Raw genomic sequence first — 72,089 nt, 5'->3', positions numbered from 1 at the left:
TAAAACATATTTTATTGAGGTAGGATCAATAGGACTTGTAACAGACTGGTAAAAGAAATAAGAGGAAAGAAGGGATCTCAGGTGACATCCAGGTTTCTGGCAAGAGTGATTGCATCATAATACAGTCATTACCCGATACAGAAAATCCACGAGAATAAACAGGTTGACGGGGAGCACTTCGGAGGGAATAAGCTCAGTCTGGGCCTGTATCATTTGAGGCACATCTGGGACAGCCAAATTTCTGGTAGGCAGCTGAACAAGCAGACCTCAGGAGAAAGGTCTGGGCTGTTGATACAGCTGGCTTTTCACATCCGTATATTTGACTTTAGGAGCATGTTTTTGTATGCTGTTCACCAACAACCCTAAACCACTTAACTTCATTTTTTTTTTTTCCAATACAGCAACTTACTATGTTGCCCAGGCTGAACTTGAGCTCTTAGCCTCAAGCAATTTTCCTGCCTTAGCCTGCTGAGTAGCTGGGACTACAGGTGCAAGCCACCATGCCTGGCTTCTTTTTTCATATGCCAAATTCAGTGACAAACTACCATTCACTCTATAGCATGATGGCACTGTTTGCCAGACAATGGTTTCAAAGACCTTGACCTATATGTTCACTAGTGTCTATTGAGCATCTATTGGAATATTTGGTTATATTTTTTATAGGAATTAATGAAAATCCAGAATTTAGAAAAACAAAAGCATTAATAATAATGACAAGAAACAGCATCTTAAACTTAAGATAGGCCGGGTGCGGTAGCTCACGCCTGTAATCCCAGCACTTTGGGAGGCCGAGGCGGGCAGATCACGAGATCAGGAGATCGAGACCATCCTGGCTAACACGGTGAAACCCCGTCTCTACTAAAAATACAAAAAATTAGCTGGGCGTAGTGGCGGGCACCTGTAGTCCCAGCTACTCGGGAAGCTGAGGCAGGAGAATGGAGTGAACCCGGGAGGAGGAGCTTGCAGTGAGCCGAGATTGCACCACTGCACTCCAGCCTGGGCGACAGAGTGAGACTTCATCTCAGAAAAAAAAAAAAAAAAAAGACTTAAGATAAACACAGAAATCATTGGTTGTGCTGTAACATGGCAAATATTTAGCTTCAAGTAGATGCTCATTGGGTTTACAGTATTTATATCTTCAATTGTGAAAAAAGAAATAAAGCTACAGAACATAAATTATGAAAATCTATTTTTGAAAATTGTGACTGGAAGGTAAAGTACAATTGGGGATTTTTACATTTCAGCTCTCTGAGAATCAGCTCCTTCCCATGTCCTCAGTAACATGTGAGTCTATCATTTGACTCTTATATGCTGGACTTTCACATGTATTTTCAGGATTGCTTTCTATAGGAAAGGAGGAAGCTACTTGCAGTTGTCTGCATCAAGATGGTAGTTGTGATGCTTAATTTTAGGTGTCAACTTGACTGGGTTGAGATATCCAGATAAAGCATTATTTCTGGATATGTCTGTGAAGGTGGTTCCAGAAGAGATCGGCATTTGAATCAGTGGACTCAGTAAAGATCTACCCTCGCCAATATGAGCAGGCACCATCCAATTGGCTGGGGTCCTAGATAGAACAAAAAGGCAGAGGAAGGGCAAATTCACTGTCTCTTCTGGAGCTAGGATATTCATCTTCGCCTCTCTTTGGACATTGGAACTCTAGGTTCTCTGACCTTCAGACTCCAGGACTTACACTATAGAGATACCTCAATTTCTCAGGCTTTTACCTTGGACTGAGAATTACACCATTTGCTTTCTTGGTCCTCAGGCTTTCAGACTCAGACTGAATCACACCATTGGCTTCCCTGATCCTTCAGTTTGCAGATGGCATACCATGGGACTTTTTGGCCTCTATAATCTCATGAGCTGATTCCCATAAGTCGTCCCTTTTTATACATCTATATCCATCTATCTATGTGTAGATGTTGGCAGATATCCTATTGGTCTTGTTTCTCTGGAGAATCCTGACTAATACAGTAGTTAAACCCTGGACTAACCACAGCAATTTTCTAAATGTCTCGCTGTTTGGTTGTTAGTCTGTTCTCAAGCTGCTACGAAAGATATACCCAAGACTGGACATTTATGAAGAAAAATAGATTTAATGGACTCACAGTTCCACATGGTTAAGGAGGCTTCACAACTATGACAGAAGGCAAAAGAGGAACAAAGCACACCTTACATGGAAGCAGGCAAGAGAACATGTATAGGGGAACTACCCTTTATACAACCATCAGATCTTGTGGGACTTACTCACTATCGTAATTCTTATGATATTCAGCATGGGAAAAACCCAATCCTATGATTCAGTTACCTCCCACTGTTTCCCTCCCATGACACGTGGAGATTATGGGAACTAAAATTAAAGATGAGATTTGGGTGGGGACACAACCAAACCATATCATGTTCTTATCAATATCTTATTCAGCCACGTTCTTTGGTTGACAAAATATATGCAAAACTTAGTCACTGGGAATGTTCTCACTTTTGAAAGTCACACGTTTCTAGTTTTCTCCAATTATTTTTCATTTTATACTGCTCAGGATTGATATGGACAGAGGATTAAGTAAAGTAGTAAAATAAATTAAAACAAAAGAGTAAATGAAAACTATGTTGCAAGCCTGCAAAGGTGGCTGCAAGGAAACAGCTTTTCCATAATGATAAAGTACTGGGTCTCCTAATATTTGAACATGCATTTTATATCCTGACTGATATCTTGAGTGGCAAAGGAAAAGTATAAGCCCATAAAATTTCCTTTTTAAGAATAGAAGTTATGCAATTTGGCTAAAAGAAGTGTTGCCAGTCACCTCCATCTATTTGGAAATTAGTCCCAGCAGGTGAACTATTATGTTCCTACCATGGGCTGGGAAAGATTTTTTAATATGTGCTGGGAGTCACCAGCTTCAAACTCTTGGAATCTATCTATCTATCTATCTATCTATCTATCTATCTATCTATCTATCTATCTATCTATCTATCTATCTATTTTTTGAGACAGGGTTTCACTCCTGTCTCCCAGGTTGGAGTGCAATGGCTCGGTTAACTGCAACCTCTGCCTTCTAGCTCAAGTGATTCTCCTGCCTCAGCCTCCTGAGCAGCTGCACCCAGCTAATTTTAAATCTTGGAACTTATGTAAAATAACATACCTATATACTTTACAAACCGAAGGAATGCATTTAAAACATCATTTACGCTCTGCTTTTTCAAAAGAAATAAAACAAGAATGCATGTTTTTATTTTAGATAGTACCTCTTCTGCATATATAAACGGTCTGTTCTCTTCTCCATGCCAATATCTAAGGCAAGGATCGGGTGGTATGATTTTTTAAGTATTCATGTCCTATTGAGGATTTTCAAAAGTTGAATTTCATTTTCCCTTTTCCATTGTGGAATTCACTAAAATATTGCAAACAAAGACGTAGTCATAATCACAGTTGCAATGCTGAGGTCTATTAGTTAAGATGTACCTTAAGACAAACCAGGTCACAGCCTGTTGGGATGGCTTCCTGCTTTGTTGTGAAAGGAAGTACCTAGGATTGTGCATCTCACAGTGTAATGTGCGTAGAACTCATCCTGGGATCTTGTTAAAAATATATATTCTGATTCTGCGGGTCTAGGATGGGGTCTGAGATTGAGATTTCTTACAAGCTCCCAAGCGATGCTGATGCTGCTTGTCCACAGCTATGTTTATCCATTCAGGAATCCAAGCCGCCTTCCTTTACAGGATGCAAGATTCATTTGAGAAACAAATGTGTTTGTCCCTCCACATAAATCTTTATTTGGAGAGTATTCATTTTTGTGAAGGGAAGAAAGGAGAACGGAATTTCCTTGTCAAGTATGCAGTTATGTGCTAGGGACTGTTAAACATATTCATTTAATTCTGACAAATACTATGCAAGTTGGGTGTTATTTTCCCACTTTGCCAGTGAGGGGTAAAAAAGCTGAGAGTGATGTACTTGTCTAAGGTCAAAGCTTCTCTCCGTTGTATCATCCTGTCCCTAAGATTTTAATCTTATGACAGTGGCCAAAGATGCCATCTAATTCACCTCTTTATCGATGTAATTTCTGCAGTTCTCAAAAGAAACATAATTCAAGCTAAAATGTTTTACCACATTACATGAAGTGTAACAGAGCCACATGACAGCATAACTTGCTATTTCATGGCTCTGAATAGAATACTGATCACTTTGTGTCCCTGAAAATGCAGCAATTACACGCAGTAACAGCCTGATATCTCACCTTTAAGCGGGAAAGCAGGGGTTATTGTTGTTCTCTGACCCCACCAGGTCTGAAGTCACTTTAGTCGCTCACCTCTGGCCAGGCCTCCCGAATGCCAAAGAAAGCTAATCTACCAGTTTTTTGATCAAAATGATGCCAATAAATCAGTTGATATTCACCGTTAAACTGTCCTACCGCTAAAGCTAAGTCAAAAGGACATGGAGATACTGTGTATGAAACACTTCAAACAGGCATTCAAAGAAATCACATTTTCAATTGGTTATGTATCCAAGATGACCCAAGTTCTATCAATAAACAAGTTTCTTTAAGAAAGAAAAAGGGAGCCGGAGACAGAAGGCAGTATATATACCCAACATTTCAAAGCAACTTTGTTTCTGCTGGATCATGAAAACAGATCTCATTCTGCCTGGGAATAAAGGAACTAATAAGAGGTAAACAGTACAATCCAGCTGTTCCACCAAATTCAACTCACTGGGCAATTACAGAACACCTGGTGCATGTACCATTTGGGGTACTGGGGACACTGAAAATAGTAAGAACTAAGCTCTTCCCTCAAGGCCCTCACAGGCAGGTGCACAAATGACTCCAGCAACATCCAGTAAGATAAGGGCTAGAAAGAAAATACCAAGCAAGTCATATCAAGATTCAGGAGAGGGGAGAGACCATATCCTGTCAGGGGTATCAGGAAAGGCTTAATGGAGAAAGTGGCATTTGAGATGAGCTTTGCAGAATGGGTCAAATTTCCACATGTAGCCCTGAAGTGGGAAGTATCCAGGGAGAAACAGCATAAGTGAGGAAAGGCATAAAAACAGGAAAGTGTAGAATATATTCAGTGGACTCTGGTTTGGCTGGAATGTAGGACATACTTACTGCACAAATAGTAAAAGGGCAAGATAACGCCTGGCAAGTGGTTGGAAGCTAAATTGTAGAAGACCCTAAACATCCCATTTCAACAGGGATGCTCTTATTAAAGAGAAATACAATGATTTATATGAATCCTAAATTACACCCACAAAAATTACCCACTAAAATATCACCCAGCTTTGGTACAATGCTGTAAGAAAAACCATGCCAATGTTGTATATACAATCTAAAAACTTCAGTATCACTCTATCAGTTATTAAGGCATACTACAAAGTCAGAGTGATAAAAACAGTCTAGTATTGACCCAGAAAACAGACCAATAAATTGAGCACTCAGAAACAGTCATACATGCACACACACGTGCACGCACACATACACAGTTTCAGCTATGTATTGCTATGTAACTAACTACCCTTCCCTCTCTTAGTCTATGCTTTACAGAGTAGCCAGAATGATCCATTTAAAACTATAAATCAGATTACGTCACCCATGTGCTCAAAATCCTACAATGGTTTCTCAAAACACTCAGAAGAAAATCTAAAGCCCCTGGGATGGCCTATAAAAAGCATTCCATATTCTGGCACTTGGTGCCTCTCCAAACTCGTCTTTTAATACTTTCTCCTTTGTTCACTCAGCTCTAGCCACTTCCGTGTCCATCCTTTAACTCACTTAGCTATCTCAGGCAAACTACTGTGTCGCAGGCCTGAAATACAGTTCCCTGTATAGCCAGCCCTGTACAATAATGCCCACATTCCTAGACTGACATTCAAGGTCCTTTGTGCTCAGGTCCCAGCCTAAGTTTTCTACTCTTATCTCTGACTTTCCCTCACCATGCAACCTATCAGTGCTCTGGTCCAGTTGTTTAAAATTTTTGTGCTTATCAGTTGAACACCTTTCTTTTTTCCCCAAAATGAAATCTTATATGGTACCCTAACGTAGAAAATAGATCAAGGCGGAGGTACTTTAGTTGAAATTGTGGTAGGTGTCCTGGGTTTCCTCCAATTTGACTTCCCTCCTTCTCTGCAGTATGCCCTGAAGTAACTCTAACAAATTCAATTTGAAAATTATATTTTAGCCAAGCTGAAATACTCTATGTCTTCCAGTGCCTCTGAACACCCTGTGTCACCCATCCTGAATGTTCTTCAAGACCATTTTTGCACATCCAAATCCTACCTAGACTCAAGGTTGACACCAGTCAAATATCACCTCCTCTATGATGTTTTCTTTGGTCTCATCAGACATGACACTTTTCCCCTCTGAACTTTGTTCATACATCTTCTATGACCAATACTTCCTCGTTTTCTGTATTAGGGAGACTGGCTTATAAATTGTTAATCTTACTAGGTTGAAAGCTTCTTTTTAAAAAGTGGGCAGCTAGTGTTTGCTGAGTGAATGATTCATTTTTGTAGCCCCAATAGTCCTAGTGCAATGTCTTGTACCCAGTAGGTGCTCAATACACATTTGTTTGTTGGATGAATGAGTGAGTGAGTGAATGAATGAGTTTTTGACATTATATGAAACAAAACCAATTTTTTAGTTGAGCTTATTTAGGTTGTTACTTGTTTCTTCCTTTTTATGGTCATAAAATCAGACAATGCATCCAGTCCCCTGTGGCTCCTGAAGACTTCAGTAAGCTGCCAAATAACATTACTGAATTTATTATTGCATTAATGAAAAGCTTATAGCAAAATTATCCTAGTGAGGAAATGATCCTTTTGGGGACTTCAATTTCAACTGTTGAGGCAACATTAGTTTTAAATGAAATAAAACAACTCATTGTGTAGACTTCTCACAGCTGATAAATATGCCAGAAGGAGTTTGTCCCAGGGCACCTTGCAATAAATGCAAATAGGAAGAAACTCACCATGGCAAACTGAAGAAAAGGGAGGCATGCTGTGTGACCTCAGAAAAGTCTCTCCCCATCTTGGGGCTTCCATTTCTCAGTTTTACAGTGTGTAAATGGAGTTTCATTTCAACGATCTCCAAGTTTCCCTCCAGTCCAAACCATCTATGGTTCTTTCAGATTTTAAGCAGGATACCAGTTTCCACTGGACAGAGTCTCAGATAGCTACCCCCCTTAAGAACATGACATTTGGTCCCAATCTTTATTGAGGACCCATTTATGGTAATGCTGCTAGGTCTGAGGGACATAGCTAGTTTTGAACCTGTCCCTTGCCAATGACCCACTAAATATATTTCCACAGCAGGATACTTTCCTTACTAGAGATCTGTCTACAAAAGAAGAGCCACGTTCACAAGCCATTCTACTGGATAAGTCACACCACTTGCCCCCAAATATCCAAGTGATTAAAAGATGTACGACCACTAGCCACAGCCTGTACCTGTTGCCACGCTCATCACTGGGTTTTCTGAACCACATACTGCAGAAGCAAGAGACCTTGCTACATTCCATGATCCGTGGACACCATTATCTCCTGGGGCCTGTGCCATGGATCTGCGGGTAGTTGTTTGTCATGGCTCAGTGGGTAAAGCTGCCTCCCCATATTTGCATCTCCTTTCCCTACACAGGTATAAGGAGTCCATTCTCTGAGCACCATGCCTGAAAGCCCCACAGTGAGTATGGCTGAAGTAGTAGCTTTGTTCTCAGCAACTTATATATATTCCTATAGTTGGCACCAGAGAAATAGTAAACTTTCTGTTCAAGCAGTGTAGCAGGCATGGCTCTGCACCCAATAGACATGGGTTTGAAATCTAGTTTCATCAGTAACTAACTGCGTGACCCTCATCAAGTTACTTTCCTTCTCTGCCCTTCAGTTTCCTCACATGTCAAATGTGGACGATCTTTTTTAATTTAAAATTTTAAACCAGTTTTATTGAAGTGTGATTGACAAGTAAAACTTTTTTTTTTTTTTAGACGGAGTTTTACTCTTGTCACCCAGTGGAGTGCAGTGATATGATCTTGGCTCACTGCAACCTCCGCCTCCCAGGTTCAAGCGATTCTCCTGCCTCAGCCTCCTGAGTACCTGAGATTATCGGCATCTGCCACCATGCCTGGCTAATTTTTGTATTTTTAGTAGAGACAGGGTCACCATGTTGGCCAGGCTGGTCTCGAACTCCTGACCTCAAGTGATCTGCCTGCCTCGGCCTCCCAAAGTGCTAGGATTGCAGGCATGAGCCACCATGCCAAGCCAATTTTTTTTAAACTTTTATCTTAGGTAGGTTCAGGGGTACATGTGCAGGTTTGTTATAAAGGTAAACTGCATGTCATGGGGTTTTTTTGTGTAAAAATGTTTTATCACCAAGGTAATAAGCATAGTACTTCATAGGTAGTTTTTTGATCCTCTTCCTCCTCCCAACCTCTATCCTTAAGTAGGCCCTAGTGTCTGTTGTTCCCTTCTTTGTGTCCATATGTACTCAAAGTTTTGCTCCCACTTATAAGTGAGAACACGTGGTATTTGGTTTTCTGTTCCTGTGTTATTAATAGTTTGCTTAGGATAATGGTCTCCAGTTTCATCCATATTGATACAAAGGGCATGGTCTCATTTTTTTTATGGGTGTGTAGTATTCTGTGGTGTATATGTACATTTTCTTTACACATGTGGATGATTAATGGCACCTTCCTCAAAGGATGGATGTAAGGAATAAATGAGCTGATGCTTGTAATAAAAAATTTAGAACAGTACCTCACATATAATAATACGTTAACAAATATTTACTATTACCACTACTATTAACAATATAAAGTTTTCTCAGTACAGTGAAGCCCCACTAATTGTGATTAAGGTGTCAGTGAGTAATGTTTGGGAGGTAGAGAGATTCCTACCATAATTCATTACAAGGATATTAAAATCAGATGTATATAGGACTTATCATGTGCCCATTATAAGTATGTTACATACATTAATTCCCACATCTACCCTATGAAGTAGGTATCATTATTACTCTTATTATTGTCACCATGTTACAGAAACAAAGAGGTTAAGAAACTTATCCACAGTTACACAGTTAAGTGGAAAAGTTGGGGCATGATTGCAAGTCATCTGGTTCCAGGGCCTGCATACTTAACCCCATTGCTACATTGCCCTTACATAACTAACTGTTGATGGTGTGAATGGAAACGCAGCTTTGTTACCTCAGACTTCGGGTTGTAACTCTTCCAGTCACTTACGCTATCTTCTCCTGTAACAAATGGGCACTAATTAATTATAATTAGCACATTATTCCTGTGAAATCCTTGCAGGCAAACTGTTGCCACTAGAGGTAGAAAGTGACAAGAAATGTATTTGTTTCCTCTGATGAGAAGGGAAATGTTTCTTCTTCTATTCTGATTCACTGTGGCTGGGCTTATCCAATCCACCTTTCCATCAACGGTAGACTCCAGCTCAGCACACACAAAAGCAATGCTTCTATGAGAGATGACTCTTATCTACACACTTAATTAAGACTTGCTCATTAAAGTATTTACGAGATTCTCTGAAGCTGTTTCTCATGCACTTTCCCCCAAAAGCAACCAGTCTGCTCAGTTAATTCAGGAAAGAAATCACGTTGGCTTTATTTTCATTCAACAAGCAATTACAACATGCCAGGTGCTATTCTAAAAGCTTGACAAGCATCATCTCCTTTAATTCCCAATTCACCCTAGTAAGTTAGGTCCTATTATTATCTCCATTTTGAAAAAAAAATTGAAAAGTTGTGACTTACTAGAAACCACACGGAGAGTAGCAAGGTGGGTGCTTGTCCTTGGTTTTGTGGTTGAGAGAGCTTTGCTCTGGCTGCACTCTAGCTGTGACCCTCCTACAGGTCAATAAATCTGCAGGGCCAAGGAAAAGTGTCCACCCAGAGACTCAGCTCCTTCTATCCGCTTTTAGAGCATAAATACCTGGGATCCCACATTTTCCTGCCCAAATGACTCCAAACCCACTTCCATGTAACCATCCTCTCAAGGGCAAACTAGTGTGGGCATCCCTTGGTCGTAAGGGTGACCAAGGGGTGGCTGTTTGTTGGGTTTTTTGATGATTTCTGGATGTGAGAGCTGAGGCTGGCATGTCCATGAAGGCTCCTATGGTAAGGAATAAAATCCAGGGTAGGAAGGGAAGAGAGAGAAGCTACAGGCCAGGGGATTGGGGCAAGGGACCACCTCTCCCCACATGGCCATGTTCCAGAAGTCCAAATAAGTACAAGAATTTTAAATTTTAGCTTGACTTTTCAAATTGTTGTGAATGTGCATTTCAAACATAAAAAGAACATTTTATATGTCAGTTTGCCAGTTTGAGCAAACTCTCATCCTAGCTTTACAGATGTCAGGGTCAGGCTTGCACCCCCATGTCCACCAGACACAACTGTATGCTTCTTTAGGGATCAGCTCAAATCCCACTTCTTCCAGAAATTTCTTCCAGAGGACACCCACCAGAATTGTTTTTCCTCTCTCCTTCTCTTGTGGCAGCTTTTCTCCTGGCCTGCCTGGCCACACTTATCTAAGCTTCCGTCTGTCTTCCCTACGAGACTGTGGCCTAAGATCGGAGACTCATCCATCTGCTTGCCCCTCGGTGCACAGTAGAGTGCCTTGCCCAAAATGCATGTCTGAAGATGTTTGTTGATTGAAAATATGAGAAGGGAGAAAAGAGAGGCAGCACTTCTTGGAGAGAAAGGAAAGAATGTGAAGCAATCAGAAAAATCCTTGACATAGGGTCAGGTGAGCTGATAAGGATTTTTTTCTTTTGTTGTTGTTGTTGTTTTCTTTTATTCATGGAAAATTTCCAACATATAAAAAGGTAGAAAATAGTGTAATGAACTTCCATGGGTCTTTTTCCAGCTGCAGCAATAACAAATGAACTCATAGACCATCTTGTTTCATCTCTACCTGCACTCACTTCTCCCATCTCAATCTTGGATTATTTCAAAGCTAGCCTGAAACATCATATTATTTCAACTGTAAGTATTTCAGTGTGAAAAGAAAGAGCTTGGCTGGGTGCAGTGGCTCACGCCTGTAATCCCAACACTTTTGGGGGCCAAGGCGGGAGGATCACCTGAGGTTTGGAGTTTGAGACCAGCCTGGCCAACATGGTGAAACCCTGTCTCTATTAAAAATACAACAATTAGCTGGGCATGGTGGCGGGTGCCTGTAATCCCAGCTACTTGGGATGCTGAGGCAGGAGAATCCCTTGATCCCAGGAAGCAGAGATTGCAGTGGGCCGAGATCATGCCACTGCACTCCAGCCTGGGGGACAGAGTGAGACTCCATCTCAAAAATAATAATAATTTAAAAAAAAAGAAAGGAAAAGAAAGAAAATAGCTTGTTTATCAAGAATTTTGTATCACCAAGCCCAGCTGAGCAACCACTGGAAACTGACATGATCGGAGCAGAATCACTTCTGGCCGCTGCAGAGGCTTACAGGACAGAAGCTCATGCAGACTGGTAGCCTGTGTGTGAGCAGGGAAGGCAGGCTTTCTCCTTCCCACAGTGATCCTCAGGGGCAAGGAGCTGGGGAAGCATGCGGCCCATGGTCGTGGCTTCTCCCTGCGCTGGCCATCTTTCTTTGCTCATTTCAAACCCTGTACTTAGTGATTTTAGACACCTTTGTGCACATCCATACTGACTTGTCTTAATTCTGTCAAAGCCTTCTCTTTCTCCCCTGGAGCTGTCTGGGAATTCTGGTTCATTGTTGCTGGCCGTTTTTTACTTCCTTTGTGCTTAACTTGTTGAAATACTAAAGGAGTTGGACAGTGTCAGACAATATGGCCCCCGTCACGCCACATTTTACATTGAAATCATTTTTAAGGGCTTTGCTCCTTGACACAGATGGTCTCCATATCCTAGGAGATGGTCTTTTGGCACGAAAATGAAAAAGCTGTGCCCCCTGTGAATCAAGAAACTTTGTGAGTTTATTCTAGCCCAAGTCAAACGGACACTTCATTGTCCCAGGGCGTCTTAGTTTCTCCTCTTGTAGGGAGCATTTTTGACTCCTCTTGTTAAACACATGGATGAGTTTGAACTCCTCTTTCTAACCTCATGGTGGGCCCCTATTCACACTAAGGCTCCTCCCCTTTTCTAAGACAGAGAATGGCCTTCACCTTTAATACTGACACGGAGGATCAACTGCCTGAAGCCACTCACTGCTTCTCCAAGCCCTCTCAAGAAAGGTCTATCTGGCTGAGTGCAGTGACTCATGCCTGTAATCCCAGCACTTTGGGAGGCTGAGGTGGGCAGATCACCTGAGGTCAGGAGTTTGAGACCAGTTTGGCCAACATGGTGAAACCCTGTCTCTACTACAAATCCAAAAATGAGCCGGGCGTGGTGGTGAGTGCCTGTAATCTCAGCTACTTGGGAGGCTGAGGCAGGAGAATTGCTTGAATCCGGGAGGCAGAGGTTGCAGTGAGCAGAGTTTGCGCCACTGCACTCCAGCCTGGGTGACAGAACGAAACTCCATCTCAAAAAAAAAAAAAAAAAAAAAGAAAGAAAAAGAAAAAAAGAAAAGAAAAGAAAGAAAGAAAGAAAACAAAAGAGAAAAAAGGAAAGGTCTATCCTTTCAGAGCCTGCTGCTAATTGTTCCATTCTTTCCATTTTAGTCCTGTGATTGCCACCACTTGGAAGCCTGAATTTTTTTCCCCCCTTTTTTCTTGGAGTCATCACTGGAATCACTTTCTTTTTAGTGACCTTTGGGCACTCTTAAACTCGTAATTATTTGTTTGTTTGTTTGTTTTTGAGACGGAGTCTTGCTCTGCCGCCCAGGCTGGAGTGCAGTGGCTGGATCTCAGCTCACTGCAAGCTCCGCCTCCCGGGTTCACGCCATTCTCCTGCCTCAGCCTCCCGAGTAGCTGGGACTACAGGCGCCCGCCACTTCGCCCGGCTAGTTTTTTGTATTTTTTAGTAGAGACGGGGTTTCACCGTGTTAGCCAGGATGGTCTCGATCTCCTGACCTCGTGATCCGCCCGTCTCGGCCTCCCAAAGTGCTGGGATTACAGGCTTGAGCCACCGCGCCCGGCCTTAAACTCGTAATTAATATCTCTTACAGTAAGAGATGTAAGCAAAACTGTAATCACCCTTCCAATCTCTTTTCCTGACTTGTTTGATACTTCACTGACTGTGGTTCTGTGGCGTAGGTAGCACATCACTGTACTCATTCCATTTCGCCCTATTTAGTTCCCAGGAAGTCTTTGTTTTCCATCTCTCTTATGGATTTTGTACTCACTGGGCCAAACTGACATCAAACACAATTCTCATAGAAAACACTCCTTTTCCACTTCATTGATGTTTTCCACAGTTCTCCTTCACAGTACATATATCCAATCTGTTGAGTGACTGCAGTATTAAATATTTAGTAGTTATTCTCTTTCTCCTCACTACTAAGTTCCAGGACTGGGATGGCAACTGGGCAATAGTAAGCCCTCAATAAATATTAGAAAGGAAAGAAAGGAATGAATGAAATTCTGTTTTTTGACATAGCATTTCACTGTATTGCCAGGCTAAACTAGAAGTCCTGGGCTCAAGCAATTCTCCCACCTCAGCCTCCCAAGTAGCTGGCATTACAGGCACAGGTCACAACGCCTGGCTTGAATGAATATTCTTGAATGAATGAATTTCTGATGACATTTCTTTTATGGCTTCTAAAATCTGGTCTCCTTTTACTCTCTTTCAGTTTGTTTTCTTAATTATTACAAACCAAATCAATTGTTCCTTGGGAAAAACTCTTCTTGCTCCACAATTCCATATATTTCAAGCCAGACACTTTTTTTAAGCTAATATATATATATTATATATATAAAATATCTAATATATATTATATCTCTCTAATATATATAATATTATATATACATATATTTGTCTGTATGTGGCTTCTTAAATCTACAATTTTAGGAGATCAGTGGATTTTTATTTTCATGGGAAATTTTTTTTCATCAGGCTTTAATTTGCATCACCCAAACTACAATGTAAAACATTCTCTATAAAAACCAATCAATATTAAATACTTTTTAATAGTGTCAATGACTTTGTAGGTACTGTCACATGGTGGCAGAAAATATTTCAGTGTGTGTAGGTATGTTATTGTGTATATGTGTGAGTTGCGTTTAACAATTATGAAAAATACAAGCAAATTCAAGGAGTTATATGGACCTGGCAGTAAAAGATATTTGAATTTCTCTTTCACTCTGTCTTTTTTTAAGATATTAAGTTGAACCTTCCAATAATAAGATATTCCAATAAGAGCAATTCTGATCTCAAAAGCATCTATTTCAAAGGCTTCCGAATAACAAAAACTTTAAGCATAGATGAATGGAATGCAACCATCGCATTTTATGTTCAAATGTAGTCAGACCTGGGTTAAAATCCCAGCTCTGCTAATCGTTAGCTGTATGAGACTGGGAAATTTACTTTACCTGTCTGCACCTCTAATCCTCTCTATTTTCTCATCTGTAAAACAGGATACACAGAGCCGGATGTGGTGACTTGCTCCTGTAATCCCAGCTACTACTCAGGAGGCTGCAGAGTTGCTTGAACCTAGGAGTTCGAGACCAGTCTTAGCAACATAGTGAAATTCTATTAAAAAAAAAAAAAATCTCGGCCGGGGTGCGGGCTCACTCTTTGTAATCCCAGCACTTTGGGAGGCCAAGGCTGGCAGATCACCTGAGCTCAGGAGTTCAAAACCAGCCTGGCTAAATGGTGAAACTCTGTCTCTACTAAAAATACAAAAATGAAGGCCGGGTGCAGTGGCTCACACCTGTAATCCCAGCACTTTGGGAGGCCGAGGCAGGCAGATCACCTGAGGTCAAGAGTTCAAGACCAGCCTGGCCAACATGGTGAAATCTCGTCTCTACAAAAATACAACAACAACAACAACAACAACAACAAAATAGCCAGGCATGATGGCGGGTGCCTGTAATCCTAACTACTCAGGAGGCTGAGGCAGGAGAATCTCTTGAACTTGGGAGGCAGAGGTTGCAGTGAGCAGAGATCACGCCACTGCACTCCAGCCTGGGTGACAGAGAGAGACTTCATCTCAATAAATAAATAAATAAATAAATAAATAAATAAATAAAATACAAAAATGAGCCAGGTGTGGTGGTGCATGCCTGTAGTCCCAGCTACTAGGGAGGCTGAGGTGGGAGGATCACTTGAATCCGGGAGGCAGAGGTTGCAGTGAGCCAAGATGGTGCCACTGCACTCCAGCCTGGGCGATAGAGCAATACCCTGTTTCAAAAATATATAAATAAATAAGAAAGAAACAAAAAAAATTTAAAAGGAAAAACAGGATAAACAACCTTGTTTATGTTATATGTATCAGTGCACATAACCGACACACATTAGTATCTAGACTATATAAAGATCTTCTTAAAATCAACTAAAAGAAAACTAACAACCCGGAAGAAATATGGGCAAAGTATATGATGAAGCAACTCAAAGAAAAGGAAACCTGAATGGTAAATAAACACATGAAACAATGTCAACTCTCTGCTATGGTCTGAATGTTTGTGTCCCTCCAAAATTCCTACGTTAAATCCTAATCCCCAATATGTTGGTATTAGGAAGTGGAAACTTTGGGAGGTGACTAGGTCATGAGAGCAAAGCTCTCATGAATGAAACTAGGAACCTTATAAAAGAGACCAGAGGGACTTAGCTACTCCCTTCCTTCATATGACGATTCAGCAGCAAGAAGGCACCATCTCTGAAGCAGAAAGCAAGCCCTCACCAGATGCTAAAACTGCCAGCAACTTAATGATGAATTTCTAGCCTCCAGAACTGGGAAAAATAAATGTCTGTTGTTTATAAATTGCCCTGTCTAAGGTATTTTGGTATAGCAGCCTGAACAGACTAAGACACTCTCCCTAGTTACTATGGAAATAAGAATTAAGACCATGAAAAATACATGATTGCCCATGATCCAACTGGCAAAAATATTAAAGTCCAGCAATGTAAAATATGGCAAGAAACTATGGAAAACACCGTGGAGATTTCTGAAAACATTAAAAATAGAATTACCAACTGACCCAGCAATCCTACTCCTGGGTATCTACTCAAAGAATAAGAAGTCAATATACTGAAGGAATACTTGCACTTACATTATTATTGCAGTACTATTCACAATAGCCAAGATATAGAATCAACAGATGAATGAAGAAAGAAAATGGGGTACATAATACACAATGGAGTACTATTCAGCCATAAGAAAGAATGAAATCCTGTCATTTGCAACAACATGGATGGAACTGGAGGTCATTATGTTAAGTGAAATAAGCCAGGCACAGAAAGACAAACTTCTCACATTCTCTCTTATATATGGGAGCTAAAAAATTTGGACACTTGGAGGTAGAAAGTGAAAAATGAGTAACAGAGACTGGAAAGGGTGAGTGACAGGGTGAGGGGAATGGGGAGAATGAAAAGTGGGCTAAAGGGTACAAACATAAAGCAAGATAGAAGGAATAAATTTAATATTTCATAGCAGAGTAGGGTGACTATACTTATCAGTGTATTGTATTCAGGTGATGGACACCCTAAATACCCTGACTTGATCACCACACATTACATACATGTAACAAAAATTTCTTATGTACCCCATTGATCTTCACAAATTTTGTAAAAGGCAAATCCAAACATGCTTTCTTAAAAATCAATCACTAAAATATGACAAGGAGATAGAGAAATACTCTTTCATACATTACAGATGGGGGTGTAAATATGAAGTCTGTTTTAGCAATATCTAGTAAAGTTGAGGATGTTCATACTTCATGACCCAACAATCCCACTTCTTGATATCTACAAGAAGACATGTGTAAGCGTGTCCACTATAACATTGCTTATAATAGCAAAGAACTGAAGGCAAAATGCCCACCAAGAGGGAGATGACTAAATAAATTGTAATATATATACACAATGGAATACTACATAGCAGTGAATATAAACAAACTAAAGCAACACACTGTAACATGAATGCATCTCAGAAATCTAACATTGACCAAAAACACACCTGCAATAGGAGACACATAGTATGTAAGCATCTCCATAAACTTAAAAACATGTTAAACAATATTATTTCTTTTTTAGAGATTCATACAAATATGTTGTACAAATACATGCCTGCAATAAAAATTTAAAGACCTGAATGGGAATGATAAACACCAAATTCTAGAAAGTGGTTACCTCTGTGGTGTAGGGGGAAAGGAGATCAATGTGATCATGGAGGAGTACACACGGGCTTCAACTACATTTCTTCTGTTATATTTCTTAAGCTGGAAGATGGATACACAATTGTGAATTATGCTATTATCTAAAGGTCTAAAATATTTAAGTTCAAAAACACCTATCTCACAGTATTGTTGTTAGGTTTAAATGAGGTAATGGGTTTAAAATATTCAGCACAGTGCTTGGTACCTAGCAAGTGCTCTGTAAGTATCAATTCCCTACTACTGTAACACACACACATCCACCTCTTCACCTGCCACCATGGCCTTTAAATTTATAAATGTCATCTGGTAGCTACATAAGACTCCAGACACCTAAGCCTGCTTTATGCATTCTTATCTTATCCTGAAGCTTCTCTCCTTTATATTCACTCTGTTGAGCTGGGCTAAGGAAGCTTGTCCCTTAGAGCTAACTAAACTGAGTCCCTCATGTTATAATTTCCACTAGTTTTCTCTTGTGCCTTGGTTGGAGATTGGAAGTTATAATCTACCTCTAAAGGTTTGCAACTATACACAACCCAGTCTTCCCAACATGGTCTGTGAAACGTTTCAGTTACCTATTGCTTTGTAACAGACCACCGGATACTTGGTGGCTTGCAACAGCGACTGCCTTATTTGCTCATGATTTTTCAATTTCAGCTGGGTTCATTTAGGTGCTTCTTCTGCTTGTCTTTTGTGTGGTGGCATTCAGCTGTTAGTGCAGCGAGGACCAGGCTCAGCTCAGATGTTGGCATAGCTGGGACACTCTCTCTCCATGTAATCTCAAAGCTTCTCCCTCTCTGTGTGGACTCTCCACATCTTTACTGCAGTAGAGTAACTGGACTTCTCACATGGTTGCTCAAAGTTCTCAAGAGCACAAAAACAAAAACAGTCAAGCCGTATTAAGGCTTAAGACCCAGAACGGACACAGTGTCATTTCTGCTGCATTTTACTGGTTAAATCAAGTCCCAGCCCAGATGCAAGGGGAGAGAAATATGCACTGATGTGAATACTTTCCTATTACCTCACTCACCAACCCTGTTGTTTCAAGAAAACAGAGGTGGCCTGGGCACTCTATTCTTGCCCTCTGGTTCATGGGAGAAGACAGACTGCCTGCAGCAATAAGCTGAGTCCTCGGGCATCAAAACTTCACCTGCTGCTGCATACACTCTCTCTCCCCGTCCCAGCCTCACTTATAAACATCGCTTGATTTAGAAACTCTCTTCCAATTTTGCATATGTAGATTGTATGACTACCAAGTACTAGGTACTATGCTATGTTCTGGGAACCTCGGAACAAATAGCAATGGTTTTGATCCTTGAGGATTTCACAGTGCAGCCAACAAAGAAGAGGGGTTAGAACCTATCTTCAAGCTGCCATGAGGTGGCCTCACAAACCAAATCAAAAGCTTGAAGACATCCAGGCTAGATGACAGCCACAACCGCCACTTGACCTAATAGGCTGAGCCCTTGGTCACAAAAGGGCATTTGATTAGTCTAAGAAGGCATAATTTTTTTAAGAACATGAAGCTGTTACCATATGTGGCTTCATTGTTTAGATCAACATTTTTGGATTCTAAAACTATAAGCTAGCTACCTGTACCCTGTGGGACCTAGTACCATTTGCCTTGTTCATAATAGGTGGCAAAGACACATTTATTTTCATGTTGAATTGAATTTACTCAGTGATTTTTTGAATGTTAAGGAAATGTTGTTTTACTACACATGATACTTAGAATACTACTATAAAAAATAACACCCGGTAGGCTTCCAAAGACACATAGATACACACAAATACATACATATGTACATATATATACACACACACACACACACACACACACACACAAATACATATATAACATAGCTATTAGTCCTAAATTATTTTAGTTTTATTTTAGCCAATTGCATTTTTTAAAGTTCCCAGACACTCCAAGAAGCAAATGGGCACCACTTACACTCTGCAGCCAATCACTTTTAATTCTTCCAGCAGTCATTTTGATAATATCAGGCATAATGAAATCACTTAACAGTAATGTGGGGTCTAATTCTCCCTATGCAAAATAGTCTATTTTAATTCAGGTTTGGAATCCCTGCCAGAGCTCTCAAGACTGCTCCTTCTACAGGGTCATTATTAAAGGAACTTTATTTTTATGATAATACATTCTCATATAAATAGATCTCACACAATAACACAGAATCCCAGCTAGACTCTCCCACCGTTGTCACGAAATGCTATCATACTCTGTATTGCATGAGTAAATAAGAAGCTGGCAGTTTCTGAACTGCACCAAGTTTACTGATGGGGTTTATGAAGGTAACTCCCAGATCCCTGAAAATCTGTCATTGCAATAACATTTTAGATTGAATGGAATCTTATTAAATCAGATCTAAAGAAACTGAGGGCAGAACTGTTATTATCTCTCATGTAAATAAGGGTGGGAGCACATCATTTTTTAAGGCATGATTTTTCTTGATGGACTATGAGGCTTGTCTGACATCATTAAGTCCCTTTTTGTGGTTTTAATCTGCAGTTTGGACACTCGAGGTGTTGAGCTATTTTCACTCTTTAAAGTGACATGAGTTTGATTAATGGAAGAAAGAAAATGAACCCCTGAGGATCCTCAACTAAAAGCATTACTTATGGGAGAAATCAGTCTTCTATTTGGGTTGGCAAAAATCAGCTGAAGAGAGGTGCTGAGTGGCCAGGAAATGGAAAGGAAGTTGAAGAAAGGAAAATAGGAAGAGAATGAGTCAAAGCCATCCTCATGTTCTTCACCATTCTTCTTCACAATGGGATCCTTTTTCTTCTCCCAGCTCCTTCTTTCACGTATAGAGCCTGAGAGCCTAAAATTTCAGGAAGAAGAGTGGTGATACCATTAACAGTTAAAGGAAAGAAATATCCAGGCCTGCCCCCAGATTAGCCAGGTACTCTCTCTTTCAGCATAAAACTTGAAAAATAAGAGCAAGCATGGTATGAAAAATGGCTTTGTCTTAAAGTATCTAAAGAGAAAAAAAGACCAAATCACAATGTTAAACTTACTGTGAAAGCATGCTTTATTCATTCCATTTTCCTACCTTGATACATCTCATCCTTACACATGGATTTGTGCTTCACTAGTTACTGTTTATGTTAGAATCCTTGGACCAAATTCATAGAAAAAGATTCAACCCTGACTCTGTTGAATATTTTTATTGTTGTTTAATGCAACCAGATCTGTGATTCATTAACTGCTTGTCATGTTTTGATATGTGGATCAGGAATTGATCAACAGCTGGCAAAATTTAATAAAAGGAGCTCATTTCTGGAGAAATGAGCTCGTTGCCATGCCAACTATCGATCTTCCCTGATGGAGGCTCCGCAGTCAGTCACAAAATGGGCCCTGTTAGGCAGGCCCTACAGTCTGCCCATAGGAAATCACTGGGTCGCCAACCTCAAATGAGTTCCTGAAAATGACTTCAGGTTCACAGTGGAGAGAACTGGGATACATGTGTTTGCAGGAAAGACTGACTCACAATTGTGTGGGACACATCTATTCCACTGAACACCTGAGAATCTTGACACATAGCTGGATATGGAATGCAACATTATTGAAATACACTGCATTCTGCTTGTGCAGTGCATAGCATATTATAGCCGTGAAGAGAGAATGAACAGCTTAATTTATTACTGTTTCATGTTTACGAAATATAAATGCAAAGAAATCTGTTTATTCTGTGTCATTATGTACTCACTTTTTAGGTGTGAGAAAGATTAATAGCAGCTTTATCAAAGAGAGATCTGGGTCTGTACTGTGTTGTATAACATAAAGGCCAGGGGAAAAAAGAGAGAGAGAATAATAATCAAAGAACCCTTTGAACTTTTTGAAACTCTGAAAACTCCTTTAAAGTTAAGAAGTTATCAGAATATTTGAAAATGTCATAGATTCTAATTTGAAGAATTCCATTTGCTTTTATAGGAGCTGAGACATCTTTAAATGTAGAAATTACATTTCACTGTATTGTTACCAAGTGAATAGAGTGCTTTTAACATTTGCTCAACAAATACTATTTGAATGCCTATAATGCAGAAGGCAAAGCTCATGAATATAACTGCTACATGCACAACAATTTTTTTTAAAATCATACTGCCCTATGTATTGTGATGAAAGTTAAAGTCATCCTGTGTTAAGCCTTGTCTAGTAAACTTGAAACCTCTTGGACATGATTTCTTCCTCCCCTGTCAACTGGACTCAAGGTCATGAGGGGCCCACTCTCAAAATGGAACCAGCCCTCACATCTATAGTTAATTAATTTTTGACAAGGGTGCCAAAACCATTCAATGGGGAAAGGATAGTCTTCAACAAATAGTGCTGAGAAAGCTGTATACTCTCAGTAAAAGAATAAAACTGGATCCTTACTTAAATCTGTATATAAAAATTAACTCAAAATGAATCAAAATTATATAACATGATGTTTTGATATACATATACATAGTAAAGTGATTACCACCGTCAAGCAAATTAACATATTCATCACCTCATATAGTTACCTTCCTTTTTTTGGTTGTGAGAGCACTCAAACACTACTCTTTTAGCAAATAATCTAGTATACAATAAAATGTTATTAATTATAGTTCTCACACTCTATATTATATCTCTAGGCTTATACATTTTATACAGCTTTGTACCCTTTATACCCTTTGACCCATACTTGTTCATTTTCCTCCTCTTCTTGCCCATGGTTACCACTGTCACCTAGGCTGGAGTGCAGTGGTGCCATCTCAGCTCACTGTAACCTCTGCCTCCTGGGTTCAAGCAATTCCCTGCTTCAGCCTCCCGAGTAGCTGGGATTACAGGCGCCCACCACGACGCCTGGCTAATTTTTTGTATTTTTAGTAGAGACGAGGTTTCACCATCTTGGCCAGGCTGGTCTTGAATTCCTGACATCGTGATCCACCCGCCTTGGTCTCCCAAAGTGCTGGGATTACAGGTGTGAACCACTGCGCCTGGCCTCAAATGTTATATATATTTAAAAAATAACAAATTTTCAAAAAGACACATTAAAAATGTAAATAAAATAAAACTAGGCATTTTGTAAATGCTCTTTTATGACTTACATTCTCCATTTAACAATATATTTTAAGCATTTAAACACGTCACTGTTGTTATTAATATCACATTATTATTAAACATGAGTTTAATAACTAGAAAATAGATCAAAGGCCTAAATGTAAAACCTAAAACTATAAAGCTCTTTTTTGTTTTGTTTTGTTTTGTTTTGTTTTTTGAGACGGAGTCTCGCTTTGTCGCCCAGGCTGGAGTGCAGTGGCACCATCTCGGCTCACTGCAAGCTCCGCCTCCCGAGTTCACGCCATTCTCCTGCCTCAGCCTCCCGAGTAGCTGGGACTACAGGCACCCACCACCACGCCCGGCTAATTTTTTGTATTTTTAGTAGAGACGAGGTTTCACCGTGTTAGCCAGGATGGTCTCGATCTCCTGACCTCGTGATCCGCCCGCCTCGGCCTCCCAAAGTGCTGAGATTGCAGGCGTGAGCCACCATGCCGGGCACTATAAAGCTCTTAGAAGAAAACATTGGAAAAAATCTTCATGATATCTGATTTTGCAATGACTTCATGAATATGACATCAAAAGCACAGGCAACAAAAGAAAAAAAAAATAGATAAATTGGACTTCACCAAAATTAAGAATGTTTGTGCACCAAAGGATACTATCAAGAAAGTAAAAAGACATGTAATCCTAGCACTTTAGGAGACCAAGGCAGGTGGATCGCTTGAGGCCAGGAGTTCGAGACCAGTCTGGGCAACATGGTGAAATCCTGTCTCTACTAAAAATAAACAATGAGCCAGGCATGGTGGCACATGCCTGTAATCCCAGCTACTCAGGAGGCTGACGCAGGAGAATTGCTTGAACCCAGGAGGGAGAGGTTACAGTAAGCCGAGATCACGCCACTGAACTCCAGCCTGGACGAAAGAGTGAGACCCTGTCTCAAAAAAAAAAAAAAGAAAGAAAGAAAGTAAAAAGACAATCTACTGAATGGGAGAAAATATTTGCAAATCATATATCATATATCTGATAAGGCATTAATATTCAGAATATATAAAGAATTCCTACAGTTCAATAATAAAAAACAAATAATCCAATTTATAACTGGGCAATGGACTTGAATAGATATTTCTGCAAAGAAGATACACAAATGGCCAATAGGCTCATGAAAAGATACTCAATATCATTACTTCTCTAGAAATGCAAATCAAAACTACAATGAGATACCACTACTCACACACTAGGATGGTTGTAATTTAAAAACAAAACAAAACAACAACAATAAACAACCCAGAAAATAACAAGTGTTGGCAAGGTTGTGAAAAAATTGAACTTCTCATGTATTGCTGGTGGGAGTGTTAAAATGGTGTGGCCACCATAGAAGACAGTTTGGTGATTTCACAAATGTTAAATATAGAAGTCCATATGGCTTGGCAATTCTACTCCTAGATATTAATATATATTTAAAAGATTTGAAAGCAGAGGCTCAAAATAATCTTTGTACATAGCAGCATTATTGACAATAGCCAAAAGGTGGAAACAACCCAAGTGCCCACCAACCAATGAATAAACAAAATATTATATTTTATATGCATATATAGATATTACAATGAATTATTATTGTCTTAAAAAGGAAAGAAATTTGACATATGCTACCACATAGATGACACTTGAAACATTATGATATGAGAAATAAGGCAAAAAAACAAATATTGTATGATTCTGCTTATATGAGATACCTAGAAGAGTCAGAATACTGGTTAGAGACAGAAAGTAGAATAGTGGTTACCAGGGGCTTTGGGGAGAGGGGAATGGAAAATTACTTTTTAGTGGGTACAGAGTTTCTCTTTCAGATGATGAAAAAATTCTGGAGATAATTGATGGTGATGGTTACATAACAATGTGAATGTACTTAATGCCAGTGAACTGTACACTTAAAAAATAGTTAAAATAATAAATATTTTGTATGCAAATTTTACCACACTACAAAAATAAAGTTGAGAGATTTCCTAATTCTTTTTTATTTTCTTTTTTCTTTTTTATTTTTTTTGAGACGGAGTCTCACTCTGTCACCCAGGCTGGAGTGCAGTGGCGTGATCTTGGCTCACTGCAACCTCCACCTCCCAGGTTCAAGCGATTCTCGTGCCTCGGCCTCCTGAGCAGCTGGGACTACAGGCATGCCCCACCACACCTGGCTAACTTTTACATTTTTAGTAGAAACGGGGTTTCGCCATATTGGCCAGGCTGTTCTTGAACTCCTGACCTTGTGATCGGCCTGCCTCAGCCTCCCAAAGTGCTGGGATTACAGGCGTGACCCACCGCGCTTGGCTGTCCCTTTCTCTTTCTACCTTTAAAGATAGAAGCCCTTAAGATCTCACCTCCAGGTAGGTTTTCTCTCTCTGATTCTAAGAAAAACACACACACACACAGAACCAGAATTATCTACTATCACTCTCTTTCCTAATTAACACTCTCATCGAGGACTTATTTCTCCATTTTCATCTTAGCATCCCACAGTGTTACTATTTTCTGTTTCCTTCCATCTCCCCCACTGCTGTGAGCATCGTGAGGCCAGAGGCTGTCTTTTGTTTATGACAGCAGAATAGATGGGATTGCAAGCTTTGGATTTAGTTGGCCTTAGAGACCAACTCCAAATCTGCCACTAACTAGCCAGGGGACCTTAAGCAAGTGATTGCATCTCTCTACAACTCTGTTTCCTCAGCTGCAAATTAGGGAATGTTTTAAATGAGGTGATACATATAAAGTGTTCATAATCACAAGCACTAAAAAAAATTAGTTATAACATAAATAATTTTAATAATAAATATTAAATGTGTTTAATGTAAAAAATGAACTTTAGTAAATATAATGATTTATATTATAATTATAATTTTAATGCCCCATGCCTGACACATAAAGTGAAATAAACCAGAAAAAGAGAGATAAATACTACATCTCCTCACTCATATTTGGAAGCTAAAAAAGTTGATCTTTAGAGAAATAGAGAGTAGAATACTGGTTACCAGAGCCTGGGAAGATGAGGTGGGGAGGACACAGGAAAGATTGGTTAACAGATACAAAATTACAGCTAGACAGGAGGAATAAATTCTAGTGTTCTATAGCACTGTAGGGTGACTACAATTAACAACAATTTATTATATATTATCAAATAGCTAGAAGAGAGGGTTTTGAATGTTCCCGATATAAGAAATGATAAGTCTTGGAGGTGATGGATATGCTTATCACCTTGATTTGATCACTATACATTGTATGTATGGAAACATCAGTGTGTACCACATAAATATGTACAATTATTATGTGTAAAATTTAGAACAAATTTAAATATTGAACACACATTCTAATTCCGATTTAAATCTTAGATGATAAAATTTATAGAATAAAATATCAAAAATAGCAAGGTAAACATATAAAATAAAGACAATGTAAAAATAGTAAACATTTTAAGATGAGATATTACTTCATCTATTTTTAAAAATGCAATCTTAAAAGACAATGTGCAACAGCGTGCATGCATTAAGATGTCAGTTCTTTTGTGCAAAACATTTTAAGCTTCAGTTAGAAATTATGATTCTTTGCTTATAAGTAGAGTGTTAAGGAAATAGTGCTATGACAATCAAAACATTTTTCTCTAACTCTTTCATCTTCAAATAATCCTACATCTTGTCTTATAATTTTAAAGAAATCTTTTTGAAGACTTTTATTTGGGGAGAGGGATCAGAGACTGAAATCTTTATATTGAGAGTGAGATGTTACTCTTGTTTAGAGAAAGCATTTCTAGTTTGTCTTCCTCTTTTTTAGTTTCGTTGTATATAGATGGAGATTTTGGTTTAGAATTACCGCGTTTTTGTTGTTGCTGTTGAGACAAGGTCTCACTCCTGTCTCTCTGGCTGGAGTGCAATTGGGCAATCTCAGCTGACTGCAGCCTCAACTTCCCGGGCTCAGGTGATCCTCCCATCTCAGCATCCTAAGTAGCTGGGACTACAGGTGCGCACCACCACACCCGGCTATTTTTTTATTTTATATTTTTATTTTTGTAGCGATGGGCTACAAAAAAAAAAAAAAAAGACCATGCTGCCCAGGCTGGTCTCCAACTCCTGGGCTCAAGCGATTGGCCCACCTGGGCCTCCCAAAGTGCTGGGATTATAGGCATGAGCCACCACATCCCACCACCTGCATCAATTTCTATATTATATTTCCTTTATACTTTGTTTGAAAGGTAGCCTAAAATACAATTGGTTCTTTCAATAGAAAAAAACATTAATTTTTTAATTCAAGATGGATTAAAGACTTAAATGTTAGACCTAAAACCATAAAAACCCTAGAAGAAAACCTAGGCAATACCATTCAGGACATAGGCATGGGCTAGGACTTCATGACTAAAACACCAAAAGCAATGACAACAAAAGCCAAAATTGGCAAATGGGATCTAATTAAACTAAAGAGCTTCTCACTACCATCAGAGTGAACAGGCAACCTACAGAATGGGAGAAAATTTTTGCAATCTATCCATCTGACAAAGGGCTAATATCCAGAATCTACAAAGAACTTAAACAAAGTCACAAGAAAAAATCAAACAACCCCATCAAAAAGTGGGCGAAGGATATGAACAGACACTTCTCAAAAGAAGACATTTATGCAGCCAACAGACACATGAAAAATGCTCATCATCACTGGTCATCAGAGAAATGCAAATCAAAACCACAATGAGATACCATCTCACACCAGTTAGAATGGGGATCATTACAAACTCAGGAAACAACAGATGCTGGAGAGGATGTAGCGAAATAGGAACGCTTTTACACTGTTGGTGGGAGTGTAAACTAGTTCAACCATTGTGGAAGACAGTGTGGCGATTCCTCAAGGATCTAGAACTAGAAACACCATTTGACCCAGTCATGCCATTACTGGGTATATACTCGAAGGATTATAAGTCATGCTGCTATGAAGACACACACACATGTATGTTTATTGGGGCACAATTCACAATAGCAAAGACTTGGAACCAACCCAAATGTCCATCAATGATAGACTGGATTAGGAAAATGTGGCACATATACACCATGGAATACTATGCAGCCATAAAAAAAAGGATGAGTTCAACCTATACAGTAAATATTTGGGAAAATATAACAGACAATTTATCTAATAGTATTTATGAGTCTTGAAATAAAAAATTACCCTTAAAAAAAGGAAGAGTTCGTGTCCTTTGTAGGGACATAGATGAAGCTGGAAATCATCATTCTGAGCAAACTATAGCAAGAACAGGAAACCAAACACCGCATGTTCTCATTCATAGGTGGGAATTGAACGATGAGAACACTTGGACACAGAATGGGGAGCATCACACACCGGGGCCTATTGTGGGGAGCGGGGAAGGGGACACGATAGCGTTAGGAGATATACCTAATGTAAATGACGAGTTAATGGGTGCAGCACACCAACATGGCATGTGTATACATATGTAACAAACCTGCACATTGTGCACATGTACCCTAGAACTTAAAGTATAATTAAAAAAAGAAAAAACAGTAATTTTAATAATAAAGACTAAATTATTTTTAATGTAAAAAATAAATATTTTGAATAAATATAATGATTTACATTATAATTATTGTACCCAACACCTAATACCTAACTGGATAGCGACTAGTAAGTTACAGAGTATATGCATTTACCACACCATAATTGCCAACTGTAACTGACTTTTTCCTTGTCTGTCTCTCCCACTAGATTGGAAGTTCACTGACTGCTGAAGCAGTGTCTTAGTATCTGAAACATGGAGTATAGTACCTGGTATATAGGAGGAATTCAATACATGTGAATGGTATGAAAAAAATGAATTCATGGAGGACCAGTGGCATTGGGGGCCCAAGTGAGAGAAGCCCCAAAGAGAGGAGACATGAGGAAGGAGATGAAGCTTCTTGTGTTGTCATTTCCTCCTATTCTGGAACTTTTCCTAGAGCTGTCCTTAAGACTCAAAAAGTCCTGCGTCATTTTTAATGAGGAGTGACACTTTCTTGTTCATGCTTCCTAATTAGAATGTGGCAATGCAGAAAGTTGCCTTGTATTGCCTATTTACTTGTTTGCCTCCCACCTCTAGACTGTGAGCTCTAGGAAATGAGTGTTCATTCATCTTTGTGTCCCGGCACCTAGTGCAATGCCTGCCAGATAGTAGTTGGTACTCAGTGCATGTCCACTGCATGAAAGAATGCAGATAGAATTGGATCTGATGAGACGGGTGGATCATGAGGTCAGGAGATCGAGACAAACCTGGCCAACATGGCAAAACCCTGTCTCTACTAAAAATACAAGAATTAGCCGGGCATGGTGGCGGGCACCTGTAATCACAGCTACTTGGGAGGCTGAGGCAGGAGAATCGCTTGAACCTGGGAGGCAGAGGTTGCAGTGAACTAAGTTCATGCCATTGCACTCCAGCCTGGGTGACAAGAGCAAGACTCCGTCTAGGGAAAAAAAAAAAAAAAACCTCTCATGTGGGAGGAGGGGCAGTCTTGGCACAGTGATCCACATAGTCATTCAGTGAACACTTGAATGAATGAATGAATGAATGAATGAATGAATGAACCTTATTCCCTACTCAGATAGTCAACGTTTAGATTTTGGCTTTGTTTTCCTGAGGTCAACACGGTAGAACATTCCTTAATCAACATCTTTTAAGTGTGTTAAATGATCTGCTCTCCATGAATTTTGGCTTAAAAGTCTAAATCATGAACAATGAATAGGAATGCTCATGCTTTGAGGCTATTAGGAGGGAGGAAGTAGAAAATGGTAATGAATTGGGAGAATACAGCAGGGGAAATTATAGAAACCCAAGAATTTTATTTTCTTTCTTTTTGAGACAGAGTCTCACTCTGTCACCCAGGCTGGAGTGCAGTGGTGCGATCTGTGCTCACTGTAGCCTCCACCTCCCAGGCTCAAGCAATCCTCCCACCTCAGCCTCCTGAGTATCTGGAACCACAGGCACACACCACCATGTCTAGCTAATTTTTGTATTTTTAGTAGAGACGGGGTTTTACCCTGTTGCCCAGGCTGTTCCTGAAATCCTGAGCTCAAGAGATCTGCCACTGTCAGCCTGCCAAAGGGCTGGGATTACAGGTGTGAGCACCGTGTCTGGCCTGGCCAAAACCCAAGAATTTTCTATCTGAAGGACAGTAAAATGGCAGATAAAGAGAAAGAAAAAGAAAAAAAAAAAAGGAATGTAGGAGGGAGAAAATTCATGGATGTCTGTACCTTGCAATCTGGAGGGAAGAAATTAATAGAACATAAATTTTATCTAGAATAATAGTATTATCTTAACATGATGCTTCCTCCCCCGTGCCCCGCATGTTCTTAGAAAACGATTTTTTGCTTACTGGCTAGTTCACATCCTCTCACTATTTTCAGTATGGGGAGTCTAAGTTAACAAAAATCCAGTAGCCAGTTGCAGTGGCTCAAGCCTATAATCCAGCATTTTCAGTGGTCAAAGTGGGTGGATCACCTGAGGTCAGGAGTTCAAGACCAGCCTGGCCAACATGGTGAAACCCCATCTCTACAAAAATTTGCCTGGCATGATGGCGGGTGCCTATAATCCCAGCTACTCAGGAGGCTGAGGCAGGAGAATCACCTGAACCCGGAAGGTGGAGGTTGCAGTGAGGAGAGATCATGCCACTGCACTCCAGCCTGGGTGACAGAGCGAGATTCCATCTCAAAAAAAAAAAAAAAAAAAAAAAAGGCCAGTGGGCCAGGTGCAGTGGCTCATGCCTGTAATCCCAGCACTTTCGGAGGCCAAAGTGGGTGGATCATTTGAGGTCAGCGGTTCGAGACCAGCCTGGCCAACATGGTAAAACCCCACCTCTATTAAAGATACAAAAATTAGCTGAGTATGGTGGCAGGTGCCTGTAGTCCCAGCTACTCGGGAGGCTGAGACAGGAGAATCACTTGAACCTGGGAGGTGGAGGTTGCAGTGAGCTGAGATCGTGCCACTGCACTCCAGCCTGGGTGACAGAGTGAGACTCTGTCTCAAAAAGAAAAAAGAAAAAATGACAAAAGAAAGAGTCCAATGACTTGACTCCATTTTGCATAATTGTCCCTGCTTTCTGAATTCTATATTGAGATCTCCTTTCTTTTAAAATATCATTACAAGATTACCTGGAGTCAATGTTTTTCCTAGAACATGCTTTATCATCAGGATGATGAGTCACTTCATCTTGGAATATGTCTTAATCATGATGGCCAGTAAATACACCAATGTTTTGTGTAGCCAGGGAACAGTTTCAACCAGCAGTATTAAGTATTGGCCAAACCTGCTGCTCCTGGTTGCTTAGGGCGTCAACTGTGCCTACAAGGCATTCATTCTCTGTGGCTGCTCTGGCACTCCATCCACAATCCAGTCAAGCCTCACAGCGTCCCAGAATTTAGCTCCAGTAATAGGTCAAATCCTGCTACAACAAATTGTATGGGCAGATGTCAAATTCCTTTGCCATACAGAAATTCAGCTATAACAAATAGTGATTGAAATCCAGCCATCAGTGGACTTCCTGCCATATGGAGGTTTTATGTGATGGTGTTTCTTGTAACACAAGTTGACCTGGACTATTTGGGGCCCTGCTTTGCTTCTTTTCTAAGTACGAATGTCTTGAGATGGCTGGTTACTCAGGCCACTGCTTTGAATAGGTCCTTACATATTTACATATTTGGTAGCAAAGGTAGTATTAAAATACTCAACAACATGAAGTCTTCATTTCACAAAGAAGAGGTAAGTAACTCTAATTACAAAGGGCTAGATAGGCTTCAATTTGTGAAATATGCCAACAGGAAGACAATGATGCTAAAATATTTTGGGGATTTACAAAGAAATTGTATACATGGCATGCCTTTGTGTCTCATCATGCAGCCTCATCTTATCTGTAGACATGTCTTTCCAATTCCCTTTGAATTTTTGAGGACAGTTTGAAATTTTTCCACACACATCCAGATGTACCCCATCCAAAAAGTCTTTCAGGACTGCTTGAGCCTATTGTTATTCTTTTCAGAATTCCCATAGTATATTAGATCTCATCTTCGCTATACGTAACTTGGCACCTAAACATAATCTCTTGTCCCAATAATAATAGTTCTTATATCATGAGTGCAAAATAAACACTGGGCTACATTTTGAAGATCCAATCAGAGGGACACAGTTCTTATCCTTTCTTAGGAACTCACAGGCTAATGAGAAAGCGAACTAAGGAGTTGTCATCTGTTGTGATTTGTGGTGCAGAGGGGCACACAAGTAGATACTTGAAACAGTAGATACTTGAAATTACTAATTGATTCATTTCCAGATACATAACCAAGCCAATAACAACACAAAGCCCAATCTATAGTTTTTCTTTTGCTTCCTGTATATACTTTTGCACTATTTCTTAAAAGTGAGGTTGAATACAGGTAGACCCCAACCCAGTAATGATTTGAACCAAAGCCTTCCTTGTGTTTTTAGTTCCTAATCTTAAATGTTTGAGGAGTTATTTTATAGACATGAGATATATTTTTAAAAAGAGTTTTAAGCATTTACTCAGCACTAAGTAGGTGCTAGACACAGTACCACAAATTTCCCTGTATTAACCCGTTAATCATCAACATAATTCTTTTTACAAATGAGAAAACTGAGTCTTAAGGAATTTAAATAGCCTGCCAATTTTAGGCAGCTATTAAGTGGCAGGACAGAGATTTGTGCCAGGACTTTCCGCTCCTTGTGAGCATGTAATGCTGCCTCTTTTACATAACTGTCAAGTTAACATAATTATGAATTCACGTTTCTCTTTCTATTACTGAGGCAGGACATCCCAGACTGGAATTTGAAATGCATTTTACCTAAGGAAATATGCTATAGATGGTATTTATGTGTGGTTGAAATGAGAAAGAAAATAGTCAGGAAATTAAATCACAGAGAAAGAGCCAAGTCAGAAACTACCGAACAATAGGTAAGATGTCCTCAGGGCCAGACCCACCAAAACAAATGGATTAATTTTTTATAAATGTGCAAAATCATCCAAGGTGTAAAGGATTATAAATATAAACTTTGGAAATTTAAAGAAGCTTTTTGCTTCTCTAGCCCAGAGAGAAAGAGAATGTTAACAGCAAAGTGCCATTTGTCCAAAATTATATTCAAAGCAGCTATCTGAGCATACACCATACAAGGCTATGGACACTAAACACATGGCCAAAGCCACATAATTCAACTTGCTCCCAGGACAAAACCATAACATTGTTAGAGCTATTTCCCTAACCATGCTGTTTCTTAGTCTCCTTAGAAAATCCAAAGAAGAGGAGAACCCAAGTGTGGCTATACTTCTCCTTATTCTAGTGGGCCTATCCAAATACCCTACTGTTTAATTGAACAGAAATATGAGCTGAACTGCAATCACCTAATGCCAAAACATTTTCGAATTCTCTTTCCTTTCTTCCATGTATGTTCAGACTCTTTGACACAAAGAAATGTAACAGCTATTGAAACTCAACTGAGGCTGGGTGCGGTGGCTCATGCCTGTAATCCCAGCACTTTGGGAGGCTGAGGCAGGCCGATCACCTGAGGTCAGGAATTCGAGACAAGCCTGGCCAATGTGGTGAAACTCTGTCTCTACTAAAAATACAAAAATTAGCCGGGCATGGTGGCAGGTGCCTGTAATCCCAGCTACTAGGGAGGCTGAGGCAGAAGAATCGCTTGAACCTGGGAGGCGGAGGTTGCAGTGAGCCCAGATCGTCCCATTGCACTCCAGCCTAGGCGACAAGAGCAAAACTCTGTCAAAACAAACAAATAAACAACGAAAAAGAAAGCCTCAACTGAAAACATGCTGTGAGTAAGCTGGGTGTGGTGGCACAATCCCAGCTACTCGGGAGGCTGAGGCAGGAGAATTGCTTGAATCTGGGAGGCAGAGGTTGCAGTGAGCTGAGATTGCGCCACTGCACTCCAGCCTGGGTGATAGAGCAAGACTCAGCCTTAAAAAAAAAAAAAAAAAAAAAAAAGGCTGGGCACGGTGGATCACGTTTGTAATACCAGCACTTTGGGAGGTCGAGGCGGGTGGATCACCTGAGGTCAGGAGTTCGAGACCAGCCTGGCTAACCCAGTGAAACCCCATCTCTACTAAAAATAAAAAAATTATCCAGGGTTGGTGGCACGCTCCTGTAGTCCCGGCCACTTGGGAGGCTGAGGCAGGAGAATCGCTTGAACCCGGGAGGTGGAGGTTGCAGTGAGCCAAGCTCATGCCACTGCATTCCAGCCTGGGCAACAGAGACTCCAGCCTGGATGACAGAGACTCTGTCCTATATATATATATAAATGTATATATATACACACACACACATATACACATACACATATACACATACACACACACACACACACATATATGCTGTGAGTCGAGTGACGATCTTTTAAAGTTAGGAAGTTATTGACTCAAGAATGAACTATTTGAAGTGCATCTTACTGAGACTTAATAAAAACTTAAATGGTACAAACCAAATCCCAACGTAAAAAGTACATTAACATCTTTTTCTTCATTGAGAAATATTTTACCTAACCCATTACTTATATTTTAGGAGGTTATCCTTAATCATGACAATATTCCTTGTGGTTGATATACTCAGTTATGTGGATAAACATTTGGGGATCCCAGGGTTACTTTACACATAACTCATAAGCTGAAATGAATGTGATCTTGCCAGAGATGTCGGTTGGCTATGATTGTCAACCTGATCACTGTGGGATGCCTCTGGAAGTTCTGGGAGACAAATATGCATTCTCTTGGAAAGGGGTAGAGAGAAAAGATCCAATCTGATTTTTTACCAGTGAACTCCCTGGGGAACAAAAAGCACTCTGTGCAGTGAGGCTAACCAAGCCCATGCAAAACCAGGAGAATTTAGAACAATTTTCCAGAAGCATGAAACACTAGCCAATAAAGGTGCAGCCAAGGTATATAGATGCTTCAACTATGGTTGACAGCTTCAGCTGGAACCTGGGATCATCATGACCCCAGGAAAAGAGGTCAGGGCATCCTCACTAGGTCACAGTAATCTACTTCTATTTGATCTGTTAGGCTGCATCTCCTCTTGATCTGGATTCTTGAAGTAATGAGTTATGGAGTTTTCTCATCTATTCCTTAGGAAGAATCCTCTGCTCAGAAATAATACAAAGAGACAAGAAATGATATGTCCATTCTACCAGGCCGCTTTTCACCTCTACTCCAAACGATTCTCTCAATGCTGTCAAACTGCATCTCGACATTTTACATACGACTGAGGTTATAGATGTATAAATGTTTAGAAATGAAAGGGCTTATAGGGATCATCCGGTCCAGCTCTCTCTGATTTACACATGAGTTCAGTAGAAACCCAGATAGCATAAGTGACTTGTCCAAGGTCACTTGGCTAGTTAGGGTGCCCAGTATTTTGTTCACCCCCTTGCCCTCTTTATCCTGAGATCACATTTCCAGGACTCTCTTACTTACTGGCAGGACTCAGGCCCAGGCCTGACTCTAGGCATTATGAATCATTGCTATGCTTCTGGCTGTCTTGTTAGAGGAGAGAGTTGGGTTGAGCTGTTGAGAATTTGGCAGTGTTTAGGAAAGGAAAAACTGACAAAGTTGCAGGAATTCCACATATTTTCCCAACCTGTACCATGCGTGTAGTTCAAGGCCAGGCCAATGGGTCCTAGATCCCTACCTTCTACCTCCAATTCTTTAGGTTGCATTTTTTTTTTTTAATTTCTCCCACACATTCTGGGCTGCTACCCATAATCCTCTTACCTTCACTTTACCCACCAGTGAACACAATGGAAAGGAAATGAAGGGAAGGACAGAATCTTCCTGTTGGCCCACATCCCCTTGGGGCAGTCTTTGCATGCCCTCTGTAAAGATGAGTCACTGGATCAAGGAGGATTGGCCCTATTATAGAGAGGGGGTGCCAGTTTGGCCCTGGCTAGGACAGGACTTACAGGAGCTCAGTTAGGGCATCTCCAGGTGGCATTGGAATTGCTCTTTGGGGACCTGAGGGAATAAAAGCATCTGTCATCAGTTGGTATGGTGGCAGGTGGGATAAGATGCCATCAGCATGAACTCATGCTTTGAAGGGATTTAAAAAGTAGCTTCATCTAATATATTTCTCTCCAAGACTCCACAAATACAGTGAAGCACATTAACCACTTTGAGCCACCCTGCTTGCTTTGACACATTACAGAGGAAGCCACTTTACCAGAAATTGCTTTATTCATGTTAATAACTACCACTGAGTTGCTACTGTTTTGTGCTGCTTGCTCTATTTAATTTAATTCACCTGAAAACCGTAAAGACAGCCACCATTATTCACTTTCTTTTGAAGATGTGGAAACTGAGGTTTAGAGCTCTTAAGTAATTTGTCCCAGGTCAGGAAGCTAGTAAGTGGCAAGAAGTAGAGATTCAAACCCTCCTAAAACTGTTTGACAGAAAAGCCTGTGCATTGACCACAAGACCTTTGAGAAAGTGAGAGAATGAGTGAGTAAGCGAATGAATGAATGAAGTGTGTGTAAGAGAGAGAGAGAAAGGTGTTTGTGGTAGGCTGGAGAGGTCAAACTGGAGTCCTCATAAGCTCAGCCTGGCACAGAGGGTGAGAGTCAGTTAAAACTTTGTAGGAATGGGGCATTTTGAGGTGGGGACAGGATGGGCCACTGTTCCCCATGCCCAGGTAGACTAACAGCTGAAGCTACTGTTTCCCCCAGAGTATTCTTGGGTTCTTGTCACAAAGCCCCTCAGGACACCCCAGACCAGCGCCAGACATGCATAAGTACTAGAGCAGTACTTCACTCACTCACTCACTCACTGTCTCCTCAGCACCTTGCCTTGAGATGCTCCAGCGCTGGGCTTTTCCTGCTTTAACCTTTCCAAATCAAAAAAGGTGTGCTCATTCCTTCTCCTGCAGCTAGGGACCCTCAAGTCCAGACTGAATGCAGGCTGTTTCCACGAAGAGACGGTGGAGGTGGTGCTAGCAGGCACATCGCAATTCTTTCCCAAACGTTCCTTGTGCCCAAGTCTTCCGGAATGGCTCCGGGAAACCCAGTCTAGGTACTACCTTATCTACACTTGACCTCGCCCTTTGAAGACCCAAGCTAGATGTGGACCCAAGCGCCCTCGAAATACCAATAATCATCGCCTGGAGCTCTGGAACATAAGGCATTTTCTGAACAGCCTAGGTCCCTCGGGTCGGCGACTCGCCAGCTGCCAGGTGCGTCCTGTAACTTTCCCACAGACTATGCGCGTTCCCCAGCTGGGCCACAGAGGGCTCCCGGACAGTGCCAGAGTCATGCTCTAGAGGCCGCCCGCAGGAGGTCAGGGGACTTTCCAGGAAGCTTGCCTCTCACCACGTAGGCTTGTAGCACCCCGGGGACAAGTTGGGTAAGGAAGCGACTTCGATCTGGCTGGAAGCAGATGTTAATGGTGTACAACTAGTTGAACATGGAAGTCTAGAAAAATTACAAGCACAAAGGGCAGAAGGGTCAGTTGGTACACTGGGCAAAGAGAACTGAGAGAGTGAGCGGATTGACTTTTTGAGGCCAAATTTGAAGATATAGATGGGGCAGGGGGACGTACTGGAGCCCTTGAGAGTCGGAAGGCCTCCTGTGCATAGCACTAAGTGTTTGCACCAAGCTTGCTCCTGGATCCTCGATCCTGGATCCTCGACCCCAAGGGGGGGAAGAGGACACGTTTCTCCCACCCGTCTCTTGGCTTGGGATGGAATGGGCAGTGCCGAGGCAGGAGAAAGCGACCCGAGAAATAGATGCGCGGCAGGAGGCGGCGGCGGGGACTGCCGCGCAACTGCCGGGTAGCTGGGAGCACTACCGGGCCAGAGGAGCGTCCCGCCCGGCAGGGACTTAGGTTGCCGGAATCCTCACCTCCTGCCTCTTTCTGGCATGCAGAGCAGAAGGGGCCCAACTGAAGAAATGATCACGCTGCTCAGGAAAGAAACTACTTGTGTCTGGTGTTCTCGACCGTCACGGTTTCACAACCGGAGAGTGAGCTCCTAGCTCAACACTGGAAAGGCAGGCTGAGAGCTGTGCCCTCTCGCCCTTGGACCCCAGGAGCTGGCTGGATCCACCCTGGAGTCAGCCTCTGCTTTTTCGCAAGACCTTGGATCGCCTTATTTTTAAACATTTTAACGTTCCCACTTTTTGAAGAAGCAGTCCAAGAGTAAAGTGACCCTTTAGCACCCCCAAAGAGGGGGTGTGGTTGGCCCTTTTAAGTGAAAGCCCAGGGAAGGCCAGGTAGACCTTCCAGGGGGAAACTCTGGGTCCCCACCCCACCCCTGCAAAGAGGCCACTCCTGGCCTTTGGGATCGCTGGGCTTAGGGAGTAGAGGTGGAGTAGGTGGGGAGTCTACACCGCCAGGACCCCAGCAACTTCCAACTGCTGCTGGGGATAACTTACTGCATGGGCAAGGCTCTGGGGACAGAGGAGGTGGTAGGAGAGAAAGTCCGTTTAGAGGAACAGATGGGCTCAAAACAAGTTTTCAGACAAACCTGTGGAATGGGGGTAAAGAGGACAAGCAGGAGTCCCTGTATTTCCCAACAAAAGTAGGGTGAGTCCAAGTCTACGGCAGGAGACCAGTTACTGTGCAGAATGTACAGAATGTGCAGAACCAACTTGTAGGAGCGTAAGTGAGACTGGAAGCCAGCTCCGGATTCTAATTTGAATGATGTGTGACGCTGTCTCTTCCCTAAGGTAGACAGCATACACCTTCCGAGCTCCCTGGTCTCGGCCATAGTTGCCAGTTGCTCCTCTGGGTTGGGCCTAAGAGCAGCCGGCTCCCGGACCGCGGTGGCGCAGGCGGGCTCTGCGGCGAGCCGGGGAGAGCGCGGCTGCCGGAGAAACATGCTAATGGCGGCCTCTCCGGCACTGTCCTGGATTTGGTCTAGGCTTTCTGGCTTAGCCCTGGAACCCTCGGCAAGGACGGGGCGAGTACCCAAGCCGTGGAGAAAGCCCAGGAAGGGCACGTGATAGGGTCTCACATCTGGCCCGCGGCAGAGGCTGATCCGGTCAGACCTGGCGCCGGCGTTTCTTCCTGCTCTTCTGCCTGTGTTCAGGTGGCCACAGGCTTCCCAGAGGCCCGGAGCTGGTCGCCCATATGCGCGTGAGTGCTCATCTCCCAGTCACAACTGTTGGCAGACTGCCTACTACAGCCGTCGAGTTCACACTTGAACTGGCTTACGCCTGGAAATAGATACCTAAACGCTCTCACCCCATCCTACGGAGCCGCTAAGCAATATATAAGAAGGGTAACAACGTATTCTCTGGAGGCAACAAATAATTCCCCGCATTAAAATAACTGATTATTTTCAGAAATTTGTTTTTTACATAAATATATAAAACGAATTCACGCCGATCCCCACTGCACCCAGCATTTTAGAAATTTCCGAGTGATATGTAGCTCAGAGACAGACACCGGCGTGGTCCGAGAGTCACAGCAAAGTCTCAGGACCTGTAAACTTGCTACACTAAGACAAATGAAACCCCTCGTGCCTGCATCCGCTGGCGCACAAGCTTCTGCGGCCGGCCCGGGTCGCTTGCTCTGGAACTGCTAGCTCTGGGGCCACTTCCTTACTCGCAGACTTCGCCAAAGGCTATTGCAAAAACCTACCCTTTGTCTCATAAAACCGCAGAGCCACACAGCCAGAGGCAGGCTTTTCGGCAGGCTCCTCAACCCTCCCAGGAGATACCGGCGAGTGTCGGGTGCACCAGGCAGGAGCAAGTTTTCTCCTTACTGGGAATGGGGTGCGCCTCTCTTCCACCCGGTGGTCCTGTGCGCAGGAGTGTGCGGAGGAGACTCTAAAAAAGCTACTAACCGGCAGGGCCTGCTCTCCACCGAACAGTGCCATAGGGAGAAGATGAGGGGAGCTCCTGGGAACAGAAGAACACCTGGCAGGGTTGGGATGGGGATTACAGATAGTCCACGACCCAACTACGGTGTGGACCTGGACTCGGAAGCTGGGCTGTAAGCGGAGCTAAGGTTTCTTCTCCTCCCTATAGGGCTAGCCTAAGGATGTAGTCATTACGGAAGCCACCTTTTGGGAATGAATCGGGATGGGCAGCGATTTCCGAGAGCGGGGGTGGGGGGCGGGGGGAGAGAGAGAGCGCGAGAGAGCCTGGGGGTAGGCGGGGGGGGGAGCAAAAATTCGGAGAGCTGAGTACTCCCCTCGCCCTCGGCTCCCATAAGGACCCACCCCTGTCAACAAATGGTAAGTCCTTTTGGGAATGCTAGAGAAAGAAACTGGCAGGTTGGAGATAAAGGTGCGCCTGGGCGCTGGGGATGGAGTGGGAGGGCGGGGAAGGGTTAGTGGTCATTGTCCCGTGGAAATCGTACATATGCTCGGAAGGCTTGTGTAATTGGAGGCCAAGGAGTGCTTGTATTAGTTTGCATGAGAGAGAGACATGAGACCAAGTAGCCGAATGGACGTGTGAGTCGCACTGGACGACAATTTCAAAATGCAGAGCTTGGCTTATTATACAAACGAATAAATCTCACGCAGCTTCCACTTGTTCATCCCCTGCAGACCTTAGCAGTTTGCACTCTCCTGGTTCAAGTTCGAAGTGGAATGGGAAACAAAAGCAGGCAACGATTCCAGCGCTGCCTGAAAGGCGGACCACAAAGCCTCCTCCCTCGTCTCTCCTCCGGGAGGCTGGAAGCCAATGTGACGATCAAAAGCTTCCACATCACCCCGGCGGGGCGCGCCCTCAGCCATGTCGGGGAGGTGGGGAATCTGCAGAAATCTGGATCTGGAGGCTCCTGCCAATTTTTCCTTGGATCAGAGGAAGGCGCGGGTTATAGGGCCCTTTCTCCTGTGGGTTCACCGCCGCGCATTACCAAGTTTATATTTGGCCTTTCAGTGCCACCCGCGCCTGCCCTAAGGCTTCGTGGTCCCTTAGGCCAGTAATCGTCCCAACTGGGGAAATGTATGGTTGGCCTGGCCTGGGGGCACCGGTTCCGTCCTGCCTGTGGGCGTCTCTAGCTGGGCCTCTGGTTCAGGACTTTGAGCTCTGCCAAGACCCATGTCATTTCGTGGCCCCTCCGGGGTGGGGACGGCCTCTCTCGGAAGGGTGGGGAAGTCCCTCGAAACTATGAGTAGGGAGAGCGAAGAGAGAAGAGACCCGCTGCTTGTTCAAAACAGAGCCCTAACCTAAGCCAGGGCCAGGCAAGACAGAGACACGTCTTACATGGGAGTGACCGGCCCTGACTCCTCCCCGCCATAGCTCTGAAGAGGAGGTGCATCTTAAAGATGAGCCTCAGCTCCTGGTGGTCGAGGTGCAGTGTCAGGTTGCACCTGGTCTTGCCTTTCCCGGCAGGCGGGCCGGGAGAGCGGCTACTTAAGCCTTGCGGATCCAGGCCCTAGCGGCCAGGAAGAGGAGATCGTGCGGCCTTATAAGCCGGATCACCAGCAGTGACCCTCGTTGACGTCGGGGTAACCCCGCTAAGTGACCGCCACGTGAGAAAGTCTGGGCCGCGCACAATGTGCCGGCGCCTCGTTAGGGCCGGGCGGGCGCTCGGGGAGCCAGGCCAGCAGTGTCCGCGGCCTCATCATTCATTCCTCTGGACGTGCTGGTAAAAATGCATCAAAACAGGCTGCGGAGCGCGGTATAAAAGCACAGCGGGATGAGCTGCTTTCCAAAAAGGATCTCGGTGATTGGACCGAGCTCGGCGTGATTGACAAGAGCTTAGTTTGGTAAAGGGAAGACACGCAAGCTTTCACAGCAGGATCCCTTTTCTAAAATATATCACACTAGCCTTTGAAAAGCGCCGCACACTATAAGGAAATAGCGTTTCACGGCTTGCTTTATGGTGCGATGACATTTCTTTAAAACACAGGGAAGATCAAAAAAAGGAGAGAGAGAAATAAAATATGTTGCAAACACAATGTTTTAATTAGTTTATTCTGCGCGTTGCTTTTATCTGTCGTATACATTGCGGGTTTTCCTTTAATTAAACAGTCCCTCTCGAGCGGTGGCAGGCGAAGAAGGCGAGGCGCTGCGCCCTTTCGTTCCCTTTTGGAAAAACAAGAAGATTGGCTGGCCCCAGAGCCCAGCTTGCAGGCTCCTGTGCCCTCGCGGCCAGGATAGGCAGACTGAGGCGTTGGGGCTTCGGAAAGCGACGGGACCTGAGCGCCCCACGGAGGCGGAGAAGGAGGGGACTAGGAGGAAAGGAAGGGGAGGAGGTTCTCCCCCGCGGAACCGAATGGGACCAAGGCAGGGCGAGTAGCTCGGGCATGGCGCCAACCTCAAATCCCCTCCCCCCGAGCTCCAGCCAGCAGCCAGTGTCCCCCCGTCCCCCCGCCCCATCCAACCTGCACCACCTTCCCAAGCCCTCGCTGGTCGCCAGGGTGGTGGGGAGCGATAGGCACCAGGATGAGCCCTGCGGTTCTTGCCGTCTCCTCGGCTTTCGGGCTCCGATTTCCAGCTACTTAGCCCTCCTTGGATCCCAAAGTAGCGGATTCTCTGATTCCTGACCAACAGGAAGAAGAGACTACGCAAGCATCCGCTCGCTGAAAGCGCGGGCGCCGCAGGCGCTGTCAAAAGTGGCGCCTCAAGAAAGGCGAGAGTTAAGCTAATGGTGGAATGTGTTGTGGACCTAAGCCTGTTCTTACACACACACACCCCCCACACTCTCACTCGTACTTACGACACGATTACTTCATGGAAACCTCTGCAGATTTCGGTTCTACCAATAACCACCCTCTCTGCTCCACACACCCCAGAGACCCGGCTTCAGCCTTAACCCAGCGCTTGAGCCTGGCATAGAGTCAGCGCATGCAGTACTCTCTCAACAGTATTTACTGCTCAGGCTAGTAGATAGTGATAGTAGGCAGGCTGTGGCCTGAAAATCAGAGGGCATTGTTTTGTTAATTCTGCTGGTGAGATCTGAAGATAATATAAACCTGCAGAGTCTAGTGAGAAGGTGGAGTGGAGGTGTAGATAAGAGATGCAGATGTGGCCTCCTAAATGAACCACAGAACACAACCCAGTAAATTCATGGACTGGACATAAGCCTTTCTCTCCTGTTCAAATGTATTTCTTCTACTAAAACTGGGAATGGAAGAGACTGAGTCAAGGTTTTTTGCCTAGTGTGTTGGGGGGGGGGGGGCGCGGTGGGGAGAGTAGGGAGGGAGATGAGGACAACCACCATGTGACTGGGGTGCCTCCTTTCCACCTTTTGCTCAGAGGAAAGTTTTCTCCAGATGTCTTTCCTTTCAAGGCAATGAAACAGAAAGCAGGTTGAGCCGTGGGCTGCCTCTATGGCCTGTTTGACTGCCCGAAGAGGTCTGCAATGTTGCTTCTCCCACTAAATATTTTTTAACATTTTTGTTTAAACATTGAGATTTGTAGGCTGGGTGTGGTGGCTCACGCCTGTAATCCCAGCACTTTGGGAGGTTGAGGCAGGTGGATCACGAGGTCAAGAGATAGAGACCATCCTGGCTAACACGGTGAAACCTCGTCTCTACTAAAAATACAAAAAAAATTAGCCGGGCGTGGTGGTGGGCCCCTGTAGTCCCAGCTGTTCCGAGGCTGAGGCAGGAGAATGGCTTGAACCCAGGAGGCGGAGCTGGTAGTGAGCCAAGATCAGGCCACTGCACTCTAGCCTGGGCCACAGAGCAAGACTTCACCTCAAAAAAAAAAAAAAAAAAAAAAAAGACATTGAGATTTGTGTAAATGTTTGAAATTTTGAAATTATGCTCCTTAGGGTAATGGTCTCAAATTTATTTATTTATTTATTTATTTATTTATTTATTTATTTAATGTTTTGGAGACAGGGACTCACTCTGTTGCCCAGGCTGGAATGCAATGGCGAGATCTCAGCTCACTGCAACCTCTGCCTCCCAGGTTCAAGCAATTCTCCTGTGTCAGTCACCAACGTAGCTGGGATTACAAGTGTGCGCCACCACATCTGGCTAATTTTTGTATTTTTAGTAGAGATGGAGTTTCATCATTTTGGCCAGGCTGGTCTTGAACTCCTGACCCCAAGTGAACAGACTCCATTTTATTTTATTTTTTATTTTTTATTTTTATTTTTGAGATGGAGCCTCACTCTGTCACCCAGGCTGGAGTGCAGTGGCATGATTTCAGCTCACTGCAACCTCTGTCTACTGGTTTCAAGTGATTCTCCTGCCTCAGCCTCCTGAGTAGCTGGGATTTCAGGAGCACACCACCATACCCAGCTAATTTGTTATGTATTTTTGGTAGAGGCAGGGTTTCACCATGTTGGCCAGGCTTGTCTTGAACTCCTGACCGCAAGTGATCTGCACGCCTTGGCCTTCCGAAGTGCTGGGATTATAGGCGTGAGCCACCATGCCCAGCCAGACTCCATTTTAAATCATATACACCCTCCCCATGTAATAGCAATAGCACACATAAGCAGCATATGATTATAACTGGATGGACCTTTAAAACAACTGCAAAGATCACTTGATAATAATCAAAATAAATCATTTAATATGTGGTTTCTATGAATCACAGAAGTCAATATTACAGGGCATATGCACAATATAGGCTCTCCATTGTATTATCCTTGGAGGGACCTTTTTCTTTAAATTATTTGTGATGTACCTATATTATAAAAGCAATCAACAAAAATTAAGTGACATGTGTGATGGCAAAGTAGTGCCAAGTCAACTCCCAAAGCAGTTTGCTTCCCAATTCATTTGAACATTACATTCAAAATAATGACTTAAACCCACCATGGCCACAGAATGAAACCATAGTTCAAGAAGTAAAGCTCGTGTATGGCACTGAGCTATAGAGTGCTTTTCCATAGCTAGCCTTCTCTCTCTCTCTCTCTCTCTCTCTCTCTCTCTCTCTCTGTGTGTGTGTGTGTGTGTGTGTGTGTGTGTGTGTGTGTTCTGGAGGAGTTACGGAATTGTGAAGTTAAAAATAATAATGAGTCTCAAAATTTTACCACATAATTTTAAAGTCTGTTTTAATGAGGAATATAAGGAATATTAAATGGACTTTCTCATCTTAAAGACTATATGTTGCAGCAGGAAAGGAAACAAATAGAATATAAAAGAAGGCACTTCCCAAGATAATGAATTCAATTTATTTCTTTTTTCCTCATGAAAACATGGACTCTTTTGTTGTTGTTGTTGCCCTGGCTGGAGCGCAGTGGCACAATCTTGGTTCACTGCAACCTTCACCTCCTGGGTTCAAGTGATTCTTGTGCCTCAACCTCCTGAGTAGCTGGGATTACAGGCATGTGTTACCACACCCGACTAATTTTGTTTTGTTTTGTTTTGCTTTGTTGTGTTTTTTTGAGATGGAGTTTTGCTCTTACTGCCCAGGCTGGAGTGCAATAGAGCAATCTTCGCTCACTGCAACCTCCACCTCCTGGGTTCAAGCGATTCTCCTACCTCAGCCTCCCAAGTAGCATGCGCCACCACGCCCGGCTAATTTTGTATTTTTAGTAGAGATGGGGTTTCACTATGTTGGTCAGGCTAGTCTCAAACTCCTGACCTCAGGTAATCCACCCACCTCGGCCTCCCAAAGTGCTGAGATTACAGGCATGAGTCACCACACCCGGGCTAACTTTTGTCCTTTTTTTTTTTTTTTTTTTTTTTTTTTAGTAGAGATGGGGTTTCACCATGTTGGCCATGGTCTTGAACTCCTGGCCTAAAGTGATCCACCCACCTCAGTCTCTCAAAGTGCTGGGATTATAGGCATGAGCCACCACACCCAGCGGACCCTTTTTATAATAGTTCCATTTGGGTATTTGTCCCAGCAACACATCTGAGTAGGAAAAGGCATAACCAAGAGAGGCATGTTTGAATAAAAATAAAGAAGCTCTACGGCCAGGCACAGTGGCTCATGCTTGTAATCCTAGCATTTTGGGAGGCTGAGGTGGGTGGATCGCTTGAGCCCAGGAGTTTGAGACCAACCTGGACAACATCGCAAAACTGTCCCTACAAAAAATACAAAAATTAGCCGGGCATGGTGGTGTGTGCCTGTAGTCTCCAGCTACTTGGGAGGCTGAGGCAGGAAGATCTCCTGAGCCCAGAAGGTTGAGGCTGCAGTGTGCCATGATTGCACCACTACATTCCAAATGAGTGACAGAGTGAGACCCTCCCTCAAAAAAAAAAAAGAAAGAAAGAAGAAAGAAGAAAGAAAAGAAAGAACGAAAGAAAGAAGAAAGAAAAGAAAGAACAAAAGAAAGAAGAAAGAAAAGAAAGAAAGAAAGAAAGAGAAAAAGAGAAAGAAAAAGGCTGGGCGCAGTCGCTCACGCCTGTAATCCCAGCACTTTGGAAGGCCCAGGAGGGTGGATCACGAGGTCAGGAGATCGAGATCATCCTGGCTAACACAGTGAAATCCTGTCTCTACCTAACAATACAAAAAATTAGCCCGGCGTGGTGGCATGTGCCTGTAGTCCCAGCTACTCGGGAGGCTGAAGCAGGAGAATTGCTTGAACAGGGAGGCAGAGGTTGCAGTGAGCCGAGATGGCACCACTGCCTGGGCAACAGAGCAAGACTCTGTCGAAAAGGAAGGAAGGAAGGAGGCAAGGAAGGAGAGAAAAGGAGGGAGCGAGGAATGAAAGAAGGAAGAGAGAGTGAGAAAGAGAAGAAAGAGGGAAGGAAAGGGGAGGGAAGGGGGGGAGGGGAGGGGAGGGGAGGGGAGAGAGAAAAGAGGCCAGGCGCAGTGGCTCAAGCCTGTAATCCCAGCACTTTGGGAGGCCGAGATGGGCGGATCACGAGGTCAGGAGATCGAGACCATCCTGGCTAACACGGTGAAACCCCGTCTCTACTAAAAAAAATACAAAAAACTAGCCGGGCGAGGTGGCGGGCGCCTGTAGTCCCAGCTACACGGAAGGCTGAGGCAGGAGAATGACGTAAACCTGGGAGGCGGAGCTTGCAGTGAGCTGAGATCCGGCCACTGCACTCCAGCCCGGGCGACAGAGCAAGACTCCGTCTCAAAAAAAAAAAAAAAAAAAAAAAAAGAAAAAGAAAAAAGAAAAGAAAAGAGAAAAGAAAAGAAAACCTCTGACAGTTACTCTAAAGTTTCAGGTAATCGGCATAGGATTATGAAATATTCGTTCTAAAACTGCTACGATGTTTTGCTAGCCCAGGTGCAAGACAGAATCTTGACATCATTTACTGGTATCTTCCCCCGCAGTAGCCCCAGGATGTCTTACATGTAGCAGGCAAGCTATAAACATTTTGAAGGGGCAGGCATGGTGGCTTGTACCTAAAATGCTAGCACTTAGGGAGGTCAAGGTGGGGATCGCTAGAGCCCAGGAGTTCAAGACCAGCCTGGGCAACATAGGGAGATACTGTCTCTATGAAAAATTAAAAAAAAAAAAATAGCTAGGCATAGTGGCATGCACCTGTGATCCCAGCTACTTGGGTGGCAGGAGGCAGGAGGATTGCTCGAGCCTGATAGGTCAAGGCTGCAGTGAGATGTGATCATGCCACTGCACTCCAGCCTGGGTGACAGAATGAGAACCCTGTCTCTAAAGATAAAATAAAATAATTTGAAGAGTGAAGCAGCTAATGTATTGCTTGTGTGAATAAAAAGTTTTTCCAAGGGGGAAAAAAGGGTTCAGTTTCAAGTTACTCTGCAACTTGCTTGCTCCCATCTCTCCCCACCTTCCACAACTTCTGGGAGCTGTCCTCAAAGCCTGAACCAAACTACATGATACCTGGACAGTTCTGGTTTTTGCAATCATCTAGAAATCGAGAGGCATAAGGTTACCCTCACCAGTTCTTGGGATTCCATCTAGGGTAAGGGGAGAAACAGCAAAGGAAATATCACTGGGGAACAATTCTTAATGAGATGGCATGCTCCCCATACCCACCCCCCTTCTTCTAGAAGGAGGTCAGAAGTGGATCTGCTGAAATCGGGGAGAAGTAGAATTAGAACAGCCCTTTTCATCAAGTAGCTCCATCCCTCACTGTCTTACAGGGGAAATTTCATTCTGCAACAGCAAAAGTGTAGCCCTTTAGTTGAAATAAAATAAATGGTTCCAGGTCCACGAGCATATCATTTCTTTACCAGACCTTTATTTCTTCCACCTCATATCAGGACAAGGGTCATTTCTAAAAAGCAGGATGAATAACGTAGAAGTTGAAGGTGGGATTTTTCTTCATGGAAACATCTGGTAGGCAAAAGAAATAGATAGAGATAGCAGTCTGGAGTGGAAACCCCAAGTTTATTCTTAGAGCACTTCTAGTTGAAGCATTTTTCAGACCTTAGTGCTATTGCCAGGGCCAAGAATGTAAGCCTGGGAAGGCTGCAGGGTGGGAGCAAAGAGGCTCTAGATATTAACTAACTTTAACACAGTGGCTCCCTCATTAGAATCACCTGGGGAGCTTCAAAAATAGGGCCATGGCACCCTTCCCTAGACCAAGTGAGTCAGAAGCTCTGGGGTTGGTCTGGCCATCTGAATATTTCAAAGATTCCCAGGAAACTCCAATGTGGGACTAGAGTTTCTGGTTCTACTCAATTGCTTCTGGAACAGAGGGCAGGCAACTTCTCCCCTCTCTCAAATCAAGGGAGGGGATGTGAAATTTAATAGCAGAAACTAAATATTGCAATATAACTCTCTAATTGAGAATCACAAAAACAAGATATCATGTGGGAGCTAGAGCTTTTAAGTGTGTGCATTAAGAAAATGGGTCCCCTTCTGCCAGGCGCAGTGGCTAACGCCTGTAATCCCAGCACATTGGGAGGCCAAGGAAGGCAGATCACCTGAGGTCAGGAGTTTGAGACCAGCCTGGCAAACGTGGTGAAACCCCGTCTTTACTAAAAATACAAAAAAAAAAAAAAAAAAAAAGCCAGATGTGGTGGCGGACGCCAGTAATCCCAGCTACTCTGGAGGCTGAGGCAGGAGAATCCCTTGAACCTGGGAGGCAGAGGTTGCAGTGAGTTGAGATTGCACCAAAGCACTGTAGCCTGGGTGACGAGAGCAAAACTCCATCAAAACACACACGCACAAACAAAACAAACAAACAAACAGAAAGAAAAGAAAATGGGCTCCCTTCCATACCCAGGGGCATATTAGAAACTCAGGAGAAGCTGGGAGCAGTGGCTCACACCTGTAATCCCAGCACTTTTGGAGGCCTAGGTGAGTGGATCACCTGAGGCTAGGAGTTCGAGACCAACCTGGCCAACATGGTGAAACCTCGTCTCTACTACAAATACAAAAATTAGCTGGGTGTGGTGGTGGGTGCCTATATTCCAAGCTACTTGGGAGGCTGAGGCAGGAGAATCACTTCAACCCAGGAGGCGGAGGTTGCAGTGAGCCAAGATCGTGCCGTTGCACTCCAGCCTGGGTGACAAGAGCAAAACTGTCAAAAAAAGAAAGAGAGAGAGGGAGGGAGGGAGGGAGGGAGGGAAGGAAGGAAGGAAGGAAGGAAGGAAGGAAGGAAGGAAGGAAGGAAGGAAGGAAGGAAGGAAGGAACTCAGGAAAACAGGCAAGTGTGTACAGATGTGCACTATGACTAGTGGTTATGGGCTACCAAAACTACCAAAAACTTCAGTTTGCATAAGTAGGCAGTGGAAGCTCCCTTGGCTCCAAACAAACTTAGAGCCTAAAACCACCTTAAAAAGGAGAAAGAGTTAAGAGGTAAGAACTAATGAGCTTTTCTAAAGTGGGACAGGAGTATTTAAGTGATGGGGGAGAGGCGTCTCCTGGAATGATTTTGGGGCCACTGAGCTGCTGACAGGTTCAGCTCTTGGAACTTGTACTGATAGGAGTGAGGAAAAGGGCACTCTAGGCCATGTGTTTTTCCTCTTTCATTTAATGGGTAGATAGATAAGAGCTTCCATGGAGGAATGTGTGATGAGGGTGGGGAACAGGGGAAGAGGAGAACGGATGTCTGCTGATAAAACCTGCTAAACTCTGTCCTTGGTCCTCAGGAAAACTTGACCTTTCGCCCTAGATGGCTTGAGAGGGGTCTCTGCACAGCCCAGTGTGGACTGAAGTTTGTGCATCAAGGTTGGGAGGGCAGGGCTAAGCAGAGGGACCACAGGCTCTGGCTCTGAGGATTCCATCTGTTTATAGCCCTCAAGGGCCCATAGGGGCATTCTTGCTGAAATCAAGCTCTTCTGTCCTTGAAGACATCCCCATTAAAGTGAGGGAAAGAAGGACCAAGGGGCGGCAAGGCAAGGAGGATTTTTCAGGCTTGGTGAAACTTGAACCCTAGGGAGCAAAGGGAAGGGGGCCTCAGGCTCACACAACCTGAGCAAAATAGGAAAGAATATGCAAGGCAAACACCCATCTCAGGTCCTGCAGGGATGGCAGGAGGATCAGGTCAATGAATGGAACTTTGAGGCCTGTAGTGTGTGGGATCTTAAGGTCCCTAGCACACTAGCACTCAATGTCTGCAGTGTACCAGACCTCATGGTGAGTAGCGCAAGGGGCTTTCCTTCAGGGGATAGGACAGAAGCAGGCACAATTAGTCCCTGTTTGGGAACAGCACCCTGCTGCCAGTCCTGTGGTAACAATCTAGCCAGGGTAGCTCCTGGGCCTCTTGATGAGAAAGGACAGGCCCACTGAGCCAGAACAGAAATTTCAGCAGGGGCCTTTCTTGGGCCTTCAGGGCCACCCTGTCCCCAAGTTGATTTTCCCACAAATGGAGCCTTTGGAAAACCCTAGGGGGAGAAAGGAAAACTCTTGGCAAATGGCACAAGCTCAGGCTACACTTTGGTGAGAGCTCCATTGGGTGTGACAATTTAGCCTGTCTAGACCATACTCCTGAAAGTAGGATTGCCAGATACAATACATGATGTCCTATACATCTGAATTGCCAATAAAGAATATTTTAGTATAAGTATCTCCCAGGCAATAACTAGGACATACTTATACTAAGAAAAAATTGTTTATTTGAAATTCAAATGTAACTGAGTGTCATGAGTTTTTGATGTGCTAAATTTGGCAACATTACTTGTGTGAGTGGCTATTTGGGTCTGAAAGAATTGTTTGCCAGTCTGGACCAGGTTCAAAAAGTGAAATATAATCTACTAAAGCTGAGTCTGAGGGGCAAGGGTTGAGAATTATGCAGCCTTAAAAAGAAATTTCTTTTTTTTCTTTTTTTTTTTTTGAGACAGAATTTCGCTCTTTTTGCCCAGGCTGGAGTGCAATGGCGCGATCTCGGCTCACCGCAACCTCCGCCTCCCGAGTTCAAGCGATTCTCCTGCTTCAACCTCTCGAGTAGCTGGGATTACAGTCACATGCCACCACCCCGGCTAATTTTGTATTTTTAGTAGAGACGGGGTTTCTCCATATTGGTCAGGCTGGTCTTAAACTCCCGACCTCAGGTGATCCACCTGCCTCGGCCTCCCAAAGTGCTGGGATTACAAGCATGAGCCACCACGCCTGGCCCCGAGAAATTTCTAATAGGGCTGGAGTGGGAGGAAAGAAAAGGGAAAGGGGAGACATACCTAAGGGGACAAACTAAGGTAGTAGTTAGTAAGCTGGGTTGTTGGGAGCACCCTGGAATCTCTTTCTTGCTTTGTTTTGTTTTGTTTTTTTTAGAGGGAATCTTGCTCTGTCGCCCAGGCTGGAGTGTAGTGGTGTGATCTCAGCTCACTGCAACCTCCGTCTCCTGGGTTCAAGTGATTCTCTTGCCTCAGCCTCCCGAGTAGCTGGGATTACAGGTGCCTGCCACCATGCCCAGCTAATTTTTGTATTTTAGTAGAGATGGGGTTTCATCATGTTGGCCAGGCTGGTCTCGAACTCCTGACCTCAAGTGATCCACTCACCTCGGACTTCCAATGTGCTGGGATTACAGGCATGAGCCACCGTGCCTGGCCTACCCTGGAATCTTTATAATAACATATCTTTATAGTTTAAAGGGGAAGAGTGCAGAGAAGGAGCATAAATGTTTTGCCCAAGCCTACCGGCTGATGGCATTTGTCCTGGGAAGAAAGGGAGGGGAGTGTTTCTGGGTGAGAAGGAGCTGGGTGAACTCTAGGCCCTCACTGAGGAGGGGCAGTTGAGTTGGGAGGGAGTTGATCTCTCTGTTCCTCCAACCCCCTCAGGCCTAGGGAATTGGGGTCACTTCCCTCAGGCTTCCTGGCCTCACTTGCCTGGCTTGGTTTGGAGCTGTCGTTGCCCCTGAGGGCTCAGTCACGCAGAAAGGGTCAATAAACTATGTATCTCTAGCCAAGGAAGAAAGACAATAAAACCACCCTCAGGGTCAGAGGTCACCTAGTCACTGATTGAGATATTCACAACTCTTTTTCCTCTCTTCTCATCCCCTCTTTCTCCTGATGACTCCTCCTCCCTTGACTACTTTTTCCCTTTCTCCAAAGTCAAAATTATCCCCCAAAATAACTGAGGTGTGGGGCTGGGGGAAAAAAAATCAAGCCATATGCAAAATGAAGCTGGAAATCTAGGAGGGTGATGGTGGATAAAATCTACTGGTCAAGAATACCTAGCCTCTGCTGACACTACAGTCCAACCCCTAGTCAAGGGGTCAGCAATTTTTTTCTGTAAAGGGTCAGATATAAAATATTTCAGGCTTTTCAAACAACATTCAGTATTTGTAGCATAATTTCCTCCCCCACCTTCTTTTTTGTCTTTCTTCTTTTTCTACTTCTGCTCTCTAACCCTTTAAAGATGTTTTAAAAATAAAATAAAATAAAACCATTCTTGGCTTCTGGGGCCATACAAATACAACAGGCTCTGGGCCAGATTTGGCCTCCAGTTTGCAGACCATAGTCTGCCATTCACGTCCAAACCAGCAGTTAGTCTAATTTATCCCCACTCTATCTTGTTGGTGGGGAAAGAAAAAAGGGAGGAAACAGAGGCCCTATCCTTTGTTTTAATGTCAAAGCCCTTTCCTCCCATCCCCTCACTAGGAAAGGACTAGATGAAGAACCACAAACCAAGTGCAAATTGCAACAGGGAATTTGATTTTACAAAATGCAATTCCTGAACTACACAAAGTTCCTTGGAAGTGGAGACAGCATTTTTCCTAGGGATCAGGAATTCTTCCTCTCAGCTTGGGCAAAAGAAAAGATAATTTAGGTAATGCAGCCTCTGCCCCTCAGCAAGGAAGGGAGAAAGAAGATGAAATGGTGGAATAGGTCTGGACTAAGGAAATGTAGCTTGGGGACAAATGGTTGGTGGGGGCTCCAGATCTAGGCACTAAGGATGAGAGTTGCTGCCAGAAGCCATAATGTGGTCCAGAGATATCTTCCTATCACGTTTGCAGAAGGATTCTTTCTCAAAGCAAAGAAATGAATGAACAAATATCTCAGAATAGTCTAAGGCTTCTCTCCACTTGCCTTGAAGCTAATTTACATTTTAGAACTAGTACAGCATTTTGCAGCTACAAGGAACTTGGGGGTCCTGGGTAAATATGTGCTCCAAAATGTCAGGCAAACTTGGCTCTCCAAATTGATTCTCCTTCCCCCATCTCTTCAGGTGTCTGGGGAAAGACCTGTAAACATAAATCAAATGTGTAATTGTGTATCTTGGCCTCTGCCTGCGTCTCCCTCTCCTCTTGCCGGGGCATTCCCCACCTACAAGGTGTTCTGATCTAGAAGGAAGGAAGAAGTCCTCTTTCAATGTGTCTTGCTCTCCTGGCACCTGGAGCCACTGCTAGTGCAGATGGGGACTAACACCTGCTCACCCCCAGAGCGATAAAGGTATTCCGTGGCAGCAGGACCCAGCAGACCACAGCTCATCATAAGCCTTTCACTCAGATTTGCCTGAGGACCACGGCCTACCACCTGGGTGGGGCGGTTCACTGCATTTTCTATATTTCAGGGACTCCCTTTATAATTCCAAACTGGGTTCTGATAGTTCTAGTTCAACTCCCTGCCTCTCTTCTTCAAGTTCAGCCCTATTCACTTCAGCCTATGTCTCTGAAGTTCAAGTAGATATATGTATATATATCTGTCTGCACAGCCCTGATTGACAAGTACAATGAAAATGTCTCATTCCTGTCTGGTTTGCATTTCATTACATTGGGCAACAATATGCCTTGGATTTCAGAGGACAAAGGCAAAAAAAATGAAAAGGGGGGGGTTGATTAACAATATCTATTTGTTTATTCTCGATTGAATTTTAAAGGTATTTAGGGCTTATAAAATATGTGTCAAATGATAGGACCATAGTGAAAATTCTGATGTGGCCAATAAAATCTGGAGCTGTGTGATTTTTACACTCGCCAACCTGCAGACACACTCTGTTGGCGAGTGTGTCAGCAGGTCCTGGAAATCGATAGTTCAGCTTGGCCCTGATGCCAATTAAGGGCTTTATCTTAGCATAAAAATAAAGAGAAGTTAAAAATGCATTCTTTTCCCAGCTTTCTTTCCCCTTCATTTTTTATTGCCACTTGCAGTTTTTCTTTTAAAAAGATCTGGGACTCTGAAGAGAGGGTGGGGATTTATGTAAAGAAAGTGTCATTTACCAGGAAAAAAGGCGAATAATGGTGAGTTTCAAGGACATGTTGCAATGAGAAACACTTTGTGCTCCACTAGGGAGAGACAGGGGCACCAAATTCAGCGTCTTGGAATAATTCCCTTCCTGGATTCAAAGATTCATTTATTGAAATAAATCAGGAAGCCTTGGCAGAACGGAAATCCGCTTGCTGGGTTTAAAGGGTCTTAAAAATGTTGCGAGTGTTAGATTGCAAGTCTTTTCTAAATACAAAACAGAAGAAAAGACCGCAGCGTTTCCCTTGGACTTAAGGAAATTACTAGGTCACTGAATCAGGATAATTTCATGTCCACCACATAAAATGTGTTTAGAAAGAAATGCTGCATGATAACACAATGTGCTGTATATGTTCTATTTTTTTGGAGGCTCGACGGAAAAGTGCTATGGAGTTGGGCTCTGGGTTGTACGAAGAACCCGGTACTACCCTACTGCCCCTCAGGACGTTCTGTTTCCCTACGGCTTCTTCAAGATGGATCCTAAAAATCGGCCTCAAAAGCTTTGCTGGTTTAGAAGTGATCAGTTTCTCTGATTTTACTTCCTACTTTAGATTTGGGCATAAAAATGAATCTTTTTCCTATTTACCGTTTGAACTCAGTGTGAGGGAAAGGATCCCATTATATTTCCTATCCATGCAAACATGTGAATATTTAGACCAGACCACATACAACTGGGGGACACATAAAAGAGATTTATTGGTTCATTTACGTTGCCTACTACACATGTAAACCCTAGTAAGCCAAAGCTGCTGAGGGAGCCTCAGTTATAGAACCACGACGCCTGAGTTAGAGTTGTCCTCCCTGACTAGAGCTGTGACTCCTGTCTCCACCTGAAAAACGAAAACACGAGAGTTGTCTCCATCTCCTCACCTCTGCCTGTGTGTAGGAAAAACTTTTCTCCTCTTAGCTTTCCCTCTTCAGCCACCACTCTGTTCTCAGACTCAGCTCCCCAAAGCGCCCTGTTCCCCGAAGTTGTTCCCAGAGTCTCCTCTTGAAAATCAAGTTTGGGGAGGAGAGAAGCTCTAAGTTATAGGAAAAACTTCGCGCTCCCCCCTCGCCCCCAACAGCAGTGATTTGCTTTGTTGGGGGTGGGGGCTTCGTTTTCATGTGCAGTAACTAGCTTTATCTGGAGGGATTTTGCTTTCTACCCTCTTTTAAGGGTCAGGGGTCCTCCTCCCCAAATAAGGAAACTCCCACTCAAACCAACTGAAACCGAAGTAGAAATGGCCTACCTCTGCCCTGCTGTTCACAAAGCCCCCAGCCTCGTCCTTTTTCGCGCATCTGGGACCCCTGCGTCCCACACAGCAACGACACCCCCTCAGAACCGCATTCTCGGGATGGGCCCGGCTGTCCCGGGAAGGGCCCCATTGCCCGGGATTTTGGCCTGGCTGAATCGCCTCAGGTCTGCCCCTTAACAAGCATTCAACCCCCCGCCCCCACCTCCCCACTTCTCGGTTGATGATCTAATTGAATTATGCCTTTTTGTTCCAGGGACTACAGAGCACGTGCTGGAGGCAATTAATTATCGGAATGTGGCCGTATCAAAACGGACACTGGGCACCGGGTAGGTCAGCGGCGGCAACTTCCCCCTGCCCTGAGCTCGAGACCCCTTCCCAAATAGGGGCATGATGAGCTCCCTCGTCTGCCCCCCTTCTGAGCCTTTCACCCAGTTGCAATCGCGCAAGGCCCTCGATTCTCGGGGTACCTGGCGGGACTCCCCGGAAACTCTCGCATCAGCGCTGGCTCGGCCAGAGCTCGACAGCCGCCCCTTCCCGGTCCCCCAGTCTCGAGAACCGCTGTCCGCGGGACCAGCTCAGTGAGGAAATCCAAACTTTTTTAAAGCAACTACTTGGCCAAGGGCTGTTGGGGTTAGTGGGAGGTGGAGAGAGGTAGAGGGAAAAGAGGAAATAAAGGAGAAAGTGAAAAGAAAGGGAGGGGGGAAGAAAGGCAATCCTCCTTTTTTGTAAACCTGACTCCAGGGGATTCATTTGCATGATTTAAGCATATTTGTTCTCTGAACACACCAGCGCCCCCCTACCCCCCAAAGAAACCCTCTGCTGAGAGGCACTGAAACCATTCTTGGAGAGCCTATGTTCGGCAGACGCAATAATTTAAGTCAGCAGTGAACTCACCTTCCAACCTGGGGAGAGAGCTCTGGATGTGGAGAGAGAATTGGGGCGAGTTTGATGGGAGGGGGTGAATACGGTAAGATGTGCTACCGGTAGGGTTTTCTCCCAGCAAACTGGCTAAGAAAGAAGGTGAAGTGTTGGCTGGGCCAGGCAGATTGGGGAGCAGGAAGGGAAAGGCTGCAGTTATAAAGCGCTGCTTGAGGCGGTCTCTCCTGGCGCCTCTGAACTTGATCAGATGTTCTGTTTCCTACAGAGAGATGGCGGCCAGGCTGTGAGGCTGCCTCAAGGCTCAGACTTTGGGGCTTGGCCCGGCTAGGGATGTGACAATCACAGCCATCTTTCTCTCTGCCTTTTCTTTCCACTCTCACTCTCCTGCATTCTTTGCAAATGCCTTGCAGGAAAAATGAGTGAATTTATAGCCTTGCCTGAACCTGGTCATTAAGTCTAGAAAGACCTCGCACCAGACAGAAGGCGGGAGGACTTTCACACGCACCCCTGGAAGTAAATCCTTAAGGGGTAAGCAGTCCCTGAGGTCACTACATGCTTTACCTTCTCCGGGTAGGAGTAGAAGAGAGTAAAGCCTTGGCTGTTCAGAGGAAAGAGAATTCCATGTCACAGTCCCCATTCAGCATCAGCACCCCCCAACACGACTTTTGCATTTGAAAATGTTGAGAATTCAAAGCTGATTAGCCTAGTGATTTGGAAACCACCCTGATACGGTGTGTCTAGTGTATTATGTGTTTAGTGTGTTGTGTGCATGTTTTGTGTACACGGGCTAAAAGTGCTCTTGGCATGTTTTGTATTTGTGGGTGTTTGCTGTTATGTGTATTTGCTCTATTGTGTTTAGTTGTGTGTCTGTGTTTATTGTGTCGTGCGTAGTTTATGTTACTGTGTTGTATGTGTTTACTTTCTTGTGTTGTGTGTGTATTTCATGTGTAGTGTTTGTTTCCTGTGGTGCGCTTGTGTTTACTGTGTTGTGTGCTTGTTTCTTGCTGTGTGCTTGTGTTTACTGCGTTGTATATGTTTGCTGTGTCGTGCCCGGTGTGTAATTCGGGAAGTGGGCAGCGGCGAGTACAGCCGCTGCTCACAAACTAAAGGGTCAACGCTTGGCGCAGACGGAAGTAAGGGAGATCAGCTCTAATTGTAATTTCTTCTTTGGGTCTCGGACAGCTGTCGACAGGTTGGGGCACAAACGGCGAACTATCTGGGCCTGGGTCCAGGGTCTCGAGGCCATTAGAACTCGCAGTGATTGGGGGTGGACGCAGCGGCTGGGCCGGGAGCGCGAAAATGCTGGGCTCTCCCCAGGATCTGCGCCCTGAAGCTACAGAGGGGACATGTTCTCAAGGTGGTGAGGCAGCGGGGACCTAGGCGGGACTGGACGTTGGCCACCGCGTCTCCTCCGACGGCGCAACAGTGGGACCGATCCTCCCGGGGCAAAGAGTTTCTTTGGCCAAAGCGGGTAACGAGCGCGAGGGGTGGGGGGAGGCCCGCGAGAGGCCCGGCGTTGTCCCGCCGTTTGCCGGCTGGAGCCGGCCCCAGTTCCCCGCAGCCGCTCAAGCCCGGTGGAGCCCACTCGCGGCCGCCCGTCAGCCGCCGCCTCACCTGCCAGGCACCCGGCGGCTGCCCAATCAGCGGGGGTCGCTCGGCCACGGCTGCCATGTTCTCCGCTCCGCGCTGCCAATCAGCCTCGCGGCGGCCAATGAGCGGTCCGGCCGGGTGTCAGGTGACCGCGGGCCAGCTGGCTCCCCATTGGCGCGCGCCGCGCGCCTCCCGCTCGGTTTATGTGCGAGGAGTGAGTGATTGACTTTATCAGTCCAAGGACATTACTCTGGAGGCGAAGAGGCTGGGACTCGCGCGGCGAGCGGCAAGCGGCGAGTACCGAGCCTGCCTACTGCCCGCTGCCCGCCGGCCGGCCGGCCGCTAGCCGGTTCCGCCACTAGGCGCAGCCCAGCCCAGAGGCCGGTACCCAGGGAGCCTCCTGGCCCTGCGGTTCTGTGCACTCGGAGAGAGGAGGGGTGCCCGGGACAGGATTGGCAAACTCCGCCCTCTACTTACTATTTTGCTTATTTTTCTTTGTGCGCGCCTGTTAGTTTGTTAAACCAGATCTAGTCCCAGAGTCTTTTCTCCTCCCTCCTCCCCCCCCAACACCCCCTCCCTGCTCTTTCTTCCCCTCCTCCCTCCTACCCCTCTGCAGGAGACTCGCAGTGACGGAAAGTTGCAGCCCCTGGTAGCGCCTTGGGGGTCTCCCGGCAGTGTCCAACCGCCGCCACCCCTTTCCGACTACGGCACTTCGGAGATCTCCTCCTTCGCCGATACCCTCTCTCATTTCGGCCGGATCGCCTGTGCCCAGAACGTCCCACCCATGACGATGCTCCTGGACGGAGGCCCGCAGTTCCCTGGGCTGGGAGTGGGCAGCTTCGGCGCGCCGCGCCACCACGAGATGCCCAACCGTGAGCCGGCAGGCATGGGGCTGAATCCCTTCGGGGACACAACCCACGCCGCCGCCGCTGCCGCCGCCGCTGCCTTCAAGCTGAGCCCTGCCGCGGCGCACGATCTATCTTCAGGCCAGAGCTCGGCTTTCACGCCGCAGGGTTCGGGCTACGCCAACGCCCTGGGCCACCATCACCACCACCACCACCATCATCACCACGCCAGCCAGGTGCCCAGCTACGGCGGCGCTGCCTCTGCCGCCTTCAACTCAACGCGCGACTTTCTGTTCCGCCAGCGCAGCTCCGGGCTCAGTGAGGCGGCCTCGGGTGGCGGGCAGCACGGGCTCTTCGCCGGCTCGGCGAGCAGCCTGCATGCTCCACCTGGCATCCCCGAGCCCCCTGGCTACTTGCTCTTTCCTGGGCTGCATGAGCAGGGCGCTGGGCACCCGTCGCCCACAGGGCACGTGGACAACAACCAGGTCCACCTGGGGCTGCGTGGGGAGCTGTTCGGCCGTGCTGACCCATACCGCCCAGTGGCCAGCCCGCGCACGGACCCCTACGCGGCCGGCGCGCAGTTTCCTAACTACAGCCCCATGAACATGAACATGGGCGTGAACGTGGCGGCCCACCACGGGCCCGGCGCCTTCTTCCGTTATATGCGGCAGCCCATCAAGCAGGAGCTGTCGTGCAAGTGGATCGACGAGGCTCAGCTGAGCCGGCCCAAGAAAAGCTGCGACCGGACCTTCAGCACCATGCATGAGCTGGTGACACATGTCACCATGGAGCATGTGGGGGGCCCGGAGCAGAACAACCACGTCTGCTACTGGGAGGAGTGCCCCCGGGAGGGCAAGTCTTTCAAGGCGAAGTACAAACTGGTCAACCACATCCGAGTGCACACGGGCGAGAAGCCCTTCCCATGCCCCTTCCCGGGCTGCGGGAAGATCTTTGCCCGTTCTGAGAACCTCAAGATCCATAAGAGAACCCACACAGGTAAGGGAAAAAGCAGGCGGGCGTGGGTTCCACTGGCGATATCCCGTCACGCAACGGACTTAACAGCGCGAGGGAGAGAGGTGGCGGCCAGGGAAAGGGGCGACGCCCCGCAACGGCCGCTCGAAAAAGAAGCGCTGTCAGTGACCCTCCACCCCTAGCCCTCCCCGTCCCGTGGCGCCTTTGCCGAGTTCTAACTTCCCGGGCAGACTGCTCTGCGGTCTCAGGAACTAATTGGGACCTTCTCGCGCCCAGGAACAAACTGGCGCCTCCTCTTTTTGTCTCCCTTTCTGGGTTACGGTGAAGGGACTCCGAATGTGTTGAGAGCATATTGCTTACAAGCGACTTAGCTCTCGGCACACATTCGTGGAAGGCAACCATAGAAATGCTAATGAAAACTAACTTTCGGTTACTTCCGCTCTTTTTTACACTTGATTGGCACATCTCCTAATTAAATGACTGATACTTTTGTCAAACTATTTTTATTTGGAGTTCCAGGTTCAATTCAGTCCTCCGGGAGGAAAGCTAAAGCAGTTTCGTGGGTTGTTCATAACATCTTGTAAAACTGTCTGGAGCCCCCTGGATTTATATATATATATATCCCCCCCCCCAAACATTAAGTACGACTACCCAGGCTTTTTAATACCGGGCTTAGCCAAACCACTGCATTTGAAAGAGGCAAATTAAAAGGTACAAAGAGGCTGAACGGGATTGTCCTGTCCGGGGCCCATTGTCCCGCCGGGCTCGGTTACATCGCCGAGGTGGTGGCGGAACGTGGCCGCGCATTGGGAGCCCTGGGTCGGGTGGGGTGGAAACACAACTTAGGGGAAACTTCGGAGGAGCCAGGGGCTTTCCCTCCTTGCAAGAACAAAGACGTGGTCAGGTTTTGGGCCTGCCCTGCCCCACCCCCGCCCCGACCACCACTCCCAAACCTAGCGGGCTCAACCTACGCTCTTCATTTCTCTCCAGGGAAAATAGATTCTCAACAGCAGCCCCCAGTCGGCGCTCCCTCTCCGGGAAGACCGCCGGAAGCTCAGTCTCCTGCTGCTTGCCTCTGGGAAACTCCGGCACTGACCGTATTTTACCCCCTTTGGGTTTTTGCCTTTTGCAGGTGAGAAACCTTTCAAATGTGAATTTGAAGGCTGTGACAGACGCTTTGCCAACAGCAGCGACCGTAAGAAGCACATGCATGTGCATACCTCGGACAAGCCCTATATCTGCAAAGTGTGCGACAAGTCCTACACGCACCCGAGCTCCCTGCGCAAACACATGAAGGTAATTACCTCTTTATTAGCGGTCGGCGGTTTGTAAACACTCGGCCCGACGCCGGGCCGCGGAACGGAAGCGCCCGCGCTGCCCACCCTCTGTCCTCCACGTTAAATCCGATTTGCTCCAGCAGTGACACCTTGAACCCATTTTGGGGACCGGGCGGGGTGGGGGCGGGAGTGAGCAAAGTTGGGAGGGGGAGGAAGCGGAGGGAACAATCGGTTGTTTACTGGGAAGCTCTAGCCGAGCTCGCCTAGGCTTGCGGGACTGCCGTGGCCGCCTCTTCCCGACTCAGCCCGCGGTGGGAACCGAGAGTAGCCGCGCCGAACCCGGGGGTGGGTGGTTCATTCGCTCTTTGGCTTCAGATAAAACAATAGGGCCGAGGAGCGCGATCTGATTCCCACACATTTGTCTGCGACTTCGCAGCGCTCAGGGCCCCTGTGCCACCTTCTCTGTACCTGCTTTCCCAAGCCGAAACGGGCTTGATGAAACCTGGGCCCGGATTTAGTATTTTATAGGACCTCACAGTGTAACTGCTTACCCCACTCCATCCGTGGAGAAAGCATTTTTGAAGTGGCATGACCAAAACGGAGTGCTTTATTCCTTTTCCATAATACCAGTCTTCGGAGCAAAACTGGTTTTTAGCGAACATCTCCGGGTTTTCTAGACATCGGTAATATGGATGTTTTTTTTTTTTTTAAAGCAGCATTTTTCTTTTAAGTGGGTCACTGGGCGGTCTTGTTGTTACAGTGCTCGAATTCTGCTCTTGTTTTTGCTTGCACATTGCCAGTTGGAATTATATTCATTATAATATATACATGTTAATTTTAGGTTCATGAATCTCAAGGGTCAGATTCCTCCCCTGCTGCCAGTTCAGGCTATGAATCTTCCACTCCACCCGCTATAGCTTCTGCAAACAGTAAAGATACCACTAAAACCCCTTCTGCAGTTCAAACTAGCACCAGCCACAACCCTGGACTTCCTCCTAATTTTAACGAATGGTACGTCTGAGGACAAACACAAACCCTGTTAACTATAGAATGGACCAAATGCATTTTTAAAAGAAAACTGAGACCAATCAGATGGAAATGGAGTTTTAAGGCAAGAGGCCATATATAGGGCTACATCTTGTTAATTGCAATTGTCCAGGAAGGTTTTGGGCAAGATCCAAAAGTAGCCATGCCCTTTTCTCAGGATTAGAAAATATGTTTTGGCATTTGAAGCATTTTTTACAAAATCTTTACACTGCTTTTTCTTCCCCTTCCTCTTGCTGTCTGCGACACCCCATTCTTAAACTCCTGCAATTCATTTTAACAGTTGTCCTGTTTCTCGAGAGGAAGTTATAGAAGGCTTGTTGGTGGTGGTGATGTTAAACTGATGGAAATTCTTTTTCGCCTTAGTGGTGATTGTTTAAACTCTCACAGTCTTAAACCGTGCCAAAGTCCTGTTATGTCTTGAACTTTTCCTCAAAGCATTACACTTGTGAATGTATTTTTGTCTAATAGGGTCGAAACTGTTGTTCAGTATTTTTTTCAGGCTGAGGATGTGATGTTACTCTACACAGATTGTGACGTTTAGTATACAGTTGCCTTTTGTAATAACTTTTTTTTTTTGTAAATACATATCCATTGATGCCATATTTATCGTTTGTAATTTAATTATTGCTACAAGTGCCGGGAACTGAACAATATTTATGGATAAATGTTTTCTAACAAGTTCTGTACAGCTTTTGATTATAACTGCTTTAGCATTAAAATTTTATTGTTTTGAAAGAAGAACACAATTTACAATTTTGGAACCACTGACTCCTTTCTCTTGTTTTGTAACAGCCTTCTACAAAGAGGAGATGTGAGCAAATTAAATCTTGTTTGTTGGTATTTATAACTCACTCAGATCCCTTTTTTAATTGTTAAATTATTTTTCTATTACAGTATAAATTCCTTACAGTGTCAGTTTCCATCTGGGAAGACTCTCCTTTCTTTATCTCTATCTCAGATGGTTGTTTAACTGCGAGTTTAAATGTGTTTGTCCTGGATTTTCGGCATGCAAATCAAATATTACTGATCAATTCAGTTAGTGGCCATGACATCTCAATCTTGTACTTCAAAGACTGAGAAGCTGGATTTAATCATCCCTGCCCTACATATATAAACATAAGGTAACCTAATGAATTTTATGTCCCTTAGTTCTTTATTACCTTACATAAAAATGAAAATTGCGGCAGGATGCATGTCTGTGTTTTCTATCTAGAGATCACCCATATACCTATATATGTTTGTATCTATGACTTATCTAATCTGTCTATCAATCTATCTAGTAGCTATCTATATATTTTCAAAAGATAGCTTATGTCTGAAACAGTGGTGATGAGTAAGGCCAGTTGAGCATTGCTTACTTATGGTTAAAGTGCTTCTTAAAAGAACCATAGTCCATTTACAATTTTGGAAGGCAAAGGCTGATTTGTTTGCTGTATATAGTTCATAATTATCGCAATTATCCATAACATTTATATAGCGGTGTAATAACTGCAGCAGTTCTGAAATGATGCTATGGAAAAAAATTGCAAAATATGTATTTTTAAAGTTCATGATTTGTAGGCAAAGATGTTAAGAGCATTGTTTCCATTAAAATCAATAACAATGAAAAACGGTTGTTTGCTTTGTGATGAAATGTTAACAATCCATTTAATCTTCAGTGAAGCAACTCCTTTGGACAAACAGTTCTTTTACAATGGTTATATGGAAAAGAAATTGATTGCTATTTGGGGGGGCTGGAGTGGGTAGAGTATTGAGACCTTTTTTGTTAGGGTGCTGTTTGTTATTGAGCCCAATCTCTGCATGAATAACAGAAAGGTGGAGATAAGGAATTGTAAAGTATTTAGAAATGTATTGAATAGGCTTAAGTACCTCCTTTAAGGGGCAATGCTCTAGGTTTTTGGTGGCAGTCAATTTGGTATTATATATGATCATTTTCAATTCTAGAATTTTGTTTATTGTTCTTTTTGAAGAAATAAAGTCTTGGCACATCTTATTTATGTTATAACATTTTTGTATTTGGTGCCTGATTTTTTTTCATGTTCAAATAAATCAATCTGAAATTGAAATGTTTATAGAACTTCTGATGATTAAAAGAAACTTTGATTCTGTGAATTCACGCAGTTGAAGCAATCTATTTTAAGTTATCTACTGATCTTTGTCAACAGACAATTATTGACAGTTTCTAATTGCAAATTGCTTTGGAGGCTATTTTTTGTTAGTGGAGAATAATGGGGTCTTTTGCATTTTCTTCCACCAATATCCAAGCCTGAATGCCATGAACGGAGATTGGGATGACTCCACATGTGACGAGCAGGTAACCTGGTCAGTCTATCACTCCCAACCCAGACATTCCGATCTTGACCTTGACATTGAGGGTGCTGGACCAGATTCCTATTTCAGGTTTTTTCCTTCACCTCAAACCAGAGACCATTTTAAATGCTCAGCAAGTTCTCAGAAAGTATATATTCATAAGACTGGCTCTAAGTGTGTTCCATTGTGAAGTCTAAATAGTATATTTTTCTTCTGAACTGTACAATGAATTTCCATAATTTATCACTTTCTCCATGAGTTCCCTCCCCCACCCTCAATCTAACCTAACTTTAAATGGAAGTAGAGCCCTGTGTTGGGTACAAGATTCCACCAAAAATTTGCCTCCGTTTCAATTAAATGTATTAAATATCTCCTTAAGAGAGAAAGAGCAGTTTGACCTTTTCTTACTTGAAATTATTCCACCATAAAATTTTACAGGAAAGTATTCTGAGTGTCCTAAAAGGGGAAGATATCAATTAAATGAAAAACAATTATGATAACCAATATTAGGAGAATATCAAGTTTTGCCCGTGTAGATCATTACATCTAATTTGGGTATAGCATCATATTTCTCAAAATCATGTCCTCCACCCTTGTCATTTGCGGTAAAGAAAACTCCTTATTTTGATAGAAAACTTTTCACAGATTTCCCCTCTATAATCTGGCTCTGGGAGTGCACAATTACATTCTTGAATATTCAGTAAACAACCTTAGAGAGTACCCCCCCCCCCCAAAAAAAGAACTCATAAATGCTCAAGCCCGAGGCATGGGCCAGACTCTTAGTATAAATCAACTTGTTACTTTTCCTCTTGCACCTTGTAAGATCTTTGTTGAAAGTCCCTTTTTCAAAATGAGTGATTTTGCATAAGAAGATTTCCACTGTTAGGCAAAAGGGAGGTGGCTATTTCCATGCAAGACAGAAGTTTGGCCTTCATCCAGCTTCGGAAGGTTAAAGATCAGGACAGGGTCCACGCTAAGCAGGCCGGTCGATCTAAATTACTAAAGTTGGACATGAGTGAGCAGAGACCTCCACTCACAAAGCCTCCCAGGAAAAGTTGGAGTGTTCAGGACTTCCTCGCTCCTCCCCCTTCTCCCTTCTCCCAGCCTGATGTCTCTGCCTCTTCGCCCTGGCTCTCTCTCCCCCTTCAAAAAAGCTCCCTAAAACAGAGGAGCAAAGTCGAAGGGCCTCTTAACATGTAAGTTTGTGGAAGAATCGCCAGCAGCCTGCCCAACGCCTGAAGAGATTTTCCTGGCACCTAGACTGGTTTCCTCTCACAGGTTTCTGTCCCTCGAGTCCCAAGCCTCCAGTGGATCCTTGGCCCGGGCCGGGGCAGAAGCGGCGAGGCGAGGCGTTTCGGAAGTCGGGGCTCCAGCTCAGCTGTCCTCGGGCCCCTCGCGGGGGCTCCCAGGGTCCCTGTCCACACACCAAGTTCTTGCAAGTCTCTGTCGAGGCTCGGGCGGGGGGAAGGGACCTCATTTCCTAGGGTCAATTCTCTCGCGGTCTCTGCCCGCTGACCCTTTGACCTCCACCTACAGGGCCCTTGGCGGCCGTAAGCCGGCGGTCGCCCAGGCTCTGAGGACGCTTCGCGCCCCATCGCCTCCCGGCCTCATTAGGCCGGCGGGGCTGTAAAGCAGGAATCAGCCTCTGCCTAATCCGGACCTGGGGTCAATACGAGCCCAAACAATGGTGAGCTCCGAAGGCCACTGCGTAGCGCTGGCCGCAAACTTTGTGTTCAATTCAATTTTCTAAAGCGGTGGGGGTTGGGGGCAGGGAGGTATTCGTCCACCCGAAGGCCGCTTGCGGCTCCCGGGGGTCACCAGCGAACGTCCTCTCTCGCTCGGCCCCTCCGGCCTCTTCGCAGCGCGTGGGACAGTGGGGGCTGCGAGGCCCGGGAACTGGTTGTCTGCCCGCGCGGGTGCCCAGGGGCCGGCGCAAAAGGGGCCGCCCCCGTGCCGGGAACAGACTTTGAAGTGGGTTTTTAGCGCGCACGTGTGAGAGCCGGGCCAGGGCCGGAGCGGGGACCCGCTGAGAGGAAAGAGGAGGCTCCGGCCGGGACCCCAACCCCTCCCCCGCTTCCCCGTGGCTCCGGCCTTTTCAAGCCCCGGCCGGGGGCCCGTAGGCCTCCCACTCCCGCGCCCTCCCCGCGCCGCGCGCAGGCGCACACCTCGCAGCCGTCGAGTCGGATTTTGCTGCGAGGGGGTGGGGGGTAGAGTTGAAAGCGGCTTTGCAGTGCCGCGGCCTTGGTTGAGCTGGGAGGGAGGGGAGGAGAGGAGAGGGATGTGGGAAGGGGGGCTGGTTTTGGGGCGGCTTTCGAGTCGTGAACATGGCGGCCGGATGCGAACCCCCGCGGAGCGCAGCAAAGCGCAGACTACAGGCTGCCGAACTGTTATGTAGTTTAAACTCCGTTGTTATTCCTCAGCTCTGGGCGCCTCGCGGAGGAATGTAGGTCGTGGCGGTTGAGCGCAAAATTGTTAAAAAAACGGAAGCGAAGAAGTTCTTCCTGGGCATTCTCCTGGGAAGTTGGCGTGTGCTTTTTGGGTTTGGGGTTCCCATGGGACTTGGACAAAAAACCCGCCAGAGGCCTCCCCACCCACCTGGCCCGACTTAAAACGCCCCCTCCCGGAGCTCCCATGGGTAGGGGATGCCATTTCGAGTTATCAGGCCCCGGTTGGGATTCCACAGAACCTTTGAGTCCCTAAAAATGCCCCAAGAGTGGATAGTATGTTCTCTTTCAGGACAGTGGCGAAGCCTATGAACACGTAGGCACCATTTTCCAAGAAAATGCCCCGGCTCTTCAACAGACAAGTGTGCCATTGCTAGTTCGACCCCTACACGTTGCCCAGGCTCCGTGTTCTGTATATCTCATTTAAACGTGAGCCTATGAAAATTGGCACTGTAGCTTTGGTGTGTGCCCTAACAGCTGGTGGTCTTATGTTAAGGGAAAAAAAGGCCAGAATTCCGAAAATTCAGCTTTTGCTTAACTGCCTTAATGCTGGCGTTGAAAGAACCCCTGGTAGCTCTGGGATCTCGAGCTCGTGTTTTCTCCGTAGAAAAATGCTGCAGATTCACCTTCAGATGTGTCTTTTGTGAGGGAAAAGAAAATGTAAGATTTTAAAAAGAGTAGTAATTGAACCTCAGCTCCTCTAGGAAAATAAACGGCTCGAACTCTTCCAGGTTGCGTCTTCGTGGAGACCAACGGCCAAACGGAAAAGTCAGCCCTCTTGGGGTTGTCCAGTGTCACGCATTTGGCTCCTGAAGGTGTGGGGCAGTTCCCGTGGGCCACCTTGGGAAGGGCCCCAGGTGGGTGGGCAGGTCATTAGCAAGGCTGGCCCAGATCTGGGGGGAAATCTGCAAAACAGTGCCTTTATCTGCAGAGAACAATTGATGGGGTTGTCTTTCCTCCTTTTCAGTGCACAAAGAAGACGGCTTTGGAGCAAGAATTTGGAATATGCATTTAAGTTGTCGTGCTTTGCATTGGAAACCCATGGGCAATTAAAATAAGCATGCCCTGTAGTATTTTCTGTCCTTTTCTTATGTGTGATTCCTGCAAGTCAGAGGGGGCCGGAGCCTCTTCAGTAGTTTGGAAACTTGTTTTGAAATTGCCACCAAGCCGATTTTTTTTTTTTTTTTTTTTTTTTTTTCCTGTGGGTGAAGTTTCCTTCCCCGGTTCACTCACTCCCCCTTTCCCCACCCCCTCACTGGTATTGTATTGACATCTTTGAGAGATCAAAGGAAGTAAATGGTGCTTGCTGTATACTCTGTTTTTCCATACTGTAGTGTGAATCCTGAGATTTGAGCTTTTTTCTGGTTAAATCTCTTGGTACCAAAAGTGTGGAAAATAAAAAGTTCATTAACTTAAGGAAGCTTTAGCCAATGGTTAGACGGGGTTTGTCCCTTTAAGAGCTACAGAGCCCAGATTGTCTCTTAAATTGACTTTAAAGTTGAGCTAAGATGCATTGGTGGACTGTTTCCCCTGGATACCTGCGGTGTTCTTTGGGTCATTTGATATGGTAAAACCGGTTGATTTTCATAGGAGTTATGTGAATGGAATTTCTGCAAAACTGGGCTAGTGATAAATTGATAGAGCTCTTATATTTGTTTGGATGACGACTCCAAAGGGCACTGCTTTTTTACCGAGGTTTGGTTCTATCATAACCATTGAAATTTACAGCTTGGAAAACACTAACTTTGCTGGAAGCATTTGAAGCGGGGAGTGTTCAGAGTACTTGGACTAATGGTAACTTAACAGAGGAACATAAATCCTTTGAATATTAGAGAAACTCGTTTCAAAAAATCTGTTGAAACTGAAGCAAATCTCTTTCATTAACATTTAACAAACCAAGCAGTTTTGTATATTTTTAATCTGATGACAGTTCAACCTATTTACAAATCTGATGAATGGAGAGAAATGTAAGCTTTATAGTAACTATAACAATAGCTTTCACCAGATGGCAAGTTTATAATGTTTGATCTCTAATAGGGTGTGTGTCTTGTGTCATATGTTTTATTAAAATACAACCTGCGTCAACACCATTTGAATTTGAGGTGTTAAAAAGAAAACATTCCATCGTGTTTTATTATAAACCAGAGTTTAAAACAACATATCCATGTAACATTTTATGACATTTTTTCTAAGAGGAAATGTGGCCTGTTTTGACCTATCTGCAGTTCACTTTTTGTTTTTTTGCCAGTGTTGTCCTGCTTGGTATCCGGGACAGTCTCTAATTCCTGACGAAGAACTTGATACTGACGTTGGTATGCAGCAGCCAGCCCTCCATAACACTACCTATCCTAAATGCAGGGTTAATGCCGAACCTACTGTGCAAGAAATGATTTACTGATGAGGTTTCAAAGAAAACCACATTAATTTGGATGTCTGTTACCTTGAAGTGATCATTTTAAGAGTAGTAGCTTCTTCCCTAGGTATAAAAAGACTATTTTCTTCTTTTGGTGTATTTCATCCTGTGTTGAGCAATCATTTGTGAAATGAAAAAGCAAAAAAACTCCCCCCAATTTAGGATTTATAAATGGGAAGATGGAGGTGAAGTCTGGCCTAATTCATAACCCAGTATGCATTATCTCATACATTGTGTTGACCTTGTTGAAAATCTTTTTCAAATATCAGCATTCTATATGTAGAACTAAAGTGTTTAAAACTAGAAACATGAATTGTTGTTTTGTTAATTTCATGTTTGTGTTCAGAAAGCAATACCCAGGATCCCTTCAATTTTTGTTGGACTTAAATAAAACCATTTAAATTATTTTTGTGATTATTGTTTTATTAAAATGACAGTAGCCCCTAAATAACTTTGATTAACCTGTTGACTTGGGACAATTTATGTTCAATTCACATTTTTCACGATATAGCTGGGCTTTCACTAGGCAATAAATGGGGGTTGGGGGGAACCCGCCGAACAAACCACAAACAACTGTTTTGAACTCACAGTGTTTTCCCAGAGGGGTTCAAGGCCAGGTACTGGGAAGACCAGGGGAAGAATTCAGAGTCAAGGATTGATAGGGGTGATTAGGAGGAATGAAAGGATGCAGGAGCTTGGAGGGAAAAAAAAGAGCATTTGAACACCAATATTTGGGTGAGAAAGAGAGGGAAAGATAAAGCTGAAGATAACCTGAAAGGTGAAAAGAGTGCCTCTGTGGCATCCAGGGAGGAGACACTGCAACATTACATGTATATTATTCAGAAGCGCTGAAGTGGTTTTTGGGGCAGACAACTTGGCACAACCATTGATTAGAACACTTAGAGAATCATGGAATCTAGGTGTTATTAAAACACAAGTTGTCATTAATTAACTGTAATGTTAGAGAAGATGAAGGCACTACAGAAGAATTATTGGAACTCCAGATACTTGATTTCTCATTTTAAATTTAACATCTATAATCTAATGTAATCTGTGAATGACTATCATTCTATTTATTTGGCATGATTATGCGATGATGAAGTATTGTAAAATTGCAGCCTGATAGAGTATATTACTATTATTCTTTAGATCCAGTTTCATTGAAATTTTTGGTAAGTAGACTGATGATAGCATAATTTTTTAGTAGTAGGAAACATGCTCATCTCCCTGTGATTCCAATTGTTCATTTACATCAAGAATAATAGAAAAGGCCAGGACAAGGAAGCCTATGATTCTTTGACTCTCAGCTTCCTAACGCCTGACATTTTCTATGCCCCATAACAATGTTGGTAAAATTTTTGTGTTTTGTTTTGTTTTTAAGAACAAGAACTGTGTTCTTTCAGACAGGCAGTGGAGTATAATAATGGGATTGTTGAAAAAGCCCTAGGAAAGGTAAGCTACAGAGTTGTTCATGAGCCAGCTGCACTGTGATAATACCTCCTAGGGTTGTTCTATGGACTAAACAAGAAAATGTCCATAAAGAGCCTGTCACGGAGTAGTCCCTGAACAAATGATGCCGCCTTTCCCCCTTGCAGGTAGTTATTGTTTTGTTGCTTTGGGGTAGTTTCCTATTTTTACTATTATAGAATATTTTACTAAAAACATATAGTGGTTTGTACTGCATTGCAAATTTAATAGTTTTCAGAAAGTAGATGGAGATTTGTGGCATGTAAGAAATACTGCATTTCATAAGCATAATCACTAGATCAGGCATATGGGTTTATGAACATAGCTATGAATATTTAAACACATAAAATTAAAATGTTATTAAATGCCTGTTGTTCATTATCTTCCAATGAAAACACTTATTCTTAGATAAAAATAAGTTGTGTACTTAAAATCTGTAAACATAGTAATTTAATGGTTTGGTTTTAATTGAATAAAATTTTTACTTTAGTCAACAGCTTGATTCTTATGTTAAAATTCAGTGACAATTTTACAATGTGAAAGTTGATATTCACATATAACAAAAAGATTAAATCTATGTCTTAAATTATTCAGTTTCCCCTTACCAAATTTACGATCATATTATGTAGTTGTGACTATAGAGTAATGAGACTGATTTTCTCTGGAGCTTGGAAGCCAGCCCTGAACACAGTTCCCAGTGAGGAGTCCTGAAATGTTTTGACCAATGTCAGCATCCTTCAAATAAGTTTATGGATTCTATGGGTGATGGATTCACTTAAGATAACAACAACAACAAAACAGACAGCAACCACTAGTCTTACTACTTTACAGCCATACTTTTGGTTTTATTATGTTGTAAAGGTTACTCTGATTTTATATTATGTTAATAAACTGAGGCTTGACTGAAAGACAGCATAGAAATGCTCTACTACAGCATTATAGAATTTTGTTTTCAATTGTAAGTCTATTTATACAGAAAAACAAAACAAAACCACCAACACACAGCTCTTCCTGAGTGAGCTATCTGAGTGGCAAGTGTTTCTTTCCTTCCCACTGATTTTGGAAACTTGGGGCTTCCCAGAGAAGCTGTACTGCTAAATAACATGGGCTGTTTTACGGAGGCCTGGGAGGCTTTTTTTCACTGGTTTATCGGCTTTGTCTAACTCTTTCTTCCTGACTCTCTCATATTTACCCTGCCCAATTAAACATGAAGGTCAGCCTTGTAAAATTTATTTTTCGAGGCTGAGTATGGTGACTCACACCTGTAATCCCAGCACTTTGGGAGGCCGAGGCGGGTGGATCACCTGAGGTCAGGAGTTCGAGACCAGCCTGGGCAACATGGTGAAACCCTGTCTCTATGAAAAATGCAAAAAATTAGCTGGGTGTGGTGGTGCATGCCTTTAATCCCAGCTATTCAGGAGGCTGAGGCAGGAGAATCGATTGAACCCAGGAGGTGGAGGTTGCAGTGAGCCAAGATCGCACCACTGCAGTCCAGCATGGCGATAGAGCGAGACTCAAAAACAAACAAACAAACAAAAAAAACCCCTTTTTAGATTTTTATTCATTTATTTTTATTTTTTGAGATGGAATTTCCCTCTTGTTCCTCAGGCTGGGGTGCAATAGGGCGATTTCGGCTCACCGCAACCTCTTCCTCCCAAGTTCAAGCAATTCTCCTGCCTCAGCCTCCTGAGTAGCTGGGATTACAGGCATGCGACATCATGGCCGGCTAATTTTGTATTTTTCATAGAGACAGGGTTTCTCCATGTTGGTCAGGCTGGTCTCAAACTCCCGACCTCAGGTGATCTGCCCGCCTCAGCCTCCCAAAGTGCTGGGATTACAGGCATGAGCCACCACTCCCAGCCAAAAGTCCTTTAAAAAAAAAAAAATTAGGTCATCAGAAACTTCATTG

The 72,089-nt window shown here is 44.2% G+C and overlaps 1 protein-coding gene and 1 long non-coding RNA gene across 3 annotated transcripts; one reads left to right on the top strand and one right to left on the bottom strand.

The window, feature by feature from the left end:
- Nucleotides 1–47,288: 47,288 nt before the first annotated feature.
- LOC139360832 (uncharacterized) lies at nt 47,289–55,982 on the bottom strand. The gene is made up of 3 exons (XR_011618362.1): nt 55,831–55,982; nt 52,544–52,698; nt 47,289–47,405 (listed from the first exon to the last, which is right to left on the bottom strand). It is a non-coding gene; the product is annotated as an uncharacterized lncRNA (long non-coding RNA).
- A 1,653-nt stretch (nt 55,983–57,635) lies between these two features.
- LOC105481360 (Zic family member 3) lies at nt 57,636–69,170 on the top strand. Of its 2 annotated transcripts, none has more exons than XM_024792744.2 (3): nt 57,636–59,246; nt 60,355–60,518; nt 68,549–69,170. In XM_024792744.2, exons 1-3 carry the CDS (start codon nt 58,190–58,192, stop codon nt 68,696–68,698), a joined length of 1,371 nt encoding a protein of 456 aa, XP_024648512.1. In that variant the 5' UTR covers nt 57,636–58,189; the 3' UTR covers nt 68,699–69,170. The 2 variants fall into 2 exon arrangements, with proteins under 2 accessions (XP_024648512.1, XP_011739187.1); XM_011740885.3 differs by lacking the exon at nt 68,549–69,170 and adding an exon at nt 61,341–63,554.
- Nucleotides 69,171–72,089: the final 2,919 nt, after the last annotated feature.

This window comes from Macaca nemestrina, chromosome X, assembly GCF_043159975.1.
Source record: "Macaca nemestrina isolate mMacNem1 chromosome X, mMacNem.hap1, whole genome shotgun sequence".
Classification (NCBI taxonomy): domain Eukaryota; kingdom Metazoa; phylum Chordata; class Mammalia; order Primates; family Cercopithecidae; genus Macaca; species Macaca nemestrina.
The sequence above is the reverse complement of the archived record's forward strand: the minus strand, read 5'-3'. Positions and strand labels throughout refer to the sequence as shown.

Excerpts from the sequence above, each read along its gene's own strand:
- LOC105481360 (XM_011740885.3), top strand. The coding sequence starts at position 58,190 with ATGACGATGCTCCTGGACGGAGGCCCGCAGTTCCCTGGGCTGGGAGTG. Across the intron at positions 59,247-60,354 it reads CCATAAGAGAACCCACACAG|GTGAGAAACCTTTCAAATGT; the intron begins GTAAGGGAAAAA and ends TGCCTTTTGCAG. Across the intron at positions 60,519-61,340 it reads CCCTGCGCAAACACATGAAG|GTTCATGAATCTCAAGGGTC; the intron begins GTAATTACCTCT and ends TGTTAATTTTAG.